The 70,004-nt window shown below is 46.3% G+C and overlaps 5 protein-coding genes, 3 long non-coding RNA genes and 1 pseudogene across 10 annotated transcripts; 2 read left to right on the top strand and 7 right to left on the bottom strand.

The window, feature by feature from the left end:
* Nucleotides 1-15,141: 15,141 nt before the first annotated feature.
* LOC136461583 (NAC domain-containing protein 75-like) lies at nucleotides 15,142-20,851 on the bottom strand. Of its 3 annotated transcripts, none has more exons than XM_066460866.1 (7): nucleotides 20,701-20,851; nucleotides 20,384-20,588; nucleotides 20,041-20,218; nucleotides 18,967-19,544; nucleotides 18,143-18,400; nucleotides 16,980-17,096; nucleotides 15,142-15,701 (listed from the first exon to the last, which is right to left on the bottom strand). In XM_066460866.1, the coding sequence occupies exons 1-7, from the start codon at nucleotides 20,772-20,774 to the stop codon at nucleotides 15,621-15,623; spliced, it is 1,491 nt and encodes a 496-aa protein (XP_066316963.1). In that variant the 5' UTR covers nucleotides 20,775-20,851; the 3' UTR covers nucleotides 15,142-15,620. The 3 variants fall into 3 exon arrangements, with proteins under 3 accessions (XP_066316963.1, XP_066316965.1, XP_066316966.1); XM_066460868.1 differs by having other exon boundaries at nucleotides 16,980-17,081; XM_066460869.1 differs by having other exon boundaries at nucleotides 20,384-20,583; nucleotides 20,701-20,831.
* A 733-nt stretch (nucleotides 20,852-21,584) lies between these two features.
* LOC136461585 (uncharacterized) lies at nucleotides 21,585-22,488 on the bottom strand. The gene is made up of 3 exons (XR_010760380.1): nucleotides 22,417-22,488; nucleotides 22,199-22,323; nucleotides 21,585-21,841 (listed from the first exon to the last, which is right to left on the bottom strand). It is a non-coding gene; the product is annotated as an uncharacterized lncRNA (long non-coding RNA).
* Nucleotides 22,489-24,559: 2,071 nt separating this feature from the next.
* LOC136460161 (uncharacterized) lies at nucleotides 24,560-25,318 on the bottom strand. Its single transcript, XM_066459975.1, has one exon. The coding sequence runs from the start codon at nucleotides 25,316-25,318 to the stop codon at nucleotides 24,560-24,562; it is 759 nt and encodes a 252-aa protein (XP_066316072.1).
* A 4,980-nt stretch (nucleotides 25,319-30,298) lies between these two features.
* Nucleotides 30,299-33,008, bottom strand: LOC136461584 (uncharacterized). Its single transcript, XR_010760379.1, has 4 exons — nucleotides 32,791-33,008; nucleotides 30,933-31,295; nucleotides 30,721-30,848; nucleotides 30,299-30,595 (listed from the first exon to the last, which is right to left on the bottom strand). It is a non-coding gene; the product is annotated as an uncharacterized lncRNA (long non-coding RNA).
* A 164-nt stretch (nucleotides 33,009-33,172) lies between these two features.
* Nucleotides 33,173-37,929, top strand: LOC136457536 (mitochondrial-processing peptidase subunit alpha-like). Its single transcript, XM_066457565.1, has 13 exons — nucleotides 33,173-33,338; nucleotides 34,336-34,581; nucleotides 34,674-34,970; nucleotides 35,063-35,230; nucleotides 35,323-35,490; nucleotides 35,589-35,669; nucleotides 35,765-35,831; nucleotides 36,301-36,395; nucleotides 36,669-36,741; nucleotides 36,826-36,896; nucleotides 36,996-37,045; nucleotides 37,324-37,436; nucleotides 37,524-37,929. Exons 1-13 carry the CDS (start codon nucleotides 33,303-33,305, stop codon nucleotides 37,574-37,576), a joined length of 1,518 nt encoding a protein of 505 aa, XP_066313662.1. The 5' UTR covers nucleotides 33,173-33,302; the 3' UTR covers nucleotides 37,577-37,929.
* Nucleotides 37,930-46,264: 8,335 nt separating this feature from the next.
* LOC136460160 (NAC domain-containing protein 75-like) lies at nucleotides 46,265-47,599 on the bottom strand (annotated as a pseudogene).
* Nucleotides 47,600-51,873: 4,274 nt separating this feature from the next.
* LOC136460159 (uncharacterized) lies at nucleotides 51,874-52,632 on the bottom strand. Its single transcript, XM_066459973.1, has one exon. The coding sequence runs from the start codon at nucleotides 52,630-52,632 to the stop codon at nucleotides 51,874-51,876; it is 759 nt and encodes a 252-aa protein (XP_066316070.1).
* Nucleotides 52,633-57,612: 4,980 nt separating this feature from the next.
* On the bottom strand, nucleotides 57,613-60,321 carry LOC136457535 (uncharacterized). The gene is made up of 4 exons (XR_010759743.1): nucleotides 60,104-60,321; nucleotides 58,247-58,609; nucleotides 58,035-58,162; nucleotides 57,613-57,909 (listed from the first exon to the last, which is right to left on the bottom strand). It is a non-coding gene; the product is annotated as an uncharacterized lncRNA (long non-coding RNA).
* A 164-nt stretch (nucleotides 60,322-60,485) lies between these two features.
* On the top strand, nucleotides 60,486-65,241 carry LOC136457534 (mitochondrial-processing peptidase subunit alpha-like). Its single transcript, XM_066457564.1, has 13 exons — nucleotides 60,486-60,651; nucleotides 61,648-61,893; nucleotides 61,986-62,282; nucleotides 62,375-62,542; nucleotides 62,635-62,802; nucleotides 62,901-62,981; nucleotides 63,077-63,143; nucleotides 63,613-63,707; nucleotides 63,981-64,053; nucleotides 64,138-64,208; nucleotides 64,308-64,357; nucleotides 64,636-64,748; nucleotides 64,836-65,241. The coding sequence occupies exons 1-13, from the start codon at nucleotides 60,616-60,618 to the stop codon at nucleotides 64,886-64,888; spliced, it is 1,518 nt and encodes a 505-aa protein (XP_066313661.1). The 5' UTR covers nucleotides 60,486-60,615; the 3' UTR covers nucleotides 64,889-65,241.
* Nucleotides 65,242-70,004: the final 4,763 nt, after the last annotated feature.

Here is a 70,004-nt window from a genome sequence, read left to right as displayed (position 1 = left end):
CAACATGCCTACCGAGAAGGGGGTTCTAACTCTCAGGGGCAACGTATACGCAGCTTACACCTGCGAGGATGACAGCTTCAAAATAGCAGAGGCTCATGACCTCTCTATTCGCATGGCCGAGACCACGCTCGACGCCAAGAAGACCCTAGCCGATCACCTAGAGATCCCAGAGCTTGAGGCCCCACGCAAGAACATCAAGTCCAAAGAGCACAAAGCGATCCAGCTGGTCAATGGAGATCCCAGCAAAACGACCCTTATCAGGGCCAACCTGGATCCTAAATAGGAAGACGTGCTCGTCAGGTTCTTGAGAAGCAACGTGAGTGTGTTCACATGGAAACCCGCTGACATGCCTGGTGTACCTCGGAACTTGATCGAGCACTCCTTAAATGTTGATGGCAAGGCCAAACCCATCAAGCAGAAGCTATGACGGTTCGCTTGTGACAAAAAGGAGGCTATTAGGGTAGAAGTTACACGGCTTTTAGCAGTCGGATTTATCAAAGAAGTATATCATCTGGAGTGGTTAGCCAACCCAGTTCTTGTACGCAAAAAGACTAATGAATGGAGAATATGCATTAATTACACTGATCTCAACAAACACTGCCCTAAAGACCCCTTCAGCTTACCTCGCATAGACGAGGTCGTAGATTCAACTGCCGGTTGCGAGTTGCTTTCCTTTCTCGATTGCTACTATGGTTATCACTAGATCGCTCTCAAAAAGGACCATGTCATTTGGGCTTAAGAACGTCGGGGCTACCTACCAACGCGCCATACAGACCTGCCTCAAAGACGAGATAAAAGACGACCTCGTCGAGGCTTATGTTGATGATGTAGTTGTTAAAACCAAGGAAGCATACACCCTTATTAACAACCTAGAACATACCTTTGCAGCTCTTAACACATTCCAATGGAAATTAAACCCAAAGAAGTGCATCTTTGGTGTTCCATCTGGTATATTGCTCGGCAACGTCGTTAGTCACGATGGCATATGCCCTAACCCAGAGAAGGTAAAAGCTGTCTTGGACATGAAGCCACCCAAAAAGGTGAAGGATGTTCAAAAGCTTACCGGATGCATGGCTGCCCTTAGTCGTTTCATATCAAGATTAGGCAAAAAAGAACTACCATTTTTCAAGCTGCTCAAAGCATCCAAGAAGTTTGAGTGGTCGAAGGAAGCAGACGCTGCCTTTACATAGCTGAAACAATTCCTTACATCACCTCCGGTCCTTACTGCTCCCAGAGAAGACGAAACCCTACTGCTTTATATTGCGGCAACTAATCGAGTGGTCTCCACTGCCATGGTGGTCAAGCGCAATGAGCCTAACCATGTCTACAAGGTACAACAACCAATTTATTTCATCAGTGAGGTGCTCAATGAATCCAAGACTAAGTACCCACAGATTCAAAAACTGATCTATGCCATACTAATCACATCCCGAAAGTTGAAACACTACTTCGACGGATATCGTGTGGTGGTCATGACTGAGTACCCTCTGGGAGACATCATTCGTGACAAGGATGCAAATGGGCGCATCGTCAAATGGGCAATGGAGCTATGCCCTTTCTCCTTGGAATTTGCAAGCCGTACTACAATCAAGTCTCAGGCACTTGTCGATTTTATCGTCGAGTGAATAGACTTAAGCACACCTACCTCTCAGGGGCCCGCCGAGTATTGGAAGATGTACTTCAATGGCTCTCTCAACATTGACGGTGCAGGAGCAGGAGTCCTTTTTGTATCACCATCCAAGGAGCAGCTCCGATATGTCCTCAGGATTTATTTCCCGGCGTCTAATAACACCGTCGAGTAAGAAGCATGCCTACACGGTCTACACATTATGGTCAAGCTCGGTGTTAAACGTCTCTATGTCTATGGAGACTCAGCTCTGGTCAACAACCAACTCAACAAGGACTGGGATACGACCAGTGAAAAGATGGACACATACTGCAAAGCGATTAGAAAGCTAGAAGGCAAGTTCTATGGCATCGAGTACACACATGTGGTCTGGGACAAAAACCAAGCAGCAGATGCGCTGTCAAAGTTAGGATCATCCTGAGCTAAAGTACCACATGGCATATTTGTTCAAGACCTACTCACGCCCTCCATCAAAGAAGAGGATCCCACGGTCGACAAGCCTCTAGACCAGCTATTGGTGGCTACGGTTCCGGCGTTAAACACCACCAAACCACCTCCGACCACTAAGGAGCCTGACTAGAGAGTACCTTTCATCAAATACCTAACAGATGGCAGCGGTTATAATGATCAGACAGAAAATGAACGCCTGATGTGTCGTAGTAAGCAGTATCTGCTCGTCGATGGCAAATTATGGCGTAAGAACGCGAAGGAGGAAATCTTGATGAAGTGCATAACCTAGGAGGATGGTGAACATCTCCTAGACAAAATCCACTTTGGCTCCTGCGGCAACCACGCGGCCTCGAGAACGCTGGTTGGCAAGGCTTTCCGAGCAGGGTTCTATTGGCCATCAGCCATAGCCGATGCAGAGAAGCTAGTCCACCATTGTGAAGGTTGTCAGTTTTTCGCCAAGAGAATCCACGTACCAGCACACGAGATTCAGACTATACCAGCCTCTTGGCCCTTCGCATGCTGGGGACTGAATATGATCGGGCCTTTCAAACCGGCTCCTAGAAAATTTACATGCGTCTTTGTGCTAATCGACAAATTCTCCAAGTGGATAGAGTACATGCCCCTAGTCAAGGCATCTTCAGAAAAGGCTGTCGCGTTCCTCGACCAGGTCATCCACCGTTTTGGCATACCCAACAGCATCATCACTGATCTGGGTACTCAGTTCACCGGGAACGTTTTTTGGGACTTCTACGATGAAAGGAGCATAGTAGTAAAATACGTCTTAGTGGCACACCCTAGGGCTAATGGACAGGTCGAGCGAGTAAATGGTATGATCTTGGACGCACTTAAGAAGAGGATGTACAGAGAGAATGACAAAGCTCCTATAAGATGGCTCAAAGAGTTACCAGCCGTGGTCTGGGGTCTCAGAACCCAGCCTAGTCGCAACACCGGCGTATCACCATACTTTATGGTTTATGGCGCCGAGGCAGTGCTCCCAGCAGATATAGCCTTCAGATCAGCACAGATAGAAAACTTCGGCGAAGACAAGGCCAATGAAGTATAGGAGCTAGAAGTGAATAGTGTAGAAGAGAAGTGGCTCGATTCTTGTGTACGTACAGCCAAATACCTTGCTGTGTTGCGCAGGTACTACAACAAGAACATCAAGGAGCAGTTCTTCATGGTTGGGGACCTGGTCCTGAAGTGGAAGACGAATCAGGCTGGTGTCCACAAACTCGCAACCCCATGGGAAGGGCCCTTCATGATCAAGGAGGTTACATGCCCTACATCTTACAGGTTAGCTCGCCTAGACGGAACAGACATACCCAATTCCTGGCACATTGACAAGCTTAGGCGTTTCTATGCTTAACTACTAAGATATGTACCCCTCTTGTACTTTTGATTTATTTCAATAAAGCTATTATGATTTCTCTGACCACTCTAATGTGTCACTTCGAAGTCTATTGTTATTCTAACTCAACTAGTTAAAACTGACCACCATTCCTTCTTGGGTTCTCGGAGCAGGCCCTGTCTCCGGTTCCTCCCAACGCGTGCATGGGATCTGCTCTCTACGCTACGGGTGATCGGTAGGTGCTCTCTGGTTTGACTTGTGTGTTTCTACGTGTGCACAAGCTATGCACCTTAAACTCTGACCACAAGACAAACCAGGGCCATACAAACCTTTCAGGATGACGTGTCAACTAAACTAGTACAACTAAATAGAACGCCAACACGTTCTAACTTAGTTACATCAATACGATACCCAAGCTTAAACATGTTTTCTACAAAACAAACAAGATTATGTTGATATACAGTTATGTTATTACAAGCTTGCCTAAAAAGGTCCAAGTTTACAATAACACAACTACATCTTTTTCTACAGCTATAGCCTATACTATTGGCTGGTCGGGACATGTGACACCTGCTGCTCGCTGGGCCTAACATCGTGCAAGGGTCTCGGGGACTCTGGCATTGATCGAGCTAAAGAAGATGGCCCCACCGATGCCTGGCTGGTCGAGACCGCAGGCTTCGCCAGTTGGCTTGAAAATGACGGTGCTCCTAGCTGACTTGTTGACGGCGTTCCTTGTATGGGTGGTGTCGCACCTCCACACAGGTTAATATCGCCAATTATTTTCGCCGACAAGTCCAGCTGGGTCATTCGTAGCTCCTCAGCCTTGTCTGGATCTACCTCCTTCGGGTATCCAGCCTCCAGGTGCTTGAGATCGATCAAGGGGTAGTGAGCACGTACCATGCTTAGCACATGTGTGCCTGTGTACTCTCCCACCTCCTTCACGAACTCCTGGAACCATCCCCATGCCCTTTGGCATCTCTTGATCAATCCTAGCTGCGGCGTCCTTGGCACATCTTTTGCTAGCGCCGAATCAATGAGGTTAAGGACCGACAAAATGCCCTTTGCCACCTCCTGGCATCGGCTTCTCTAGGTGTCACGGTCCTTGGTGATCTCTTAGCATTACGCCTTCTAGCCGTCATGGTCTTTCATCACGGCCTCTAGATGCTTCTTTGCATTGATTTTTATAACTGCAAATCGCACATGCTGTTAAGACGCTATACTATGCCAAACTGCGGTAGGCAACAAAAATGAGCAAAGGTGGTTGGACAACTTACCTTTTAGCTCCTCTGTCATCTTGGTTGTGTGGTCCCAAATGAAAGCATCTAGGCCCCTAGTTGGATTTTGGTGATTAATGTCAATACAAGATTACTATGACTAACGTGTGTTTTGCAGAGGCAATTAAGTTAGGTCATGGTAATGGAGATCGATTGGGCAATCGAGGTTGTCATGCCCCTACGATGGAAATCGTTTTGGTTTTCAAAGGATGGACGACAAGGTTAAGGATGACTAGTTAAGTGTCGATTGGAGTTGGGGAGACACTTAGAGTAGTTTAGGACTTTGTTTTTCCTTTGGCCGTACTATGAAGGGGGGTATGAACGGGTAGCTTGACCTAGTTGAGTCTAGTGAGTTAGGTGTGGTGCACACTTGTTAAAACAAGCTCTAGGTAGCTCCTATGAATGCCTAAGATCCTTTGGAGCAAACTTCATTCACATATGTTTGGAAGTTGGAAGTGAATGGAGGGTCAAATACTGACCGGACGCTGGCTCCGGTGCGACCGGACGCTGGCCGCAGGGTCCGGTCAGTTCATTTGACCGAGAAGATCAAGTCTGGTGTGACCGGACGCTGGGAGGTCATGTGACCGGACGCTGAGGGCCAGCGTCCGGTCAACTCCAGTAAGGGTCCAGACTTGGAAAAGTGTGACCGGACGCGTCCGGTCAGTGTGACCGGACCCTGAGTATCCAGCGTCCGGTCGTTTACAGTAAGCATCCAAGAGCGACCGGACGCGTCCGGTCGGTACTGACCGGACCCTGACAGCGTCCGGTCATCACTTGAATGCTGGTTCGCGGGTTGAACTGACCGGAGTGTCCGGTCATCACGACCGGAGCGTCCGGTCATCCCGCAGAAGCTCATAACGGTTAGTTTTTCAGGCTGGCTTATAAATAGAAGCTCCACTCGTGAGTGAAGCATCCTTTGCTCATTCCAACAGCTGAGAAACATGTTTGTGAGTGCCAAGAAGAGCAAGATCCTAGTGAGGTGTTTGTGATTTGAGAATCCAAGAGAGTAGCCTCACTAGCAAATCAAGAGTAGCAAAGTGTGCATCCATCTTCTCATTAGGCTTCGCGTGGTCAAGTGAGAGTTCGTGCTTGTTACTCTTGGTGATCGCCATCGCCTAGACGGCTTGGTGGTGATTGGGAGTTTGGTGTTCACCCGGCGGAGCTTGTGGGTGACACAACTCAAGTTGTGAGCGGTTTTGGGTGATTCGCCGCGACGGAGTGTCGAAGAATCAACCCGTAGAGAGCACTTGATCCTTGCGCGGATCAAGGGGGAGCTACACCCTTGCGCGGGTGCTCCAATGAGGACTAGTGGGGAGTGGCGACTCTCCGATACCTCAGCAAAACATCGCCGCGTTCCTTTCTCTCTCTACTTACTTTGAGCACTTACTTTGAGTATTTACTTTGAGCAATTCAATACTTGTTTTACTTCCATAGAATTGCTTGCTAGAGTAAGTTTGGAACATAGGTTGAGAGGTTGTTGTGCATTAGTTTGATATAAACACTTTTCTAGGCACAAGGGGTTAATTGGGCTATCCGTAGGATTTGATTATTGCAAGAGAATTTAGAATTAGCCCAATTCACCCCCCCTCTTGGGCATCTTGATCCTTTCACCAAAGCTACGACTGGTCTTGCGCTAGTTTTCTGTTGTCCTCGTTTAGGTGATCACACTCCTCGACCACATGACTGTTCTCCTCTTGGAGACGGATCACTTTAGCTTCTAAGCCTACACTACAGCTGTTACTACCAACAATGCAGCAGCACTTGTCAGTAGTCGGTATGATAAAATGGCTACTTTCTTGTTCTTTCCCACTCTTTACTACTGAGCTAGATGACCAGGTTCTGGTTCTAGGACTCTTGCACTGTCTTTTCATGATTGGCGGCTTCAAGTCGCTGGCGCAAGCGTTCCACCTCCGCTATCAGCTCCTTGTTGCTTGCAGCGATCCCCTCGATCTGGTCGAAGCATTTCTTGCGGTACCTTGCGGTCTTCATTAAGTCCTATGTGCAGATAGCTAAGTAAGACAGCTACGACTAGACAACAAGATCAGGGGGTGAAGCAAAGCTTACCTGCACCTCCGTCACAAGCCGTTTTGCCGCCCGTTCAACTTTCTTGGTTTCTTCGACCTCCGAGATTTCCTCATGGATAACCCATTGGTTATTCTGCCAACGCGACACATACACATGTTGTCGCTTGTCTTGCGGATGGCCTAGGACCTCCTCCACTTTGACCTCTTTGGGCTCTTCTTCAGGTTCTGGTGCTGGCCCGACGTTAGCAGCATTTGTGATCACCATAGCCTTCCCATGAGCTGCAGCGTTGGTAGATATGGTCTGTGCTCTCACCTCCGGCCGTTGCACCTCGGTCTGCTCTATTATCCTAGATGCTAAGGTGTTGCCCTCAGTAGGTTTAGCGCTCGGAGCACTCTTGCTCGGTTCGACTGGTCCCTCGACCACCTGCTTAGGGACTATTGTCTGACTGCTTGCTTGCTGAGGCCCCGACGGATCTTCTACTATGGGTTCCTCAATGGTCGGCTGCTGGGTAGTCTGCTCTACACTTATTGACAGCGCCACGCCACTTCTGGCTAGCTGGTCCGGACTTTCGGTGGACGCCGAGCTAGTACATCCGAGATAAGTTCAGAAGGCAATCATATTAAATGCAAATTGCTAATTTATATTAAGATTATAAATACTTACATGTTGGAAGAGCGGAATGATGTGGAGAAGGCGTGTCTCTTCGACCGTACTTGCTCCATGTGCTGTGCGGATGACTCCTGGTCTCCCTCTACATCCAGCACTATCACTGGGCCTTGGTCCTCGACTCCTCCGCCACTTGTCCTTCATGCTGCAGTGGTCGGTGGTGTGCTTGGTTGAGTTGTCGCTCCCATCGCCGGTTGTGTTCCTTGCTCCATCGACTCCAGTTGCTTCCTCATTTTTTGAGGAACAAGTTGAAAGGCGTCTGCATCTTCTCCCTCCTCTGCGCCATCGTCTGGCTAGGCAAAAATCACCTGCCAACGCTTGCTGGCTGGGTTCTCCTCTGGGTCCCCCTTGGGCTCATTGATATTTAGCGCCCCCTGGTGAGTAGGGTGGTTACTGATCTCTTCTTCGACTGTTTGGGGGCAGCCAGCCGTTTACCAGCGGTTTTGGCCGCTGCCTCCTCTCCCGCTCCGAGCACCGCCCAGTCGACGTCCTCGTCCTCGATCTCGACGCTGGTCTGGGTGGTGGGATCAGCTCCTTGTGGCCACTCTACTCTAGGGGATGGCGACACAAACACTGTCGCTCTATCCCGACCATTAACCTGGGTAACAAAAGGGAGTGAACATAGTAAGTTTCCACTTATCCTACCACAATATAAGACTACGGGTATAAGGCAAGACGAGTTACCTTTGGGGGAGGTCGGGCAAGCTTGAAAGCGTGCTCGATGTCACTCAATCTGGCATAATTTGGATCGGCTAAGTTAAATAGCTCGCCAATTCTAGCTTTGACTTTGATTTTGTCAAGCGCCCCCTGCCTCGTCCTCGTCGGGTCCGTGCTCCCTTGATACTCATAGCTAGGATGTACCCTCCTCTGGCAGGGCTAGATCCGTCGGCTGATGAAGCTCCTGACCACGCTCGGACCATCTAGTTTTTTCCACAGGATCATTCCAAATATTTCTGGAATCTGTTCCAGGTGCTTAGGCTTCTCTGACCAGCTTGTCCTCTTCTCCGGAATGTAGCCCACATCGCACAGCGTGATCGTGTTTGGCTCTTCGTGGATGTAGAACCATTTCTTGTACCAGTCGTCGAGCGACGTGTTCCATGGGTAGTGCAGGTACTAGGCTTTCATGCTGTCACAGAGGTTGAGGTACACACCCCTGGCTATCTTCGAACCACCGCTTCCTTTCTTCCGTAGACAGAAAAGATGACGGAAAAATTGAAATGGGGCTAGAAGCCGTCATATGCTTCGCAGAGATGTATAAAAGTGGCGACAAGGAGGATTGAGTTGGGATGCAGATTGCAAATCCCAATCTCATAGTAAAGACAGAGCCCCTGAAGAAACAGATGTACCGAAACCCCAAATCCCCGTTTAAAGAAATCCTCGAACACCACGATCTCACCTGGTTATGGATCAGGGTACCCCTTGCCCTCCGGCGCACGCCATCCTACGAGCTCCTTGTTGTGGAGTACCCCCATGGTGACGAGGTCTTCAATGGTCTGCTCATTGCTTTTTGATTTCCACCATTCCTTCGCCATGACCCCTGCTTTCTTCTGCGCACCATTTTTCGCCATGACTCTGGCCTTGCTGGTGAACGGAGAAATGGTGGCGAATTGATTGGTGGCGATTTTGGATGTATTAGGGTTGGCGAGAGGAAGAAGAAAGCTACGGTTGCGAATGGCAATGGGGTTCAGTAAATAGTAACTTACCTATCCTATATTGTATTTAACCCAAGAGTTATGTCGTTTCATCTGCCCGGGATTCTTGGGAGACGTGCGCACGCGCCACAGACGGTTGTTTTCATAGCCTTAGATCTACGCCAATATATACGCCTCTTTGTTGCCAGTGTGGGAGGGCCCACGCTGACGCACCTACTGACAGGTGCCACGCAACTGTTTGCTTGACAAGATAAAAAGGTAGTATGACGTGCTATACTCGTCTACTTCTTTGACCAGACATGTCAGATCAGACTTGTCAGAGCAAATAAATAAATAAATACATGAAATAATAGTACAAGTGGCATATGGTTTTTTGCCACACTTTTTGTGCTTGGGGATTATCCCAACCACCCTCGTGCTCGAGGACTGTCGTGACTATCCTTGTGCTCGGGGACTGTCCAGACCACCATCGTGCTTAGGGACTGTCCAGACCACCATCGTGCTCGGGGACTAAACTGACTACGGTTATTCTCGGGGATTCGTCGTTTACCCATGCTTCGCTCGGGGACTGCCCCGACCACTCTCTGACCATTGCTCGGAGACCGCTCTCCTCGGCTACATGTGATTAGTACTCGCATACAGTTAAGAGGTATTTATTTTTTCTCACTTAGACCTTGCTACAAGGCTGATACCTCGCCTTCCAGCAAGCTCGGGGACTACATCGGTACGATGCACCTGTCGGTGCATCTCGTATCGCTTGTACGACGATTGGATTCTCAACTTAATTAGGAATTCTTTTTAGACCCTGGCACCACGTGCCTGCGTCACCTACTACTAGGCTCGGGGGCTAAATGGGCACACTTCACCTTGCGGTGAATGTGCTTATTTTATCGACCCCTATGCTCTGACTGTTGGCCATAACTACTACTGTGCAAGGGTTACTTACATTTCTTTTCAGAAATACAAGTGGGCACACTTGATCAGGAAAAAAATCTTTTTCTTTTTTCTTTAGAGCACCGTGCATTCTTCGGACAACCAGAATCTTTGGCTATAATCGTGGTCTACTGCTCTCTGTTCTGACCAGAATACTGGCACATTCGCTCGGTCAATGTTTCAACCAGTTGGAGATGACATGAAGACGGATCGCATTAGCCGAAGGAGATCGAACGGCGTGCCGCAGTATAATACATGGTGCTCGGGGACTAGCTATGGGGGTATTAACCCCTATACCCTTACGGCTAGGCTTGGGCCGGCCTGGACCAGGGGGTCTGGCCCACTAGAAGACGACGCGCGGCCCGACCAATCTGCTCGGAGTCCCGCGCAAGGAATCAAGGCAGACTTGGAGATCAAGCAAGATCCTGATCGGTTAGAATATGAATCCTTATCCGGCCATCTATGGCAATTGTAACCGGTTAGGATTAGTTTCCAGATCTGTAACCCTGCTCCCCAGACTATATAAGGCGGGCAGGGGACCCCTCTCAAATTATCTCTCATTGACATACAGCAATACAATCAGACGCATGACGTAGGTATTACGCCTTCACAGCGGCCGAACCTGGATAAAACCTCGTGTCTGTCTTGCGTCACCATCTTGTTTGTAGCTTGCGCATCTGTCTGCCGATAATCTACTACCTTGTGCATACCCCTAGGTAGACTGTCGACCATATTTCGTCGACAATGCGTCTTTCATGTTCTCTCTTAATTTGTCTTAAAATTCCGAATGCACTGTATTACATGACAGATGGAGTATATATCAAAGTTGAGTCAATGCATGTGCACTTTAATTTGCTTTCTTTTGCTCTTTTCCTTTTATTTTCTAGTTGATGGAATATATTTATTCATTTTGTGCATGCGTGTGTGTGAGAGAGAATCCAAGGTCTTATCTTTTTGTTGCTTAACTTAAAATAAAACATGACCAAATTAATAAAGAGACGAGAGATATAGGGCATATTTGGTTGACACTGGAGAAGAGTTATTCAGTCCAGACAACAATTTCAGTTATATGTGGTTGGATGAACATGAGAGGATGATATGTGCGACATTCTCTAATAGGATGAGTTTAGGTAGCCTGCTTTAGACAGTATTGTTGGAGTCGAAAGCAAACTATAGGTAGTATAAAAATATGTGACTATTCAATAAAATAAATAGGTAGTTTGTTTTAGGTAGTACTACTGCTGAAGATGCTCCGACAGACAACTCTTAGACAGTAGCTTCCCCTCATGTGTGTTGGTACTGCACAAACAACTCTTTGGACAGCTAGATACTACCTTTGTCTCTAAAAAAGAGTCATTCTCACTTCAAAAAATCAATAACTTTTAACTTTGACCAAATCTATTTAACAAAATATTAATATTTATGGTACATAATTAGTATCTAGGTAGATCATTGGATATATTTTTATAATAAATTTATTTAAAAATATAAATATTACACGTATTTTTTACGAACCTAGTTAAAATTGAGAAAGTTTGATTAGCTCGATTCCTTTAGAGACGGAGTGAGTAGAGGAGTAAGGAAGGGAGCAGACACGGCATTCCCTTCTTCCCCCGTGTCTTTCTTTTCCGCTTTCTATCTCCTGTGGAAAGGAACAGGCAGAGGCAGGCAACAAAGAGAGAAAGAATTGAATTATTATATGCGCCATGAACTAGCACTACGATACTAGCTAGTACGTACTCTGCATCTTCTCGAACCCGTATCTGCTAATATTTATAGGCTGTTGCTTACTCATATCATCTATATGTAAACCTGACCAGAACCTATCTATCTACAGATACGACAAACATGTTGTACATGATCAACTTGTTGAGCAATTGCATGCAACCTGTAAGCTAAAGCTGTTGTATGTATACGCATGCTGTCTGCAACTTAATGTAATACATGAAATCAATATATGCATGCTAAGTAGCTAGGCCTAATTAAAAAGGACTTGAATATATGGAATCTGTTTGGAGTGTTTCTATCAGCTAGTATAGGTCGATGAACGAACAAACCTGCCGTATATATATAGAAATGCAGCATATACTCCCTGTCCCGGAATAAATTAAATTAATTTCTAGAGTTATCTTAAGTCAATATTTTTATATGTTTAATTGAATTTATAGAAAAGCACGTAAATATTTAGAATGTCAAGTATATTATAAAATATATTTTACAGTGTATCTCTGATGATACTAATTTTGTCTCATTAATTTTGGTGTTCTTTTCCATAAGATCGGTTAAACTTAAAAGAGTTTGACTATATATATATATATATATATATATATATATATAGAGAGAGAGAGAGAGAGAGAGAGAGAGAGAGAGAGAGAGATCCGTGGAGAACCTTCGCTTTACCTAACTAGTACTCAATGGTGATCGATCAAGAGAGTTTTATGAAGAAAGGTAAGGCATATGCCCTCTTATTAGTACAAGGATTCTCAGCAACAACTATAAAAGTAGCAATATACCCTAGAAAGAAGAACCCCATTAGCTCATGTAGACATATATGATCAGACAAAGTGCAGAATAAGCATCTCTGCCAAATCAAATTCCACGATACATGATGGCACACTTTTTTTTTTTTTTTTGCATTGCATCAGAGGAAGATAACATATTCCAAGCATACACATCCCTGGCGCCTATAGCTGCTAATTGTGTTATTTAGGTCCTATCCTCCTAGGATCGACCCCCACACCACGGTATGATCGATATAATCTGATGAAAGCCAAGAATCTCCATTGTCTAATGAAGTAATGATAGATAGATAGCTGGCATGGGAACGAAGAATATGTAATGCTGCCTGTCCGTATGTTCTTACCTACGGATCGGAATAACATACAAATGAATCTTAGGGTTGGATCTCAGCTCCATTTGCTAGTCTAATAATAAATATTCCTCTCCGTCTAAATTAAATCGTTTTGGCTTTTCAAGATAGCTTTTGGTACATGACTAGATACGCTTAGCTAATGGAGCTAGGATAAAAGATCAAAACAACCTAGAATTCAAAACCGAGAGAATTTTAGTCACAAACAAACTAACAACATACACGATAAAATTAAAACCGTGTACATGAAGACAGGCGTACAGATTTACGTATACCCTATATGTTTATGTGGCATGTATATGTTTATGTCCACGAATAAAATTAAAACTAAAACTAAAGAGTACTCCTAAGTTTGACCTCATTTCAAAAAATCTTAGCGTGTATACACACAGATAGATCTACCTATATATGCAAAGCAAGCCTATGCATCATGTGGGGGCCCAATGCAAATTCTATGCACTATTGCAAGTCCTTTTGTCATTCTCTCAATTCTCTCATTCCATCGGAAACTAGCTTCTCAATCTCATTATATAATTTGTTCTTGTGTTCCCCAAGGGTTGTTCTTGCCATATATATTATGGAGTCCAAGGGCTGTTCTTGTGTTCCATAGGAAAATTTAACTATACCGAACTAATCTTGATGGACTGCCACTATGTCCGTACATATTATTATTATTATTATTATTATTATTATTATTATTATTATTATTATTATTATTATTATTATTATTATTATTATTATTATTATTATTATTATTACTATTATTACTATTACTGCTACTGCTACTGCTACTGCTCCTACTATTATTATATTTATTATTATTATATAGGCTTACACATGTTATTAAAATTCATACACAATTACACTTTTTTGGTGAGAAATTATCAATAAACACTTGATAAAACTTACTTCTACTTATAAGGCAATGCCCTCGTCATTGGAGCGGAAAATTTATTGCTCTAATCACCACTACATATGATGATAGCTTTGACTAAAACCCAATAACTTTTGAAACTCTGACCACTGATAGCTCCCAAAATATATAGTTTGGAGATATACAAATGATATGGGTAGTAGATTTGTGTTGAACAATACTTTCATAATACTATGCACCTATTAGGAATTATAACTATCTTAACAAATGATTGTGATCAAGACTCGCTTCAAAGACTAAATTCAATAATGTCATATTTGTTACCAAAGTGATGGCTGTTTTAAATAGCGGGCTATAGCGGCATGAAAGGGGCTCATGCCAGCTGCCGCAACATCGCCTATCATTGTACTAAATAGCGGGCTATAGCGGCTGAGAAGAGCTCTCTGCTAAATGATATAGCCCATGGTTTAAAACACTGAAAGAGATTAATTAGGTCGATCACCCAAGTGCGTGCTACATGTTTCTCATCATTGGAAATTATTTGTGCCCATCACTTCTCTTCTACCAACTTGATGTGAATTCGAATCTTTCATTATATATTTGAAAAAGCACCACACTACCATATTTGGCAACATAAAAAAAAACTCACCCATCGTTCACAAAGTTTCTCTTTTGAGCAATCCATAATTCAGAATAAGGACTTTGAGAGGCAAATGTACAACATGTGGAAAATGTACAATATGTGGGAAATGTTTGCATTCACATAGACTAAGACAAGAATGCACAAACATGTTGAATGTTTGCACCAACAAAACATAATATATATCAAGTATAGATGGTAGGCCTTACCCTTACCTAGTGATATCCTTAAAAAAGAGACATGTCTTTTTTCCATGTCATATGCTCTTTAGTAGAAGACAAGGTTTTGAGAAACACTTCATTTACATAAGGAAAATTCAGTTTTTATATTTAGTCAACTCCAATTTATTTTTCCCGTGGAGTCCATCATAGCTACGGCCCCTTTTATTGTGCATATGTAAGCACAGTATATGAATCAAATTATGATAAATGATATAATTTTGAATATAATGAATTAAAATATATATTGTTTTATTACATGATTTATATGGAGAGAACTTAAACTAATATACACAAAGAGTAGTTAACTCCACAGAGTAGCATGCAAATATGTTTTAATACACTTATGCTATGACAATATTTGTTTAAATATCTCTATGTGATTCACAATAATCATATCAATCAACTAATTCCTTCGAACAATGTAGTTTGAATTCTACTTGCAAAAAAACTACATTAACAATAACAATAAGCAAACAATGTTTGTGCTCCAGAAAGGAAGGAATTATGAGCTTCTGACTAAGTTTTTTTTTTCTCTGTAATGCATATTAGCACAAACTAACCAAGGGAAAAATCAGCATCAATTTAGAAAGTAAAAGAAATTAAAAGGGTTAATGTACACGCAAACAATACCACTACTTTTTACAATTGGAAATTACGAATAAAAAAACTGTGATAAACCGTGAACTGATTATAGTTGTACTTGATTAAGGTGCTTTAATACATCTAGCGGCCCACACATGTATATGACCCCTTCAATGTCAGCACAAACAATACCTTTCCTCCCATCGATCTTTCCTCTTCTCTTTTCGTTGGCCATTTTGTATCTTCTGTCTTGGAGAGCTCACACAGTTAACTAGCTAAATCTATCCTCATTTTTTATTGAGATCTACAGAGATCTGTTTCTTCTCTGTTGTTTCCCCACTATAGCAGGTGTACATTCTCCAAGAAAGCAACGCTGAATAACAAAAACCATTCCAGTGAAACTGGTTGTGGTTAGTGTTCCTTTAGCATTCATCGCCACTATTTACCAGTCTGTTGCTACTATCCATGATGATCTTGGTTGTCAGGTGGCCAGTACGGGTAAGGCCATTCTGTCTCTTGGGGGTGAGCAATTGAAGTTTCCTACAATAGAATAGGAAAAAGAGGGTCAAAAAGAAACTTCTAGTGATTCAGTGGAGTGCAACAGTTGAACAAGTGCAAAAGGTAATATCGCTTGAAAGAGCGAGAGAGCAGTATATGCATACGCTAGCAGTGAATAATATAATGCAACATATGTACATGTATGATCAAGATCGACATAAGCAGTAGTATATCTTCTAACTGTCTAGTTCCTCATTTACGTATACGTTCAACATGACATAGCTGTTAAACCATGCAATATAGCTTGTAATCATCAGGATGTTCTATAGTATAATATAGCTAAACTGATATCTTGACAAGACTATCCCGGGAGACTGTTACATGAGAGCATGTGCATGCATGGTTTTCGTGTGAACCCACTCATAAAAAAACAGTGTGCAAGAGAAGACAAATGATATTGCCCCCTTTTCCTTGGCACTTTTTCTGAAGAGATAACAGTAAAAAAACTCATATAGTCTGAAAAGAGAGGAAGCTACCGACACGGAGAAAAAGCCCTCGTTTTCACGTATATGGTCATGAAAGCAAGGAAAGTATGGTCTTGTTTTTACTCTGGTCTTTGGTCTCTCCTTTGGCACCGAAAAGCAAAGCAAAGGGTGGTCCTTGTTTGCAGATATTCATGATGTTTCTTCTACTCACTGTGAGTACTACAGTGATCTATAGTTCTCTCACACACACACTACAGTCTACAGATCTCTCTCTCTCTCTCTCTCTCTCTCTCTCTCTCTCTCTCGTATGCATGCTGTAAAAGCACCTTAACCAATATAAATAGGGAACCAAATGGGAGGAAAAAGCTGTCATGGTGAGGGCTAGTTTCAGAATGCTAGAACGACAAAGAGACTACGGGACCCCACAGTGAAGTTTCCTCAGGACCCCCCTGGTACAGTCTTTCTTCTCCTAGGCTATCCCTCACCTCGCCTGCATGAGAACATGCATGCAGCTTTGCTGTCTATATATACAAAATAATCAATATAACATGAATGCACACTATTTGGTCTCGCTGCCCACAGGTTATACAAAGATCAAAATTGGATGGAAAGAGTATGTTATTAGGGAGAAAATTTAAAAGTAACATAATAATAAGCACAATATATATGAAAGATAATGTTCATATGCATGCCGAATCGTTAGATGTCTGCACGCATTCTAAATTATTCAGGCATATAAGAGCCCAATGCTAATCATATGTCGTTGTGATGATGTTGATCCTACTACTACCACGTTTGCACACGGTTTAAAAAGGACTGAAAGAAATTAGCTTACTCCTTTTGTGCTTGTGGACGACGTGCAGCCCATTATCAGTTCTTCCAAGCCGGCAGACCTGTGGTCAAGCTTTTGTTGTGGCTGTTGCTGTTGGTGCTGAGGCTGTTGTTGCATGTTCTTTGTTATAATAATGTTGAAATGGAACAATAACTAAAGCAGTGTTCTTGTAAACAAAATAATTAAAGCAGTGTTTCAGTAAAGAAACAAGCTAGCTAAAAGCTAAAGGAACTATTGGAAAGAGTATATGGCCATGGAACAACAGTTCTTTCTTTACAAGCTTATATTAGGCCCATAGGTATGTCCACAGTCGACTCAAATCAAATGAAATCTCCAAGGATATGATACTAAAATGGTTGGTCTTGCATCAATATCTTCAAACAAAAACATCATGGGACTGAATTACAAGTGTATGTGGGAGTGAAACATGGAAATTTGAACATTCTTCATGTATATAGATCTAGTTTAATGTGCCATTCAGGTATACATTTTCCAGGCATGCATGATGCAGAGGTGATTTCAGTACTAAAGAGCACGAGTGAAAATTACTAAATACACATACAAAAATAGTGAGTATATTTTTGTGATTTATTGCACATGTATCTGTAAAAAGTAGTACAAATATTAGAGCTGAAAAGACTTTTGTGACTTTATACACGATGTGTTGTAAGAAAACCTTGATGGTTGTGTACCAAAATTATCTAGAAATTTTGCATAAAACAATAATACTACTAGTTTTTTCTATCAGAAAATATATTGTGCTAGCTAGGATTGTGTAGACAAGAAAGCAAAGATAACCACACCAAGGCTCTTAACATTTTCCATTTTGGTAACAAAACATACTTTTCTAAAAAAGGAAAGAAAAGAAGAATGAGCAATACACGCCACCATTCAATTAAAGGAGGAAAAAGGTGCCTTGTAACATGGTTTTTACTAATTTGAAAACGCTCAAGGATGGGAAGAAGATGGGATGGAAATTAAAAAAGATACAACAACTAATAACTAAGACATGCTAATTAAGAAAACACGCATGCGTGTAATTGGGCCATTCCAAATTAGCTTGCGTGCAGAATCCAACTACAAGCCCAATATGCAAGACCACCTTAATTATTTTTTTCCTCGCAAATGCATGAAAGAAATAAAACAAGCCAATACGAATTAATCACCTGAAATTTGTCATGGTGATGGAGAAGGATTGCTGGCACATGGAACTGATCATGATCAAGAACAACTGATGCGTGCTGCATTGCAGGTGGCACTATAGTCGAGACGGGGTTCGATGGCCTACTGATCAGGAAAGCTGTAGCAGGCACGGCCGTCGTCGTCCCGAGCACCGGGCCGTGTGGCTGCTGCCCCTGGCCGGCATGATGCGGCTCTGATCGTCCAAGCTGATTAGATGGCACCTGATCACCACCTATACCAACCTGCTCGAGCACACAGTTACTTTCTATTTACATAATTAACTGCGCTTTATCTTTTTTTAGTGAATAAGAGAATAAGACGCACCAATTATTCAAAGGAAATTTATTGGTAGTTTTTGCTTTCACGGTGGGTGGATGCCTGGATGGTTCTTAGGGTTGCTTGCAATATGAGTAAAATGATGTGAGACTCGAACTTCTTAAAAGGGTCCATATATACTCTGTGATGTGTAGCTCATCTTTTGCTTTAGATTGGCACGTCCTACATTTGGTCAGCTACCAAGACACCCATGCATATATATGCAACAAGCTAGGAAGCTCATCTAATCAAACAGAAAGTAGATATATCCATATACCAAAAGAAAAATACAGGAAAATAAAGCAGAAGCATGCATGGGGCATGGGAATGGATCGATGCTGATCTGCATGATGTTCTCCCCAACCTAACCAGCACAGTTTCACATACACACTTTGACTCTATCCCGGCCCAGTCCCCTCAAAGAACAAACAACTGCACCAGTCATATATGTACTTACAGAGCTAATGAAGAAGAATGGTGGTTACGTTGTTACCTCCTGATCGAAGGTTTTCCTGAAAGGCGCAAAGCTGAAATGGTCCGCAGGCTGCTTCATATGCTGCTGCATCTCGACGGCCGTGGTGACTGTGTATCCGGCCGGGAACGATGCTGCTGACACCTCGTGGTCCCTAGACGAGCAGCTGCCACTGCCACTATCCCTCCTATGCTGCTCCTGCGTCGCCGTCGTCGTTGCTGCCATGGCAGTGGCAGCGGCGCCCCGGTCGGAGGACCAGCTGCACTGCCTGGGTTGTGTCTGGTAGAAGATCTTGCACACCACCAGCTCCCCCTCCTTCTCCTCTTCTAGGTCGCCGAGGTGGTACTGGTGCATGACCCAGTTCGTCTTCTCCGGCTTGCGGTGCTTGCCGAAGTTAGTGTACAGTACCAATATCTTCTTGCACCCCTTCTGCCGGCCGTTCACCATCACCGGCCGCGTCTTTCCAGTCTTGTGCCACCTCGTCTCGCCCTTATGGACATCGCACTCCGTCTGTATCTTCCTCCTCTTCCTCGTGCCCGTCGTGTAGGCCTTGGACGGCCGGTGGAAGAAGTGCTTGCTTAGGCCATCCCTCGTCACACCTGATGATGATCATCAGCACATGCAAGGCATATGGATGCAAGAACTGTAGTGTTAGAAACTGAGAGCTGGGTGGGTGGCCAATGTTTCTTGAAAGATGCAACAAACCTCTGGAAAAGATAAGAGAAAGAAAGGAAAGAAACCTATTTGGAAACTTCAGAAGCATCTTACCATCATGACAGAGAGGAGCTGAGAGAGGTAAGATCAGGGTAGGCACAACTTTCCATAAACAATAATTCTCTTTGCATATACTCCTACCCAAGAGCACATGTAGACAACACTAAGAATAGAGGGTAGAGCACATCGAGAACAAGGGAATATATGCCATATCCCAAATCCAAACCATGGCACATAATTCATGGTGAAACAATCCCAACATACAATATATCACTCCATGAAAAGCAAAGCTCGAAAGGCCAGGAATATGACTGTATAAGTATATGGTTCAGAAATATTTCTGCTAATGCCTAGTTTATTAGATAGAGCTCCATCGATCACCTGGAAGTTTCTCGGGGTGGGTGTAACATATGCCGTCCTCCCCATCTATCGTGGGTATGAACTCGTCGATGAGAGGGTGAGATCTCGAGCCTTCATCCTTCACTTTGGCCTCGAGGTGCTCGATCAGCTCCTGGTCAGTTGGATCGAACTTGACGCCTGCCGGCAGCCCCACCCAATCCTTGTTGCAGTTACAGCAATTAATCCCATCAAAATAAGTTGCACCACCAAGTCTCATGGTAGTATGATACTGATGCTAGCTGAGGGGGTGCAACTGTGCGCACAAGATACGAAGGCAAAACGAAATTATTGTCAACTTGACAGTTGACACATACTTACTACATACCGGTTTGCTGTCGATTTTCTCGCCGCAGTGGGGGCAGTGCTTCGCGGTGGAGATCCGGTGTTCCTCGAGCTTCTCGTTGATGAGCTTGGAGCTGCTGCTGTGCCCCCTATTCATGTCTGGTTCATACGCGGCACCAGGAGGCAGTGCGCATGCATGAGTAGTAGTAGTAGGGGAGGGATGATTCTTGTTTCTCCGTCTTGCTGCGCTGCAAAGTAAAATCAAAACAAGCATATATATGGTCATCAAGCAAAATTCAGCAAGAACACGAGATGGATCGAATCGAAACAAGCAGGTGAACGAAGGCAAGAGAAGCAAACCGAAGAGCAAGTCGGAGGAGCAGTAGTACTAGGGGTGCAAAGGAGAGAGCGAGCAGTGAGGGAGAGGGGTACATATAAAAAAATCGAGGCAGGCAGGCAGCTGCTTTCACCGGTTTAATACATGAGAGCAGAATTCCTGCCTACTTTAACTGAAGCCCACCCCTCTAGCCCTTGAGGAAAAGTTAAAGGGCCCCTCTCCTCCCAAGCTCTCTCTATCTCTCTCTCGCTCTCGCTTAAGCACGACACAAGACATGGACACCTTTCATCTATGCTTGATTAATTATAATTAAACTGCCCGTAAGATGGTGCCGCGGCATGCACCTTTGCCTTAGACGTTTACTGTTGATGCAAGTGTTTTTTTATTGGGCTTTCAGACTTTCAAAGTTCAGGGACTGTCTGGCTGGCAAGCTAGGACAAGCAAAAGCAAAAGGCATATGAAGAACGGCTGCCTCACCACACCACACCACAGCTGTTACTGCAGATTCCACACCCTGCAGTGCACTCACTCCCACGCGGAGAGAGAGAGAGAGAGAGAGAGAGATTGTATCTACTACTATCTAGCCAAGTAGGCTCAAGGTAGCAGCATTAGCTTGCATGCATATACTATCAAACACGCAAATCTGAGTATCTGACATCAGCAACGAGTAAACCACTTAGGTTATTCAGTGCACAATGTAAGAAAAGGGCCTAATAATCACGGTTCACATAAAGTAAACATGTGAGGATTGGTCAAGGGTTTTTTTTGGTCATTATTGTTATTTTTTCTCTAGCTTGCATTGCATGCATGGGATGATGGAAAGGGGAAATTTCTTTCCACTGCACAATAATGAAGTTTGCAAATTGCAGGAGCAAGATATAACAGAGATAAGAGGTCTCACATGGGCATATGGAGGAGGCCTTGTGCTCAAATGATGATCCTTTTTGCCATGAGAGTGCGTGATGCTGGAGCTGGACAGAGAGAGAGGTGAATCCCAGAGCTTGCTTCCTACCCAAGGCAAATGGAGCAGTACAACACTTGATGGCCCGGCCCCAACACCTCGAATACTTTTAGTACTACAAACTGGGTATAGAGGGTAGAGCACATAAAAAATATGCGCCTGCTGCATCGCATGCGTGGACAAAGGAGCAACCTTAGCTTCTCCTACAAACATTGAAAATTCATGAACTTTTATAGATATGTAAGCTTTTTATTAAACACTAAAAGGCATTGTAATGAGCTAGAAATAAACTCAAATTAAACCACTAGCCGAGGATAAAAGAGACAAATACATTCATCTAATTTTTTATGCATCCAGAATACGCATGGCCTATATAGTTTTTAAAGCAACGGAGAATGCTTCGTGGACGGTTAGACCTAAGCATTTTTACCTATCTTACCAAAAGTTGTGGCACAGCAGATGATAGAAGCCACGAGCAAACAAAGACTAAAGGCGCACCTAGTGTAAAGAGCTCCCACTCTATGCGGGGTCTGGAGAAGAGTGTCAGTGATTAGCCTTACCCTTGCCTGTGTAATGCGAGGAGACCACGACTCGAACTCAGAACCTTCCGGTCACAGGCGGTAAGACTCTACCGCTTGCACCACTGCCAAAGAGAATCTTGCCACATCTCCTTGTCCGGTTGTCCCTGTGACATGTGGAGTTTTGGTGGTAAAAAAAGAAAAATCTGGCATGCTTTTTTCTGGATAAGGAATTCCATTGATAATCAAGAGGAGTTTACATGAATGTGATCAATTAGATCACGGACAAGGGGGCACTTCTAACAGGGTGCTGATTCTGATGTTCAATAGTAGCACAAGAAAATGTGGGAGAAATACTGCACACGGAAAAAAGAGGAGTTTGCTTCAATACTAGTAACTCAATCCACGAATCACAATCCACTACATGTTTACTTGGTCCACAACATATCACATAGTAACATTTATCTCACTTTCATTTTAATGGTGGGAAAAGTGTGCGATTTGGAAACATATATTATTAAAAAATATTTTCACAATAGATTATATGGATGTCGATCTAAACATAGATTCGAAAGATATTTAGTTTATTTTGTATAACTACAGAAGTGGGCAATGTAGATACATATTAAAGGGGCTACTTTATATTATATTATATTTTAGATGTGGGTAATTTAAAAAACAAATTTAGGGGTTACTTCGTACGTAGTATTATCTTTTCTAATGGTAGATATGCGTAATACGGCTATTCTAAATTATTTTTCACAATCACTACTGGAAACAGGGCCTTTGTCGAGTGCAAACTACTTTGCCGAGTGTCAAAAATCGGGCACTCGGTAAAGAATTGCACTCGGCAAAGAATTCTCTGCCGAGTGTCGGGCACTCGACAAAAAAGGCACTCGGTAAAGGACTTCTTTGCCGAGTGCCAGGCTCTCGGCAAAAGCGCGGCACTCGGCATAGGCTGCCCCGCGTAACGGTGTTCGGCCACGTCCTTCTTTGCCGAGTGCCTACTGTTAGGCACTCGGCAAAGATTTTTTTTTTGAAAAATACTTTGCCGAGTGCCCCTGACACGGCGCTCGGTAAAGATTCAATATTTTTTTTTGAAATGTCTTTGCCGAGTGCCTAACAGCTATGGCACTCGGCAAAGGGAGGAATTAAAAAAATATATTTTTTTTGAAATACCTTTGCTGAGTGCCTCCGTGAAGGCACTCGACAAAGAGAAAATTTCTAAAAAAAATTCAAAAAACTTCTTTGCCGAGCGCCTTATTCTTGCACTCGGCAAAGACCCCCTTTGTCGAGTGCCATGCCCCAGCGCTCGGCAAAGTTTTTTTTTGTTTTTGGCCTCCAAATTTTTTGTGCAGCCCTTTTAAAGTACCAGAAACTCCTTGTTAGAATTTGAAGATTTTTTATAGCTTTTTGATATATTTAATTACTTTATTTCGTTTACTTGAATTTTTTTTCAAAAAATATAAATTTGAACTGCACGTGGTACGAATAATAGAATTTAATGATTCAAAAAATGATAGTCATGTTACTGAGTGTAGCGTGAGGCCGTATTCAGGAACGGACCTAAAGTTTTGGACATCTTGTTCACGAAACATGACCGCGAACTTGCGTGTGAAGTGTTTTTAAATTCTATAAAAAGCAAACCAAGTCCGAAAATCATGAAACTTGTTGAGATGTCGTGATATCATATGTGGAGGCTATGATAAAAATTTTAGAAGATTTCGTGCACGTTGTCACGCACGATGTCCTGGTTTGTAAGCATCGTACGTGACAACATGCACGAAATCTTCTGAAATTTTTATCATAGCCTCCACATACGATATCACGACATCTCAACAAGTTTCATGATTTTCGGACTTCGTTTGTTTTTTATAGAATTTAAAAACACTTCGCACGCAAGTTCACGGTCATGTTTCGTGAACAAGATGTCCGAAACTTCGGGTTCGTTCCTGGATACGGCCTCACACTACACTCAGTAACATAACTATTATTTTTTGAATCATTAAATTCCATTATTCGTACCACATGCAGTTCAAATTTATATTTTCAAAAAAATCAAGTAAACGAAATAAAGTAACTAAATATATCAAAAAGCCACAAAAAATCCCTAAATTTTAACGAGGAGTTCCTGGTACTTTAAAAAGGGCTGCACAAAAAATTTGGAGGCCAAAATAAAAAAAAAAACTTTACCGAGCGCCGGGGCATGACACTCGGCAAATGGGGGTTTTGCCGAGTGCCAAGAATAAGACGCTCGGTAAAGAGGGTTTTTGAATTTTTTTAGAAATTTCCTCTTTACCGAGTGCCTTCACAGGGACACTCGGCAAAGGTATTTCAAAAAAAACTATGCCGACGACCGGATCGGGACACTCGGCAAAGTTGCAAAGGGGTGGATGGGGGCACTTAGGCGAATTCGGCCGGGCAGTCACACAGACAGACAGACCCGCGCCGCCGCCCTTTCCCGCGCACGCGCCGCCCGCCGCAGCGCTTCTTCGCCGCCGATGCCGCGCGCCGCCCTCCCCTCCTCATGCGCCGCGCCCGCGGCCGTCCCCGCGCCTGCCAGCCACCGGGCCACCGTCGACGCCACGCACCGCCGCCCTTCCCCGCGCCACGCGCCGCCCACCGCAGTCCTTCCCCGCTGTCGTCGTAGTGCGCCGCCCTCCCCTCCCCGTGCGCCGCGCCCGCCAGCCACTGAGCCACCGCCGACGCCGCGCGCCGCCGCCCTTCCCCGCGACGCGCGATGCCCACCACAGCCCCCCCCCCCCCCGCCGACGCCGCATGCCGCCCTCCCCTCCCCGTGCGCCGCGCCCACCAGCCACCGCCGACGCCCTTCCTCGTGCCGCGCGCCGCAGCCTTTCCCCACCGTCGATGCCGTGCGCCGCCCTCCCCTCCCCGTGTGCCACGCCTGCTAGCCACCGAGCCCCGCCAGCCCTCGCCCCCGCGCCCGCGTGTGCCGAGCGTGGCCAGCTCGCCCACGCCGGCCTGCCAACACCGGCGAATGGAGGAGGGGCGGAGGAGGAGGAGGAGGGGGAGGAGGGGAGGAGGAGAAGGAGGAGGAGGGGGAGGAGGAGGGGAGAAGTAGGAAGAGGAGTAGGAGCCGGCCCTGCCCCCGGCCGCGCCCCGTGGACCGCCTGCCCCGACGGCTCCCGTGCCCGACCCCATTCCCGACTCCAGCGACCCCGACCCCGACGCCGCCCACCCCTACCCTCGGCGCCCGTTAGGTATGCCCTCTCTCTTGTTGTAGTGCTAGTGGTAGTAGTAGTATTAGAAGTAGTGGTGGTAGTAGAGCTAGTGGTAGTAGTAGTAGAAGTAGTGGTAGTAGTAGTAGTAGAGCTAGTGGTAGTAGTAGTAGCAATAGTGGTAGTAGTAGTAGTAGAACTAGTGGTAGTAGTAGTAGCAATAGTGGAAGTAGTAGTAGAAGTAGTGGTAATACTTGGATATATTCTTCTGCATGGATTGATATCCAAACTACATGGCTTCTCTTGAGACATATGTGCTTGTCGGCCATCGTGCCGTTATTTTTTGCAGGTTTTGGAAACCTCACCGTGCAGGGGAGGTTCTGCCAATTTTTTAAATGATAGTATTTTGTTCTATTTTTATAGAGAAGAGCCCGTCAGAGCCGAGTCAGAGTTCCCATCGCCGTGTCGGTCTGCCTGCATCGCGTTGCCTCGCCACTGCACCGACCCGACACAGCCCCGCTAGCCTGACTCCGCCGCCACCCTAGGTATAACCCCTCTTTTCATATCATGGTCGTAGATCGTGTAACCCAGTTAGGCGTCTCCCGTTCGAAAGAGATACGGTTGGAGGTATGCAGATCTTTGCATATCTATAACCGTATCTGTTTTGGATTGTCCATGTTTTTTGGACAGCCCGCGGATACGTAGATGGGTTAGTTTCCATGGTCTGCTCTGATCCGAGACAGAGTTTTGGCATCACCTCCCTGTTGTTCTCCGGATACGCACTCTTCTTTGGCGGGACATGTATCTGGAGAACAACGGGGAGGTGCTGCCAAAATTCTGTCTTGGATAGGAGTAGAGCATGAAAACTAACCTCATCTACGCATCCGCGGGTGGGATTAGGACCTATCCACACCTATTAGACAGTAGGAACACCATGCAGATGCAATTGATGGTTACATTACTCGCTGATACATATGTTAAAGGATGGATGACCATTAGTGGATGTACACGGGCTAAAGAAGTCAGAATGATTACACCACGGAATGGATGAACAAGACCGATGCTTTCTTGAACAGTGCATTTGATAAGGCTGCTAAAGGACATTGCCTAGTTTTGTGTCTCTGCAGCAAATGTGGAAATAGGAGAAGGGTAAACAAGGTGAAAATGGGTAAACATCTTGCGAAGAATGGATTTACGCCGGACTACGCCGTCGCCCTCGATGCGGAGTACCCCAACAAGGCGGCGCGGGTGAAGGTAGAGTTTTGGGTAAGTCTTCCTCGCACAACATTGCTCAATACGTCGCATTCATTGGACTTTTCTTGAAATAATGAACCGATACATTGCTTTTGTATGTAGACTTATTACAGATGCGAGGAGGGATTTGAGGCCAGGGCGGAGCAGGTGACTACCAAAGCCTGCAAAAAACTCGTCACCGACATGCATCATGAGGTGCGCATCTAGGCCATCGTAACCTACTACGGGTCGAAGCTTGGAGAGAGGAAAACCAAGAAAGACGCAAGAGAGATGCAGCTGACCCGGGAGCAGTACCTTGAGGTAAATGAAGAACATCAATATTGATTCGTTTTGTGATTAAGTTGGTTTAATTTTATCTTCTTATATGTCTAATACTTGATGACGTGTAAATGATTCCCTGGTGGTGCCAAGCGTATCTCGAGTGCTGGACGATGATGGTTGAGAGGTGGTTCACGGAGGAGTACCTCAAGATGCACAAGGATGCCCGGGACCGTCGTTTGCAGATGCAAGGTCCAGCACACCATCAAGGCAGTCGTAGCCTCGCCGGATACAAACAAGCATGGGTATGCGAATTCATTTATCTATTGTGACGCTCAGTTCTGCCTGATTTCTAATCATCGTGATGTCTTTCTCGCAGTTGGCGTCACATAGTGGTTAGGCTTACTCGGACTTCTAGGTATGGTGTATGGCCCACAAGGGCAAGGCGACGTCTGATGTCTCCTTCAACCTGGAGGACCCGCCCGAGGCATATACGAACCCGAGCATCCACTTCCGCATCAGTGAGTACACTAAGGTGGTGAGGTCGCTCCATGAGCCAAACCACGATCCGAGCACCCAGGACTTCGATTGAGAGGCCGTCAAGAGGGCGGGGCAAGGCAAGAAGCATGGGCAGTTCTGGTTTGGCGACGGCGTTATCGACACGGCCTCTACTCCCTCTCTCTCCTAGATCCGAGCATGGAGCACGAGCGAGAGCCCGGCCATTCGCACACGGTCGACCGCTGCACAGCATTGGGTCGATGCACTCGAGGTTATTCCTGTTTTACTCGTCATATATTGATCTTTACACACCTTAATTAGCTTTGCATTACTAAAACATTAGAGTAAAATATTGTAGGCCCGACTGGAACAAGAAATGAGACAACGTCAGGAGCTGGAGGCCGAGCAGCAGAGGATGGCAGCCCAGCTAGAGGCCGAGCGGGCCGAGCAGCAGGCCCAGGCGTAGAGGCTGACGGACATTACGGAGTTCCTACAAGGGCTTGGGCAACGTGTGGGCTTCTCTCTGTCAGCTGGGCTGTTGGTTCCACCTCCGCCTCCGCGTCCTGCAGTGTAGCTACTCCTATGAGTATGAAAGTTTTTTTACTTTCGCTTGTGATTTGCTTGTATGGCCTCTACCTTCCTAGATTAGCTATCCAAATAATCTTGTCTCACATGCAATCTTTTCTCCTTTGTGCAGTCTCTATCTGACGGTGGTTCAAATAATCCATCTCATGCACCTTCGAATGATAGAGCTGGGCCTTCACCACAGTCGTAGTTGCCGAGATGAGTGCACGTTGTATTTTTTTCATTTGTTGTTCACTTAGTGATGGACTTGTGATATACTTGTGATGCACTTGTGGACTTTGATGGACTTGTGATGGACTTGTGGATTTATTTGGATAGACTTGAGCACTTATTATTATATATGTGATATATATTGTGATGAATGTGATATGTGCGGATGGATGTGTGGATGGATGAGATATATATGTGATGGATGAGATATATATGTGATGAATGAGATATATATGTGATATATGTTTGTATGAATTTATTTGTCATGATGGAATATAAAAAAAATTAAAAATTGCCATTTTTGGTCACTTTGCTGAGTGTTCCACTCGGCAAAGGACCCTGTTGCCGAGTGCCATGGTCACAGCACTCAGCAAAGCTGGAAAAATAGGCGTTCGGAAAACCATTTTTCTAGCTTTGCCGAGTGCCATGACCATGGTACTCGGCAAAGATTTTTTTTTTAAATTAACTTTGCCGAGTGCCGGTCAGAGGGCACTCGACAAAGAATTTTTTTAAAAAAAATCTCAAACTTTGCCGAGCGCCGGCCAGGGGGCACTCGGCAAAGAATTTTTAGAAAAAAATAAAACATCTTTGCCAAGGGCTGGATAGAGGGCACTCGGCAAAGAATTTTTTTAAAAAAAATAAAAAATCTTTGCCGAGTGCCTACAGGTTGGCACTCGGCAAAGCGACCGTCAACGGGACTGGCGCCGTGACGGTCGTTTTTCTTTGCCGAGTGCCCCCGGGCTCTCTGCAAAGCCTTTGTCGAGTGCCCGATAAAAGACACTCGGCAAAGAGGACTTTGCCGATCAATTTTTTGCTGTGTGTTCTTTGCCGAGTGTCGCACTCGGCAAAGGCTTTGCCGAGTGCAATTTGGCCTTTGTCGAGTGCCTCAGGCACTCGGCAAAGAACCTGAATCCAGTAGTGAATGATATAGGTGGTGCAATTGCCGAGTGCAATTTGGCCTTTGTCGAGTGCCTCAGGCACTCGGCAAAGAACCTGAATCCAGTAGTGAATGATATAGGTGGTGCAAATTTAGGGGGTTCCTTTACGTGCTTAAGATGCAAACTTAAGTGGCTAATGTATGTATTTTTAAGCGGATAACTTTTAGAAAACTGAGTGGATCCAATGATAACTATTGACGATGAAATGTGATCCCATCGTACGGACACAAGATTGCACTTCTAACGGGGCACTGGTCCTGATGTTCAGAATTAGCACAAGAAAATACGGGAGGAACACTGCAGGCCCGCGTTATCTGCGTGCGTGGCTAAATTTGCTTCAATGGTACCAGTAACTTGAATGCACAAGGCACAGATCACAATCGACTGGTTGTCCGAAGTCCGAACAGCTGGGGCCCAGGCGCCACTTGCCCCGGACACCACCGTTCAGCTATCCCTGTGGCTCCCCTCCCATTGCTGTCATGTATGGAGACCCCAGAGCCCAGACTGCAGAACACAGCATGAACCTGACCAGACCAGCGGCAGGGCTGGTGGTGGCCCCACTCGCAGAGGACCATAGGGTGGGCCACCCTGCTCGGACGGACAGGTATCATATGCCTAAGGTCCTTGGCTTGTCCCCGCGTGGGACTGGGCGCGCGACCGCGACGGCGCCACGCCACGGCGTCGGCGTCGGCATCGTCGGCGTCCGAGAAAGCGCGAAAGGGCCAGCTGCTTGGGTTGTTCAACAACAACACCTGGACGGACACCAGCAGCAGGTCCCGGCCCTGGTCTGCTACTGGCTGCTGCTGTCCCTTCTCTTCCCTTCCGCCTCACTCCATCCAATCCCGTGAAAAGAGCGAGGAAGGGATTTTTCTTCTTGTTATATATAATAAAAGAAAAACAAGAGTAGAAAGCCAAGGTAGGTAGGGCAATCCAAGCGATCTCTTCGACCAGTCCACCTCCCCGTGTGTTGCATTGTGCCTCTCATGGGCAAATCGGGCCATTATGACCTGACAACCCCTCCCAACGGCGACACGACGTCTCGCGGGACGACGCGCGCGTGCGGCCATCAGACGGAGAAGCCGCGCATGCGGCCGGCGGCGATCGTTCCGTGCGTCGTCGTCGTCGTCGTCATCTGGCTTGTGTTAACTTAATGTCCCTCGGCCCCTTTCTCATTGTGGTCCGTCAAGAAGACACACAGTGGTATAGCAGTGACACCTCGTTCGGCTTCGGTCCGGGCTCATAAATGTTAGGACTAATCAACCCAATCACGTTTGACTAAGCATGGCAGCAGGCTTGGGAACGCCATCATCAGCGGGTCGGTCGAGAGTTGTTTTGGGAGCGAGAGGAGACGTCTGTGCGTACATACATACACTAGGAGTCGCGGTTCTGGCCAACCGACGGATCCGTCGCCACCTGCTTGGTGGGCGCGCAAACGCTGATCGCCGATGCTCAAGTCGCAGCAAATACGTATCCTGATGCCATGAGTGCACTGCAAATACGTTCTTTTTCTGGCTTCGCTGAAAGCAACACCCCAGAAAGGCTAATAAATAGTAATGCAGGAGTATTACTTAGTTAGCAGAATGTACTCATGCATTTGACTGATCTAGGCTCTTAGCGTGAGTGAAGAGTGAAGTAGTGGTACCACATAAGACCTGAGCAGCCATCTCTCTGAAACCCGACCGTCCACCTGAATCGATATAATACATGTAGCAGAGCAGACGCGTTGTTCAACGGTCCATTGATCACAGCTTTCTCTGCGCGGCACACAACCTGTGCACACATAGAGCAAGATCAGTCAAACAGGTCGGGTTATCGACCTCTCGACACATTCCGTGACAACAGATATGCACCTACCTATCCTAACTAGGGCGATAGGAAGATGGGAACAGCCATCAGCTGCAGGAACAGAGTGTTGGCGCGTCGCGGTTTTTACAGTTGATCACCGGCTAGCCTGCATGCCACGCGATGACGACAGCGGATAGAGTAGGAGTAGATTAGAGGCAGGCGAGACGGGACGCCGAGGTCGTATATGATAAGTACCATGCGTGCTGCTGTCTGCACTGCACCTGCTCTGGTCGTACTCGGCACTTGGGGCAGACAGCACAGGTCCCCCTCCCATGCGCCATGAGGACTTTTCAACATCATCAGGCACGAGCTTCAACAAGCACATGCTGCTTCCTTCCCTTGATGGTTATTTTAAGTGTATATGTATACCCACTGGACAAAAAGGGTAGCAACAATCATTAGATGATCAAGCTGAAACAGCTGCGGCTTTATGGGAAGAAGCAACATTACATACATGCATGAGGAAATGTAGTGAGAGGCGTAAGCGATTGAATTGAAGAAACAGAGATAGTTTACCCCATTTTGCCTGTCATAAACGATTACATCTCACTGGCTCTGCTGCTTCCAGGCCTATGCATCAGCTACTTGAGAATACTGTGAATCTGTGTTCTAAAAATTGGGGGATATGAATGGTTTGATCAAGCCATTGGATGTGTCATCAGCTTCTTTTTTCCTATACAACTGGGTTTGCTCAGCTGGGTTTCTTCAAGATACAGTATATGTTAAGGTTCAGACAAAACAGGGGTGTAGGAAAGGTTTGTTCAAGGAGCTAATTAACATAACAGCTAAATGAAGATCACTGACCCTTGGATTCCGATACTGTTAGCAAAAGAGTGAGCAATTCATGAAAGCTCAGAGTGAAATTGCTCCCCCCCCCCCCCCCACCCACACACACACACCAAAAAAGCTCAGAGTGAAACGAATTGCTCCACATGCTCATCATCAGCAAGTGGCAGAATTGGGGGCCATTTTTGTCACACTTACGATGTACTGTAAGTGATAAAAGGTGTGCCTGGACTTTGGAGTAACCACCATTGGCAAAGGTGATTTACATTGACTCTATGAAACTAACACCAATAGACTAGCTAACTAGCAACCTCTCGCTACCAGCTACCGCTTATGCAACGACAAACACTGAATTGTAGGTTCAGTAAAACCATACCGCCTTCAGCTACAGAAGGCTACCACGCATTAGGCCTCGTACAGTTTGCATGCTTGATCTGTGCCTTCTACCAGATACGATATCGTGATCCGATCAACAGCACTAACTGCTCACAAAGTACGATTCAAACAACCAACGACCCTGCACCTACGCTCACAACGACCAATCACCTGCATATACCAACCCTATTCATGCACCAAACTCTTTGCCCAAATCTCGATTTGCCCATGGCAACTTGGGCACTTGGCCCGTATATCATCATGCTTATGTCCAACGCATACAGAAACAGGCAAACAGCCCAACAAAAGCACAAGGGACCATCTGACAGCCTTGTACGAGCAAATCTTCAGGGGGCCCGGGAAAAAAATGCAAGCCAGCTGCAACGCTGCAACTGCTATTTATGAACTGACACCGGCATTTCATCGAGCAGGTGATCGAAGCTATGCGCATGCCTAGCGTATTTTCACCTTCACCTATTGGCAGTTTGGCACTCGCAGAAGGAATTTCTCCACTTTTCTGTGATGGAATTGAGAGCAATCTACTCCGGTGATAGAACACCCGCGCCAAACACATAAGGAAATGCAACGAAATTAACGAGATACTTCACAAGTTGCACAAACTTTCTGCCAGAAAGTCGATATGCTGAGAGCGGATGCGCAAAGCAAGCGACGAAATCCCTAATCGGCAATCTACCAAACAACTCACCTGCTCGGCGCCAGCACGGGGCTGCGAAGCGATTGCGCGTCTCACTGTGCTCCTGGCAGCGATCGGCGTCAGTCGCCGCGCCAAGCGAACCGCGACCGTCCTCCCGCATGCTGTGGCCCAGCCCTCGCCTCGCCACCGGCACCGAAGACGGTGGAGCCAGCAAGCGGCGCCGGTGATCGCCTCGCCCCATCTCGGCGTGCACGGGCCACGGGCACGGCGCGGCGGTTCACGCGTGATATGATCCGGCAGGTCCAACAGAGACTAACAAATTTGGGCCTATATGGGCCACATTTGTAGGCCGAAAATGAATGGGCCGGCCGCACATGCACGGCCTCTCTCGCTCGATATGCACACACCCCTCTCGAGTGTGTGAGAGCTCGATTCGTTGCCGTCCACTTGTCTCACGGCCTGTCGCCATCTCCTTCCTGAGTTCCTGGTTGCTCCATCCCCCGCCTCCTCCACGCCACCGGCGACGATTCCATCGAGCCACTCGGCCACAGGAACCTGCGACCATGTACCGAGTCGCCTCCGGCCTCGGCGCCCTCAAGGTGAGCCGCCCACGCCTGGAACCCTACCCTTGCCTTGACCTCCTTGGCTCCTTTCATTTCCGGTAGATCTGGGTGCGATCCGCCGATCCGCAGCGGCGTCGCTTGTGGTCGCGTCGCGAGGCGGAGGATCCTTCTTGTCGGAACCTTCCCGTCGTCCGGACTCACGCGGGCTTGATGCGTAGCGTGGTCTGTTGAATTGAGGACGTGGTTGTTTGAGATGCGATGTTCAGTACCCTCTAGCTTGTTTGTAGAATTGTTATGTGAATGTGGGCTGTGGGGGGCAAGTGGAATCCGTGCTTTTGCGAATGTTTGTGAAGGCATGAAAACTTTAGTAGAGTGAGTTCTGCTAAGTCCGCGCTGATCATTTGTTCTCAAGGGGTCGTGTTAGTTGCTTGATCCCTGAACCATCCTGACAGTGTATTAGACATAGTAAACTTTTAATGCATGCTAGAATTGGTTCCATTTTAATACTTGGTTTCTGTTGGACACTGACCCTTTCTTATTTGGTTACGATGGATCAACTGAAATATATGATTTCGAAATCCCTAGTTACCTCTCACAAGTCTTGACTGAAAAATGGGCTTGAACTCCTCAAACCACCAGTGTTTACTTCTCACGATTACATGCTTATGTTGTAGTTATTTTGTTCAGTGCATGTGTTTGAAACCCTTGTGATGTTTTGTGTTAGTTAATAAGCGGTGTGATGTTGAAGAATGTTTCATTTCATTCAATCATTCATTACCACTTATGATACTAGTTTTCATGTCTGTTTATAGACAGAAGATAGCGCCACGGTTTTTTTATGTAGACAACCCTTTTTTATGTGAGGATGTATAAAACTCCGTCATTCTGATTCCTTACACAAGATATTGCTCTGCAAGCATACCTTTACTGTAATAATAAACAAAGAGTCAGCACGATTTTCTCGGGGTGTTCGTATGAAGCTTTACGGCATTGACCACTGAACTGTAATATAGGTGCTTTCCTTTTATTTCAGAGGCATGGGGCAGATGCTCAAATGATGAATGTTGCAATCAGGTGTGCCAGCACAAGTGTTGCACAGGGGTCGTCTGGTGGCTTCTGGACCTGGTTGACTGGTGCGCGGTCAAATCAAATACCTCCTCCAGATTTCACACTTCCGGGCGTGACTATTCCTCCTCCGCTACCTGATCATGTGGAGGCTGGCAAGACAAGAGTCACAACACTTCCCAATGGTGTTAAAATAGCCTCTGAGACATCTGCAGTATGTCGTCTTTGTGTTTATATGGTTACTCATTCCATCCATGCCCTCATCAGCAGCTGATAATAATAGGGTGTTCTCTATTTCCTATTCAGGGATCATCTTGCTCTGTTGGAGTTTATGTTGATTGTGGTTCTGTATATGAAGCACCTGAAACAACAGGTGCCAGTCAACTGTTGAAGACAATGGCCTTCGCAACCACTGCCAACAGGAGTGAATTGCGGGTTGTGCGTGAAATTGAGGCAATAGGTGGCAGTGCCAAAGCATCTGCTAGCCGTGAGATGATGAGCTACACTTACGGGGCCCTGAAGACTTACATGCCTGAAATGGTTGAGTTGCTTATTGATTGTGTACGCAACCCTGCTTTTCTTGATTGGGAGGTCAAGGAACAGGTATTTCATCTTGGTGTCATCCCCTTCCACATGTCTGTTTTAGTTTAATGTATCATGTTCTTTGCTGACATAGTGACATGTTTCCTTTTCAGATTTTGAGGCTAAAGGCAGAGCTTGCGAAATCATCAAGTAATCCTGAAAATTTCCTTTTGGAGGCTCTTCATTCTACTGGCTATTCTGGTGCTTTAGCAAACCCACTAATTGCGTCAGAATATGCAATTAGCAAATTGAATGCAGATGTCCTGGAGCAATTTATAATTGTGAGATTCATCTCCAGAATTTCTTTAGTATTCTTTATGTCCTGGTATCCTTGTTGACGTGTTATTTGTACCTTTTGTTGCATGGGTATCAGGAGAACTACACTGCTCCCCGAATTGTTCTAGCTGCTTCAGGTGTTGATCATGATGAATTGGTATCTATTGCTGAACCCCTTCTGTCTGACATTCCCAGTGTATCTGGAACAACAAGGCCAAAATCTACCTACATTGGTGGAGAATACAGAAGAAGTGCAGATTCATCGGTAAGCATTAGGATTCAGTCCATTCATCAAGTCACTTATCTAACCGCTTTCATCACCTAGATTTCTATCCTTACTTTCGCCTTTGTCTTGCAAAATAGAACACAGATGTTGCATTGGCATTCGAGGTCCCAAGTGGTTGGCTCAAAGAAAAAGATTTTGTGACCGTATCAGTTCTTCAGGTTCATTAGGCAGTTTGTTGAGAGATTCACTATTTTACTAAACAAGGTATGCCAATTGAATGTTTTATTAACTAAGAGCTCTACATCTTTTACAGACACTTCTGGGCGGTGGTGGCAAATTTTCTTGGGGAAGGCAAGGAAAGGGGCTGCATTCGCGTCTAAGTAAGTAGAACAGATGTTTATATTTTACCCTTTAGCATGCCAGATACTATGTATTCTTTTGAGAAACTGCGGGTGCATTTGGAGACTTGGAGTTGTTCAACTATCTGACTGGTTAATAATTCAAATAGGATTTGCTCCCAGTTTGTACTAGATTGATACTGCTCACCCTGAATTGGTTATTCTTTATCAAGATCTTATAGGACAAAGCAACACAAACTGTAAAATATGTTGTTCAACTTTCACACTGTTGGAGAAGTATTATTGATCTAGTAGTGTCATCAACAAGTGCACTAAGGTTTAGTTGTTCTAGTTCGGATTGCACCATAACTATTCTTTTATGTTCATTTCATCTAGTGTAGATCTTTACCATAATGTGAAGCACTATGAAATACAAAAATAATCTCACAAATCGAAGCAGTCAGGATCATACCAATCCCTGAATTTGAGGTGTGCTTTGTGGCTTGTGCAGACCATCTAGTAAATGAATTTGATCAGATCAAGTCAATCTCTGCTTTCAAGGACGTTCACAGTAATACTGGCATCTTTGGAATCCATACATCTACTGTAAGTATTAAATTCACAAGCTTGCTAAGTCATGCATAATGTAGTCATTTTAGTAAATATCATGTAATCATATGTATGTTTTGGGAGGAAACGGTCACTTAAAACTTGTTACAGTACATATGTTACCTTTTCTGTGTGAAAACTCAAACCATGCTTACAGCATCACATAGCAAACTCATTGGAGGAGTTAAAACGATCATTACAGAAATGAACATAGTGTTCATAGTTTATATTTCAAATACAAATCATAACAAAGTGTTATCTCATAATCAGGATGCATCATTTGTTCCTAAAGCTATTGACCTAGCAGCAAGAGAGCTCACTTCCCTTGCAACTCCTGGACAAGGTATCCCAACTATCCTATCTTGGCTGTGGGCTCCTGTTAGTTAGATTCCTTGCCTGCCTGGAACTTCATTTATTCTCATTACAGTTGACCAAAGCCAACTAGACCGTGCTAAAGCCTCAGCTAAATCAGCGATACTGGCGAACCTGGAATCGCAGGTATATAGGAATGTTTCAAATATTTTTCTCTTTTTCTAAAACAAAATGTTATACATTTCTGTGACTGCTGATGGTTCACTTGAATAATTGAAACTATAGGCATCACTAACAGAAGACATTGGGCGCCAAGTTTTGGCATTTGGTGAAAGGTAATGTGTTTTGAATGTTATAGTGCTGTGATAATTTCACCTTTTAGCTGTGATTCTATTCCCTTCGAGGTCACAACAGGATGCTGTCATGATATTGCTTCAGAGAGACGGCATGTATCAAATGTTTCCTGCTGCTATTGTAGATATTATGTTCATGGATGTTATTATTATGTATATGTCAATGAAAGATATATTCAACTGCTGATGCTTTTCTATTTTGTTATCTCTGTGTCATGCTCACCGGTCCACCTAATCATGGCTTCATAAAAACCCTGCAGGAAACCTGCTGAGCACCTTCTCAAGGCTATTGATGGTGTTACTCTGAAAGATGTAACATCTGTTGCTGAAAAGATCATTTCATCGCCATTGACAATGGCATCTCATGGAAACGGTAAGTGACAGCTAGTCACCTTTACATTGTGCGATATCAACTAGAATTCCACTAGAATGTTTCTGACCTATCGTCTGCATTCTGCAGTTCTGAACATGCCAACTTATGAGTCGGTCAGTGGCAAGTTCCACTCAAAATGAGGAGTACATGACCCTTCATTTTATCACCTTTTTTTCTAGACAAGTTTAGCGGTCCCTTGTCATTCACGCCTAAGGCCATGATTCTTGGTCAGTTTCAGAAGAAATAAGGAATCTCATACAGTTTTGTTTGTTAAATCTGTGATCACTTCACAATTGCCTTCTTTTTCCCTTTCCTTTGCGGAGCATTCATGTGGTTGATGCTGGTGATAGACCAGTAACGAGCTTGTAAATTTAACTGAACCCTGGTCCCTCTTTCTGTGACAAGGCCCCCAAAGAGTGTACAAAATTTTCGTAAACCTTTGACAAAAATGTTGAAGCACCTGAATAATGATTCTACAGAACTGAAGTTTGCAGATTCGTGTTTGAGGCAAAATGGTTATGGTGTACCTTATGATGGTGTAAGTAGGTAACCGACCATTGGTGTTTTTCGGGTCAGTTAGTTTGGTTTATTTCTCCCCTAAATTAATTACATGGTATGCCATTCTAATTCGTTTTAGCAAGTTTTGGGTTCACTTAATGATCGAAAACTAGTTCCTGGAACTTGCATCCCTATCCATGTATGGCTTTAAATCTTACCGCGGTAACTTTTCTCAGGTTTGCTAGTGCAATAGTGTTGAGCTTCGAACAGTGACCTGCAGTGTCTTAGAATTGGCCGTCTTTTGAAGAACGCCCATTTTCCGTTTGTTAATCGAACCAGCAGAAACTAAGCGCACAAGGATTCATGGAAAGGGTGAATTTCAATAGCCTGCTGATGAAGTTTGACGAGACGGTAAAAAAGTTCTAGATTATGGTCACGGTAAATTAGGGAGATTCTAGACTATACTGCTGAAACATGTCTTACGGTTTCGCACTGTAAACAGGTCAAAAAAACCTTTGTTCGGATTTTTATGGTCACGGAGGAAGTCATTTTCACGGTTGCAGCTGCAGGTGGGTTCCGATTGCGAGTGGGTTGTTTTGTTTGTTGAGCGGTGAGGAGCGTTGTTGAATAACAGGCTGTTGAATGGCAAATATATAGAAGAGAATAATATATCGAGTTAAATGTATGAGAGGCCCTTAAACTTGTAACGGTGTGTCATTTAGGTCTATAAACTTGGAAAATGCATTTCTAGATACCTAAATTTGCTAAATGATACACCACATGTCCATACTTGTCACACGGGCATTTTATCTGGCGTGGCATTGCCATGTGGGAAAATATGCAGTGAACCCCCTAAAAATCTAAATGGAATATCTCGAACAGGTCATTGTTCTGTCCTCGCCAGGACATGCACGCCACCTATTCGGCGCAATGCCGCAGAGCGACACGCGCCGCCCACCTCGCCTCTGCTTTGCCAAGTGTTGTACATGCCGCGCTCGCCCCTGGCCACGTCGCCGCTTGCCAGTGACCTCGCCTTCAGCTCCAAGCCGAGCCAAGTTTGGGGATCTGGATCAGTTCGCCGACGGAGGCGTCTTAGGCGGGCGGGCGGACTCGGCTTCAGCGGGCCCCTACTCGATGTCACCGGCGCCGCGCGGGCTGTAGGAGGTGCCGACCACGGCCTACTTGCCTCTGCTCAACAGCCGGCGCAGCGACCGCAGCCTGGCGTAGACCGGGGACCTCATCTTGTCGGCGGTCCCGGGCATCTGGCTTGCCGACAGCGGGGAGTTCATGGGCGGCGTGCTCAGGGCCACGGGCTACGTCGAGGTGTCGATGACCAGGTTCTCCTTCCTGCGCCCGGAGGGCGAGGAGCTCGCGGCGGCGGCGCTAGCGCTGGCGACGGGCGGTGGGGGCGTGGTTAGGTCGGCGTTGGTTACCTTGTCGTGGGTGCCCCAGAAGAGGACGTCAGTGGGGAACACCGGGAACTCTAGCGACGCACCGGAGGGCTCCTCCCGCGGTAGGGCGTCGAGGTCACATGACAACTGACCACATGACGGCGACGACAGCATGCAGCAGGCGGGCGGCGAGCACTGGGGTGCTACCGGCGAATGATGAGGAGACCGGCCATACTGTGCTAAGGTCATGTATGGAGTGTTAAGGCGAAGCTAAAATACGTGTTGGATAGAACAGAGAGGAAAAAATTAGCGCCACAGCAGAGCTTCAGCTCTGGCGGACATGGCGGCTAATTCCACGAGATTCAAAAATTCGTCACTTACCGAAGGTGGTTTGCAACGAGCTCTTGTCCAGGGGCTAGCTAACAACCGGATGCACTCATGTCTGCGAGGCATTGGAATGGGAGGCACTGGTGTGGACAAATTTTGAAAGGGCGCAAAGGTGGTCGTGGCGTACACGTGCTCCGCTTAAATAGCCGGCCATGGCAAGCTCGGTTGAGGCACATATGGGACTCGGGCTGGCTCCTAGGCCACGGCGAGGGCGCCCACTTATGCAGGGTGATGATGGCGCATGGTCTTGGGATGAGGCGAGGCAAGGCGAGCAGCAGCTCGTGCGTGTGGCCATGGCCGAGGTGGGATAAAGGGATTTGCATCGCGGCTGGCTAGCGGACACACGAGCGAGCTCATGGCTCGTACGGACACGGGGTGGGCTGCCTGCCGCTGTGCCACTTGCGTCCAGATGCTCACCTACGCCTGCTGCTCTACCTTGACTGCCTCCGCCACGACTCCCAGAACATCCGCGCCGGGTGAAAGGTCCTAATATGGCTAGAGGGGGTGAATAGCCTATTTAAAATCTACAAATCAATTAGAGCAATTTGATTAGTATAACAAATAGATAAATGCAAACTTGCTCTAGCTCTACAAGGGTTGCAAGCCACCTATCCAATAATTCTAGTTGTTATGATCACTAGGCACACGATCCACTAGGTCACTACTCACTAAGAGCTCTCACAATTGCTACACTAAAGAGCTCTACTAGATGAACTTAATTCACAAAGCAAGCTCTCAAATCGAGCTACACTAAAGAGCTTGATATAGCTAGTTTACGGGAATGTAAATGAGTAAGTGAGGTGATAATACCACCGCGTAGAGGAGTGAACCAATCATGAGATGAATACTTTATCAATCATCGGGAGAATAACAAAGGGTAAGAGACAACCAATTTTCTTCCAAGGTTCACGTGCTTGCCAACACGCTACGTCCCCGTTGTGTTGACCAACACTTGGTGGTTCGGTGGCTAAGAGGTGTTGCACGAACCTCGTCCACACAATTGGACACCGCAAGAACCTACCCACAAGTGAGGTAACTCAATGACACGAGCAATCCACTAGAGTTATCTTTCGGCATTCCGCCGGGGAAGGCACAAGTCCCCTCACAATCGTCGGAGATGGCTACGAACAATCATCAACTCGTGCTAATCCTCCTCCACTACTCCAAGCCGTCTAGGTGGTGGCAACCACCAAGAGCAACAAGTGAATCCCACAGCAAAAACACGAACACCAAGTGCCTCTAGATGCAATCACTCAAGCAATGCACTTGGATTCTCTCCCAATCTCACAAAGATGATAAATCAATGATGGAGATGAGAGGGAGGGCTTTGGCTAAGCTCACAAGATTGCTATGTCAATGCAAATGGCCAAAAGAGTGAGCTTTGAGCCGGTCATGGGGCTTAAATAGAAGTCCCCACGAAATAGAGTCATTAGGCTACTCACTGCACTGAACACGGGGCGAACGGACGCTCCGGTCATATTGACCGGACGTAGGACCCCAGTGTCCGGTCATGCGATGCACGCCACGTGTCTCTTCTCTTTAAATACTGAGCGCCCGATCCTAACGGTTAAGTAATGACCAGACGCGCTGCTGTGAAGTGACCGGACGCTGGACCTCAGCGTCCGGTCGTTTCCAGTAAGCATATAGAAGCGAGAAATCACGACCGGACGCGTCCGGTCATGCTCGACCGGACACACCCAGTATCCAGTCACTCAACGTCATCATACGTCAGACTGACCGGACTCAGGCCCTGAGCGTCCAGTCAGTTTTCGTGCCAGCGTTCGGTCATGAGACCGAAATAGCGCGCCCTCTGCTGCCACTGACCGAACGCGCCGGTCCAACTAAGACCAGCGTCCGGTCACTTACAGTGACCTCCGTCTTTTCTATATAGGGAGCCGGTGGCACCGTCGGACTGTCCGCACTCTACGGGCGGACACTCCGCCGATGAAGTTTATAACCCTTGCTCAAATGTGCCAACCACCAAGTATATCACCTTGTGCACATGTGTGTTAGCATATTTTTATAAACATTTTCAAGGGCGTTAGCACTCCACTAGATCCTAAATGCATATGCAATGAATTAGAGCATCTAGTGGTAGTTTGATAACCACATTTTGATACGAGTTTCACCCCTCTTAATAGTACGGCTATCGAACCTAAATGTGATCATACTCACTAAGTGTCTTGATCACCGAAATAAAATAACTCCTACCATTTATACCTTTGCCTTGAGCCTTTTGTTTTTCTCTTTCTTCTTTTCAAGTCCAACCACTTGCGCCCCGATCGGCTGGGGCTGGCTGGCCAGTCCCCTCACATGGATACTATTCACATGAACTAGCCAGCATTAATTCTCTCACATAAATAAACCAGCAACGATACGAACCAGCCAATCGAACAGGCTGTTGATCATTACCATGACATCACCATCATCATGTCATGATCTTCATTTGCTCCACCACTTGGACTAGTGCTACCTATCTCATAATCACTTTTGATAAACTAGGTTTGCACTAAGGTTTTCATCAATTCACCAAAACCAAACTAGAGCTTTCAACCGGGCACATCGTCCAGCTTGTCGGGTCCTTTCACCTCCTCGCCTGCTTCGTGCTCCATTGTTTCCTTGCTGCCCTGCTTCGTCCAACAATGATGCATACACATCTAGCTCCATTTAGATTTTAGGGGTTCACTGCATATTTTCTACCACGTGGCATTACCACGTCAGATAAAATATCCGCGTGGGAAGTATGAACCTGTTGTGTATCATTTAGCAAGTTTAGGTATTCAGAAATGTATTTTCTAAGTTCATGGACCTAAGTGACACCCTATTACAAGTTCAAGGGCCTCTCATGCATTTAACTCTAATATATATATAGACAGAAAATATAATACAATATAGAGATAGGCATGGAGAAGAGATTTTCTAGACGAAAATATAAGAGCATCTACAAGAGTACCCTATTTCTCTTTCTAATCCTTGGTTTTTAGCAAGATGAGAAAAATCCCTCTCCAACATCTCCTAATCCATGCTCCTAAAATTTACCCACTTGGACAATCCTCACCCATCACGCGTAACTTTGCGCGTAGTCGCAGTCGCGCAACTCCTAATCCATGCTCCTAAAATTTACCCACTTGGGAAATCCACCCCAGTCGCACATAACTTTGTGCGTAGTCACGGTCGCGCGGATAATGCTTTCTATCTGTCAGTCCTCCCCCGTCTCGCGTAACTTTGCGCGTAGTCATGGTCGCGCGGATATGACTTTCTGTCAGTCGGTCAATCTAAAGATGGCAGGGTGTGGGTAAGAATAAGGAGTAGGAAAGGGTTCCTGATGCAAATGTACAAGAGAGAAGGAATATATAAAAGTGATTATGATAATTTAGGAATAGTATAGGATTCCTGATTTAAATTATATTCTATATTTTAGGAGTAAATTATTGGAAACTCTTGGAGATGGCCTTCTTTTTTTTCCTCTCAGTACCTTTTTAGGAGTTGAAAAACTACATGTTTTTGGATGAAAAAATAGGATACTCTTGTAGATGCTCTAACAATTAGGGAATTTGTTTAGCACCATGTTTATAACTCAGGCACCACCCCATAGCATAAGTTCAAAGTACCCAACATAACTTGAACTAGCATCTAAGTTACACAAGTTCAAAGCACCCAACTGAACATTTACAGACCAGACAACACTCAACTTAAAAGTTCAGCACAATCTTCTGAAGGTAGTTTTTTTTTCCTTTGCGCATAGGGGCATATGATTTATATTGAGATGTATGCACCGGTGAAAGGTCCTTGTTTGGTTTTGGTAATTGAGTGACAACCTAGGTGGACTAATTGTGTTTATGTGAGATACATAGGTGATTAGTCCACAAGTACATGTGTGTGAGCAACAAATGCCATGAAGGTGAAAATGGCTTGGAGATGTTGCAAAGCTCACACATGTGGTGATGAAGGAGCTTATTGCACATGAGACATGACATTGAGTCATGTGATCAAGGTGGAGAAGATCAAGACAAGACTTGGCTTGATGGACCGGTTGCAAGCGTGAAGGGCAAGTTGAAGGCTTTGGAGTGATGGACCCGCGTGGCAGTGAAGCTTGAGCAAGACTTAGCATCGATGGACGATGGCAACGGTGAAGAGCAAGTGAAGTCAAGATCGATGAACCAATATGATCACATGATGATATGAAGTGGATCATATCATTGTTGATCATGTTGGTGCGTATGTTGCATCAACATTGGAGGAGATGGAATGGAATGCGCAAGGCAAAGGTATAACCTAGGGCATTTCATTTCATCGGTCATAGGTGTGTAGAGAAGTTTATGACCAGGTTTAGGATAGATGGCCATACTATCAAGAGGGGCAAACTTGTTTGCATATCTGTCATCTAAGTGCCACTCAAGTGATCTAACTTTGCATCGTCGCTAGGATTGAGTGGCGTGACAAGTTGAGTGGCTAACCCTTTGGGAAATGATTGTGAAAAGCTAACACACATATACATGGTGGTGTACACTTGTTGGTGTTGGCACATTTACAAAGGAGATGAAGTTGGAGTTGATGTGGATCAATTCAGTGAAGAAATGGAGATGAGAAAGGTCCCACAGAGTGGACCAGACTCTGGTCACGCAGTGATCGGACATTGAGGCTCAGTGTCCAGTCAGTGGTGGCAGTCAGCGTGCAGCGTCGGTCAGTCGACCGAACACTAGCTCTGAAGGTGATCGGACGCTGGTGGTAGTGTCCGATCCTGTTGTCGGACGAAGCAGTGTCACTAGAGAGTGACCGGACATTGGGGGCTGTGTCCGATCACGTTCGACCAGACGCGTCTGGTCGGGGTCGGTACCTTACTATAAATGACCGGACGCTAAGGGCCCAGCGTCTGGTCAGTTGAAGCTGCTGCGTCCGGTTAGAAGATGACCATTGAGATCGGAAGAATACTGTTGAATGCAGGTGACACATGGCTATCATCGGGCGACCGGACGCTGAGGTCCAGCGTCCAGTCAACACGACCGGAGCGTCCAGTCGACCCAACAGTTGCCCAGTGAAGGGGTAACAGCTAGTTTAGCCCTTGGGGCTATAAATAGAAGTGGCCTTCGGCCATGGCTGGAGTTGAGCACCTTGGGGGACTTAGTGTCCATGCTTGAGAGTGCTTAGGAGCCCTCCATCTCACATATATTTGATAGTGATCATTCGATTGTGTGAGAGAGCGATTCTAGTGCGATTGCATCGTGAGGTTGCATCGAGTGGCACTAGGTGATCGAGTTGCAAGCCGGTGGTGCTTATTACTCTTAGAGGTTGCCACCTCCTAGACGGCTTGGTGGTGGTCTCCATGAAAGCCTGCAAGAAGCTTGTGGGCGCTCCGGAGAAGTGCTTTGTGAGGGGCATTGTGCTCGCCCCGTGGGAGCCGCAAAGAGCAACTTTAGTAAAGCATGTCATTGAGCTACCCTCATCTTTGGGGTAGGTTCTTGCGGCGCCCAATGTGCGGGCTTAGCGGGTGATGCTAATTAGCCGCCGAACCACCAAGTGAGCGGTCGACACAACGGGGACTAGCGTGTTGGCAAACACGTGAACCTCGGGAGAAAAATCATCGTATCAACCTTGTTCTTCCTGTTGGTTTGCATCCCTATTACACAAGCTTGCAATTACTTTTATACATATTAAGCTTGTGTAGTTGCTCTTATAGTTAGCTTGTGTAGCTTACTAGTTACCTTCTTGCTTGTGTAGCATAGAAGTAGCTCCATTGTGTGGCTAATTTGGTTTGCGTAACCTTGTTAGTCACATTGCTTAGTTTGTGTAGCTAAGTAATTGCGCTCTCTAATTTGGCATTGGTTGCCTTGTTATTGAGCATTGCTAGTGAGCTTAGTTGGCTTTGGGCTTTTGCTTACTAGAATGTGTAGGAGCTCCCTTGTCGCTTAAAGTACTAGTGGCATAGGTTTGTGTGACCTTGCTTCTAGAATTGGTTAGGAGAGCTCTAGCTAGCCCGGCACCTTTGTTGCTTAATTAGTATCTTTGAAAGATGCTAGTGAATATAGATAGAGGGGTGTAGTCTTGGCTAGACCGTTAGTTTAATTCCGCACTTGTTTCGGTTAGCCGACACGATTAAGTTTTAGAAAAGACTATTCACCCCCCTCTAGTCGTCATCTCGACCCTTTCAATTGGTATCGGAGCTAGGTCTCTCATTTGTGGTCTTCACTGACCCAAGAGGATGGCAAACTTTGGGCTAGAGGTTGTTTGTGACACACACATTTTTGATGGCACAAACTATGCACGGTGGAAACATCATATGCTTGATCATTTTCGTGAATTGGGTCCCAAGGCATGGTGGATCATTGTTGTTGGTTTTTCTCATGACGCTTTGGATAAGGACAACTTAACCCAAGCACAAGAGGATTGCTTACAACTTGATCATTGTGCTCTCTATTATCTAAGTGTGCTTTACATGATGATGTTTTTAGACGTGTGTGGGACTTGGAGAATGCTCATGATATGTTGGCTACACTCTAAGCTTCTACGGTGATTCCTCCACATGAGATGATGGTAAATTCAAGGAGGATGCGCCTAAGAAGGAGGCGCATGAGTGTGTTGAGCATGACCACAATTTGGTGATTGTGGAAGATTGCTCCACCTCATGGTCAAGTGCATCTCGACGGCCGTGGTGACTGTGTATCCGGCCGGGAACGATGCTGCTGACACCTCGTGGTCCCTAGACGAGCAGCTGCCACTGCCACTATCCCTCCTATGCTGCTCCTGCGTCGCCGTCGTCGTTGCTGCCATGGCAGTGGCAGCGGCGCCCCGGTCGGAGGACCAGCTGCACTGCCTGGGTTGTGTCTGGTAGAAGATCTTGCACACCACCAGCTCCCCCTCCTTCTCCTCTTCTAGGTCGCCGAGGTGGTACTGGTGCATGACCCAGTTCGTCTTCTCCGGCTTGCGGTGCTTGCCGAAGTTAGTGTACAGTACCAATATCTTCTTGCACCCCTTCTGCCGGCCGTTCACCATCACCGGCCGCGTCTTTCCAGTCTTGTGCCACCTCGTCTCGCCCTTATGGACATCGCACTCCGTCTGTATCTTCCTCCTCTTCCTCGTGCCCGTCGTGTAGGCCTTGGACGGCCGGTGGAAGAAGTGCTTGCTTAGGCCATCCCTCGTCACACCTGATGATGATCATCAGCACATGCAAGGCATATGGATGCAAGAACTGTAGTGTTAGAAACTGAGAGCTGGGTGGGTGGCCAATGTTTCTTGAAAGATGCAACAAACCTCTGGAAAAGATAAGAGAAAGAAAGGAAAGAAACCTATTTGGAAACTTCAGAAGCATCTTACCATCATGACAGAGAGGAGCTGAGAGAGGTAAGATCAGGGTAGGCACAACTTTCCATAAACAATAATTCTCTTTGCATATACTCCTACCCAAGAGCACATGTAGACAACACTAAGAATAGAGGGTAGAGCACATCGAGAACAAGGGAATATATGCCATATCCCAAATCCAAACCATGGCACATAATTCATGGTGAAACAATCCCAACATACAATATATCACTCCATGAAAAGCAAAGCTCGAAAGGCCAGGAATATGACTGTATAAGTATATGGTTCAGAAATATTTCTGCTAATGCCTAGTTTATTAGATAGAGCTCCATCGATCACCTGGAAGTTTCTCGGGTGGGTGTAACATATGCCGTCCTCCCCATCTATCGTGGGTATGAACTCGTCGATGAGAGGGTGAGATCTCGAGCCTTCATCCTTCACTTTGGCCTCGAGGTGCTCGATCAGCTCCTGGTCAGTTGGATCGAACTTGACGCCTGCCGGCAGCCCCACCCAATCCTTGTTGCAGTTACAGCAATTAATCCCATCAAAATAAGTTGCACCACCAAGTCTCATGGTAGTATGATACTGATGCTAGCTGAGGGGGTGCAACTGTGCGCACAAGATACGAAGGCAAAACGAAATTATTGTCAACTTGACAGTTGACACATACTTACTACATACCGGTTTTGCTGTCGATTTTCTCGCCGCAGTGGGGGCAGTGCTTCGCGGTGGAGATACCGGGTGTTCCTCGAGCTTCTCGTTGATGAGCTTGGAGCTGCTGCTGTGCCCCCTATTCATGTCTGGTTCATACGCGGCACCAGGAGGCAGTGCGCATGCATGAGTAGTAGTAGTAGGGGAGGGATGATTCTTTGTTTCTCCGTCTTGCTGCGCTGCAAAGTAAAATCAAAACAAGCATATATATGGTCATCAAGCAAATTCAGCAAGAACACGAGATGGATCGAATCGAAACAAGCAGGTGAACGAAGGCAAGAGAAGCAAACCGAAGAGCAAGTCGGAGGAGCAGTAGTACTAGGGGTGCAAAGGAGGAGAGCGAGCAGTGAGGGAGAGGTGGTACATATAAAAAAATCGAGGCAGGCAGGCAGCTGCTTTCACCGGTTTAATACATGAGAGCAGAATTCCTGCCTACTTTAACTGAAGCCCACCCCTCTAGCCCTTGAGGAAAAGTTAAAGGGCCCCCTCTCCTCCCAAGCTCTCTCTATCTCTCTCTCGCTCTCGCTTAAGCACGACACAAGACATGGACACCTTTCATCTATGCTTGATTAATTATAATTAAACTGCCCGTAAGATGGTGCCGCGGCATGCACCTTTGCCTTAGACGTTTACTGTTGATGCAAGTGTTTTTTTATTGGGCTTTCAGACTTTCAAGTTCAGGGACTGTCTGGCTGGCAAGCTAGGACAAGCAAAAGCAAAAGGCATATGAAGAACGGCTGCCTCACCACACCACACCACAGCTGTTACTGCAGATTCCACACCCTGCAGTGCACTCACTCCCACGCGGAGAGAGAGAGAGAGAGAGAGAGAGATTGTATCTACTACTATCTAGCCAAGTAGGCTCAAGGTAGCAGCATTAGCTTGCATGCATATACTATCAAACACGCAAATCTGAGTATCTGACATCAGCAACGAGTAAACCACTTAGGTTATTCAGTGCACAATGTAAGAAAAGGGCCTAATAATCACGGTTCACATAAAGTAAACATGTGAGGATTGGTCAAGGGTTTTTTTGGTCATTATTGTTATTTTTTCTCTAGCTTGCATTGCATGCATGGGATGATGGAAAGGGGAAATTTCTTTCCACTGCACAATAATGAAGTTTGCAAATTGCAGGAGCAAGATATAACAGAGATAAGAGGTCTCACATGGGCATATGGAGGAGGCCTTGTGCTCAAATGATGATCCTTTTTGCCATGAGAGTGCGTGATGCTGGAGCTGGACAGAGAGAGAGGTGAATCCCAGAGCTTGCTTCCTACCCAAGGCAAATGGAGCAGTACAACACTTGATGGCCCGGCCCCAACACCTCGAATACTTTTAGTACTACAAACTGGGTATAGAGGGTAGAGCACATAAAAAATATGCGCCTGCTGCATCGCATGCGTGGACAAAGGAGCAACCTTAGCTTCTCCTACAAACATTGAAAATTCATGAACTTTTATAGATATGTAAGCTTTTTATTAAACACTAAAAGGCATTGTAATGAGCTAGAAATAAACTCAAATTAAACCACTAGCCGAGGATAAAAGAGACAAATACATTCATCTAATTTTTTATGCATCCAGAATACGCATGGCCTATATAGTTTTTAAAGCAACGGAGAATGCTTCGTGGACGGTTAGACCTAAGCATTTTTACCTATCTTACCAAAAGTTGTGGCACAGCAGATGATAGAAGCCACGAGCAAACAAAGACTAAAGGCGCACCTAGTGTAAAGAGCTCCCACTCTATGCGGGGTCTGGAGAAGAGTGTCAGTGATTAGCCTTACCCTTGCCTGTGTAATGCGAGGAGACCACGACTCGAACTCAGAACCTTCCGGTCACAGGCGGTAAGACTCTACCGCTTGCACCACTGCCAAAGAGAATCTTGCCACATCTCCTTGTCCGGTTTGTCCCTGTGACATGTGGAGTTTTGGTGGTAAAAAAAGAAAAATCTGGCATGCTTTTTTCTGGATAAGGAATTCCATTGATAATCAAGAGGAGTTTACATGAATGTGATCAATTAGATCACGGACAAGGGGGCACTTCTAACAGGGTGCTGATTCTGATGTTCAATAGTAGCACAAGAAAATGTGGGAGAAATACTGCACACGGAAAAAAGAGGAGTTTGCTTCAATACTAGTAACTCAATCCACGAATCACAATCCACTACATGTTTACTTGGTCCACAACATATCACATAGTAACATTTATCTCACTTTCATTTTAATGGTGGGAAAAGTGTGCGATTTGGAAACATATATTATTAAAAAATATTTTCACAATAGATTATATGGATGTCGATCTAAACATAGATTCGAAAGATATTTAGTTTATTTTGTATAACTACAGAAGTGGGCAATGTAGATACATATTAAAGGGGCTACTTTATATTATATTATATTTTAGATGTGGGTAATTTAAAAAACAAATTTAGGGGTTACTTCGTACGTAGTATTATCTTTTCTAATGGTAGATATGCGTAATACGGCTATTCTAAATTATTTTTCACAATCACTACTGGAAACAGGGCCTTTGTCGAGTGCAAACTACTTTGCCGAGTGTCAAAAATCGGGCACTCGGTAAAGAATTGCACTCGGCAAAGAATTCTCTGCCGAGTGTCGGGCACTCGACAAAAAAGGCACTCGGTAAAGGACTTCTTTGCCGAGTGCCAGGCTCTCGGCAAAAGCGCGGCACTCGGCATAGGCTGCCCCGCGTAACGGTGTTCGGCCACGTCCTTCTTTGCCGAGTGCCTACTGTTAGGCACTCGGCAAAGATTTTTTTTTTGAAAAATACTTTGCCGAGTGCCCCTGACACGGCGCTCGGTAAAGATTCAATATTTTTTTTTGAAATGTCTTTGCCGAGTGCCTAACAGCTATGGCACTCGGCAAAGGGAGGAATTAAAAAAATATATTTTTTTTGAAATACCTTTGCTGAGTGCCTCCGTGAAGGCACTCGACAAAGAGAAAATTTCTAAAAAAAATTCAAAAAACTTCTTTGCCGAGCGCCTTATTCTTGCACTCGGCAAAGACCCCCTTTGTCGAGTGCCATGCCCCAGCGCTCGGCAAAGTTTTTTTTTGTTTTTGGCCTCCAAATTTTTTGTGCAGCCCTTTTAAAGTACCAGAAACTCCTTGTTAGAATTTGAAGATTTTTTATAGCTTTTTGATATATTTAATTACTTTATTTCGTTTACTTGAATTTTTTTTCAAAAAATATAAATTTGAACTGCACGTGGTACGAATAATAGAATTTAATGATTCAAAAAATGATAGTCATGTTACTGAGTGTAGCGTGAGGCCGTATTCAGGAACGGACCTAAAGTTTTGGACATCTTGTTCACGAAACATGACCGCGAACTTGCGTGTGAAGTGTTTTTAAATTCTATAAAAAGCAAACCAAGTCCGAAAATCATGAAACTTGTTGAGATGTCGTGATATCATATGTGGAGGCTATGATAAAAATTTTAGAAGATTTCGTGCACGTTGTCACGCACGATGTCCTGGTTTGTAAGCATCGTACGTGACAACATGCACGAAATCTTCTGAAATTTTTATCATAGCCTCCACATACGATATCACGACATCTCAACAAGTTTCATGATTTTCGGACTTCGTTTGTTTTTTATAGAATTTAAAAACACTTCGCACGCAAGTTCACGGTCATGTTTCGTGAACAAGATGTCCGAAACTTCGGGTTCGTTCCTGGATACGGCCTCACACTACACTCAGTAACATAACTATTATTTTTTGAATCATTAAATTCCATTATTCGTACCACATGCAGTTCAAATTTATATTTTCAAAAAAATCAAGTAAACGAAATAAAGTAACTAAATATATCAAAAAGCCACAAAAAATCCCTAAATTTTAACGAGGAGTTCCTGGTACTTTAAAAAGGGCTGCACAAAAAATTTGGAGGCCAAAATAAAAAAAAAAACTTTACCGAGCGCCGGGGCATGACACTCGGCAAATGGGGGTTTTGCCGAGTGCCAAGAATAAGACGCTCGGTAAAGAGGGTTTTTGAATTTTTTTAGAAATTTCCTCTTTACCGAGTGCCTTCACAGGGACACTCGGCAAAGGTATTTCAAAAAAAACTATGCCGACGACCGGATCGGGACACTCGGCAAAGTTGCAAAGGGGTGGATGGGGGCACTTAGGCGAATTCGGCCGGGCAGTCACACAGACAGACAGACCCGCGCCGCCGCCCTTTCCCGCGCACGCGCCGCCCGCCGCAGCGCTTCTTCGCCGCCGATGCCGCGCGCCGCCCTCCCCTCCTCATGCGCCGCGCCCGCGGCCGTCCCCGCGCCTGCCAGCCACCGGGCCACCGTCGACGCCACGCACCGCCGCCCTTCCCCGCGCCACGCGCCGCCCACCGCAGTCCTTCCCCGCTGTCGTCGTAGTGCGCCGCCCTCCCCTCCCCGTGCGCCGCGCCCGCCAGCCACTGAGCCACCGCCGACGCCGCGCGCCGCCGCCCTTCCCCGCGACGCGCGATGCCCACCACAGCCCCCCCCCCCCCCGCCGACGCCGCATGCCGCCCTCCCCTCCCCGTGCGCCGCGCCCACCAGCCACCGCCGACGCCCTTCCTCGTGCCGCGCGCCGCAGCCTTTCCCCACCGTCGATGCCGTGCGCCGCCCTCCCCTCCCCGTGTGCCACGCCTGCTAGCCACCGAGCCCCGCCAGCCCTCGCCCCCGCGCCCGCGTGTGCCGAGCGTGGCCAGCTCGCCCACGCCGGCCTGCCAACACCGGCGAATGGAGGAGGGGCGGAGGAGGAGGAGGAGGGGGAGGAGGGGAGGAGGAGAAGGAGGAGGAGGGGGAGGAGGAGGGGAGAAGTAGGAAGAGGAGTAGGAGCCGGCCCTGCCCCCGGCCGCGCCCCGTGGACCGCCTGCCCCGACGGCTCCCGTGCCCGACCCCATTCCCGACTCCAGCGACCCCGACCCCGACGCCGCCCACCCCTACCCTCGGCGCCCGTTAGGTATGCCCTCTCTCTTGTTGTAGTGCTAGTGGTAGTAGTAGTATTAGAAGTAGTGGTGGTAGTAGAGCTAGTGGTAGTAGTAGTAGAAGTAGTGGTAGTAGTAGTAGTAGAGCTAGTGGTAGTAGTAGTAGCAATAGTGGTAGTAGTAGTAGTAGAACTAGTGGTAGTAGTAGTAGCAATAGTGGAAGTAGTAGTAGAAGTAGTGGTAATACTTGGATATATTCTTCTGCATGGATTGATATCCAAACTACATGGCTTCTCTTGAGACATATGTGCTTGTCGGCCATCGTGCCGTTATTTTTTGCAGGTTTTGGAAACCTCACCGTGCAGGGGAGGTTCTGCCAATTTTTTAAATGATAGTATTTTGTTCTATTTTTATAGAGAAGAGCCCGTCAGAGCCGAGTCAGAGTTCCCATCGCCGTGTCGGTCTGCCTGCATCGCGTTGCCTCGCCACTGCACCGACCCGACACAGCCCCGCTAGCCTGACTCCGCCGCCACCCTAGGTATAACCCCTCTTTTCATATCATGGTCGTAGATCGTGTAACCCAGTTAGGCGTCTCCCGTTCGAAAGAGATACGGTTGGAGGTATGCAGATCTTTGCATATCTATAACCGTATCTGTTTTGGATTGTCCATGTTTTTTGGACAGCCCGCGGATACGTAGATGGGTTAGTTTCCATGGTCTGCTCTGATCCGAGACAGAGTTTTGGCATCACCTCCCTGTTGTTCTCCGGATACGCACTCTTCTTTGGCGGGACATGTATCTGGAGAACAACGGGGAGGTGCTGCCAAAATTCTGTCTTGGATAGGAGTAGAGCATGAAAACTAACCTCATCTACGCATCCGCGGGTGGGATTAGGACCTATCCACACCTATTAGACAGTAGGAACACCATGCAGATGCAATTGATGGTTACATTACTCGCTGATACATATGTTAAAGGATGGATGACCATTAGTGGATGTACACGGGCTAAAGAAGTCAGAATGATTACACCACGGAATGGATGAACAAGACCGATGCTTTCTTGAACAGTGCATTTGATAAGGCTGCTAAAGGACATTGCCTAGTTTTGTGTCTCTGCAGCAAATGTGGAAATAGGAGAAGGGTAAACAAGGTGAAAATGGGTAAACATCTTGCGAAGAATGGATTTACGCCGGACTACGCCGTCGCCCTCGATGCGGAGTACCCCAACAAGGCGGCGCGGGTGAAGGTAGAGTTTTGGGTAAGTCTTCCTCGCACAACATTGCTCAATACGTCGCATTCATTGGACTTTTCTTGAAATAATGAACCGATACATTGCTTTTGTATGTAGACTTATTACAGATGCGAGGAGGGATTTGAGGCCAGGGCGGAGCAGGTGACTACCAAAGCCTGCAAAAAACTCGTCACCGACATGCATCATGAGGTGCGCATCTAGGCCATCGTAACCTACTACGGGTCGAAGCTTGGAGAGAGGAAAACCAAGAAAGACGCAAGAGAGATGCAGCTGACCCGGGAGCAGTACCTTGAGGTAAATGAAGAACATCAATATTGATTCGTTTTGTGATTAAGTTGGTTTAATTTTATCTTCTTATATGTCTAATACTTGATGACGTGTAAATGATTCCCTGGTGGTGCCAAGCGTATCTCGAGTGCTGGACGATGATGGTTGAGAGGTGGTTCACGGAGGAGTACCTCAAGATGCACAAGGATGCCCGGGACCGTCGTTTGCAGATGCAAGGTCCAGCACACCATCAAGGCAGTCGTAGCCTCGCCGGATACAAACAAGCATGGGTATGCGAATTCATTTATCTATTGTGACGCTCAGTTCTGCCTGATTTCTAATCATCGTGATGTCTTTCTCGCAGTTGGCGTCACATAGTGGTTAGGCTTACTCGGACTTCTAGGTATGGTGTATGGCCCACAAGGGCAAGGCGACGTCTGATGTCTCCTTCAACCTGGAGGACCCGCCCGAGGCATATACGAACCCGAGCATCCACTTCCGCATCAGTGAGTACACTAAGGTGGTGAGGTCGCTCCATGAGCCAAACCACGATCCGAGCACCCAGGACTTCGATTGAGAGGCCGTCAAGAGGGCGGGGCAAGGCAAGAAGCATGGGCAGTTCTGGTTTGGCGACGGCGTTATCGACACGGCCTCTACTCCCTCTCTCTCCTAGATCCGAGCATGGAGCACGAGCGAGAGCCCGGCCATTCGCACACGGTCGACCGCTGCACAGCATTGGGTCGATGCACTCGAGGTTATTCCTGTTTTACTCGTCATATATTGATCTTTACACACCTTAATTAGCTTTGCATTACTAAAACATTAGAGTAAAATATTGTAGGCCCGACTGGAACAAGAAATGAGACAACGTCAGGAGCTGGAGGCCGAGCAGCAGAGGATGGCAGCCCAGCTAGAGGCCGAGCGGGCCGAGCAGCAGGCCCAGGCGTAGAGGCTGACGGACATTACGGAGTTCCTACAAGGGCTTGGGCAACGTGTGGGCTTCTCTCTGTCAGCTGGGCTGTTGGTTCCACCTCCGCCTCCGCGTCCTGCAGTGTAGCTACTCCTATGAGTATGAAAGTTTTTTTACTTTCGCTTGTGATTTGCTTGTATGGCCTCTACCTTCCTAGATTAGCTATCCAAATAATCTTGTCTCACATGCAATCTTTTCTCCTTTGTGCAGTCTCTATCTGACGGTGGTTCAAATAATCCATCTCATGCACCTTCGAATGATAGAGCTGGGCCTTCACCACAGTCGTAGTTGCCGAGATGAGTGCACGTTGTATTTTTTTCATTTGTTGTTCACTTAGTGATGGACTTGTGATATACTTGTGATGCACTTGTGGACTTTGATGGACTTGTGATGGACTTGTGGATTTATTTGGATAGACTTGAGCACTTATTATTATATATGTGATATATATTGTGATGAATGTGATATGTGCGGATGGATGTGTGGATGGATGAGATATATATGTGATGGATGAGATATATATGTGATGAATGAGATATATATGTGATATATGTTTGTATGAATTTATTTGTCATGATGGAATATAAAAAAAATTAAAAATTGCCATTTTTGGTCACTTTGCTGAGTGTTCCACTCGGCAAAGGACCCTGTTGCCGAGTGCCATGGTCACAGCACTCAGCAAAGCTGGAAAAATAGGCGTTCGGAAAACCATTTTTCTAGCTTTGCCGAGTGCCATGACCATGGTACTCGGCAAAGATTTTTTTTTTAAATTAACTTTGCCGAGTGCCGGTCAGAGGGCACTCGACAAAGAATTTTTTTAAAAAAAATCTCAAACTTTGCCGAGCGCCGGCCAGGGGGCACTCGGCAAAGAATTTTTAGAAAAAAATAAAACATCTTTGCCAAGGGCTGGATAGAGGGCACTCGGCAAAGAATTTTTTTAAAAAAAATAAAAAATCTTTGCCGAGTGCCTACAGGTTGGCACTCGGCAAAGCGACCGTCAACGGGACTGGCGCCGTGACGGTCGTTTTTCTTTGCCGAGTGCCCCCGGGCTCTCTGCAAAGCCTTTGTCGAGTGCCCGATAAAAGACACTCGGCAAAGAGGACTTTGCCGATCAATTTTTTGCTGTGTGTTCTTTGCCGAGTGTCGCACTCGGCAAAGGCTTTGCCGAGTGCAATTTGGCCTTTGTCGAGTGCCTCAGGCACTCGGCAAAGAACCTGAATCCAGTAGTGAATGATATAGGTGGTGCAATTGCCGAGTGCAATTTGGCCTTTGTCGAGTGCCTCAGGCACTCGGCAAAGAACCTGAATCCAGTAGTGAATGATATAGGTGGTGCAAATTTAGGGGGTTCCTTTACGTGCTTAAGATGCAAACTTAAGTGGCTAATGTATGTATTTTTAAGCGGATAACTTTTAGAAAACTGAGTGGATCCAATGATAACTATTGACGATGAAATGTGATCCCATCGTACGGACACAAGATTGCACTTCTAACGGGGCACTGGTCCTGATGTTCAGAATTAGCACAAGAAAATACGGGAGGAACACTGCAGGCCCGCGTTATCTGCGTGCGTGGCTAAATTTGCTTCAATGGTACCAGTAACTTGAATGCACAAGGCACAGATCACAATCGACTGGTTGTCCGAAGTCCGAACAGCTGGGGCCCAGGCGCCACTTGCCCCGGACACCACCGTTCAGCTATCCCTGTGGCTCCCCTCCCATTGCTGTCATGTATGGAGACCCCAGAGCCCAGACTGCAGAACACAGCATGAACCTGACCAGACCAGCGGCAGGGCTGGTGGTGGCCCCACTCGCAGAGGACCATAGGGTGGGCCACCCTGCTCGGACGGACAGGTATCATATGCCTAAGGTCCTTGGCTTGTCCCCGCGTGGGACTGGGCGCGCGACCGCGACGGCGCCACGCCACGGCGTCGGCGTCGGCATCGTCGGCGTCCGAGAAAGCGCGAAAGGGCCAGCTGCTTGGGTTGTTCAACAACAACACCTGGACGGACACCAGCAGCAGGTCCCGGCCCTGGTCTGCTACTGGCTGCTGCTGTCCCTTCTCTTCCCTTCCGCCTCACTCCATCCAATCCCGTGAAAAGAGCGAGGAAGGGATTTTTCTTCTTGTTATATATAATAAAAGAAAAACAAGAGTAGAAAGCCAAGGTAGGTAGGGCAATCCAAGCGATCTCTTCGACCAGTCCACCTCCCCGTGTGTTGCATTGTGCCTCTCATGGGCAAATCGGGCCATTATGACCTGACAACCCCTCCCAACGGCGACACGACGTCTCGCGGGACGACGCGCGCGTGCGGCCATCAGACGGAGAAGCCGCGCATGCGGCCGGCGGCGATCGTTCCGTGCGTCGTCGTCGTCGTCGTCATCTGGCTTGTGTTAACTTAATGTCCCTCGGCCCCTTTCTCATTGTGGTCCGTCAAGAAGACACACAGTGGTATAGCAGTGACACCTCGTTCGGCTTCGGTCCGGGCTCATAAATGTTAGGACTAATCAACCCAATCACGTTTGACTAAGCATGGCAGCAGGCTTGGGAACGCCATCATCAGCGGGTCGGTCGAGAGTTGTTTTGGGAGCGAGAGGAGACGTCTGTGCGTACATACATACACTAGGAGTCGCGGTTCTGGCCAACCGACGGATCCGTCGCCACCTGCTTGGTGGGCGCGCAAACGCTGATCGCCGATGCTCAAGTCGCAGCAAATACGTATCCTGATGCCATGAGTGCACTGCAAATACGTTCTTTTTCTGGCTTCGCTGAAAGCAACACCCCAGAAAGGCTAATAAATAGTAATGCAGGAGTATTACTTAGTTAGCAGAATGTACTCATGCATTTGACTGATCTAGGCTCTTAGCGTGAGTGAAGAGTGAAGTAGTGGTACCACATAAGACCTGAGCAGCCATCTCTCTGAAACCCGACCGTCCACCTGAATCGATATAATACATGTAGCAGAGCAGACGCGTTGTTCAACGGTCCATTGATCACAGCTTTCTCTGCGCGGCACACAACCTGTGCACACATAGAGCAAGATCAGTCAAACAGGTCGGGTTATCGACCTCTCGACACATTCCGTGACAACAGATATGCACCTACCTATCCTAACTAGGGCGATAGGAAGATGGGAACAGCCATCAGCTGCAGGAACAGAGTGTTGGCGCGTCGCGGTTTTTACAGTTGATCACCGGCTAGCCTGCATGCCACGCGATGACGACAGCGGATAGAGTAGGAGTAGATTAGAGGCAGGCGAGACGGGACGCCGAGGTCGTATATGATAAGTACCATGCGTGCTGCTGTCTGCACTGCACCTGCTCTGGTCGTACTCGGCACTTGGGGCAGACAGCACAGGTCCCCCTCCCATGCGCCATGAGGACTTTTCAACATCATCAGGCACGAGCTTCAACAAGCACATGCTGCTTCCTTCCCTTGATGGTTATTTTAAGTGTATATGTATACCCACTGGACAAAAAGGGTAGCAACAATCATTAGATGATCAAGCTGAAACAGCTGCGGCTTTATGGGAAGAAGCAACATTACATACATGCATGAGGAAATGTAGTGAGAGGCGTAAGCGATTGAATTGAAGAAACAGAGATAGTTTACCCCATTTTGCCTGTCATAAACGATTACATCTCACTGGCTCTGCTGCTTCCAGGCCTATGCATCAGCTACTTGAGAATACTGTGAATCTGTGTTCTAAAAATTGGGGGATATGAATGGTTTGATCAAGCCATTGGATGTGTCATCAGCTTCTTTTTTCCTATACAACTGGGTTTGCTCAGCTGGGTTTCTTCAAGATACAGTATATGTTAAGGTTCAGACAAAACAGGGGTGTAGGAAAGGTTTGTTCAAGGAGCTAATTAACATAACAGCTAAATGAAGATCACTGACCCTTGGATTCCGATACTGTTAGCAAAAGAGTGAGCAATTCATGAAAGCTCAGAGTGAAATTGCTCCCCCCCCCCCCCCACCCACACACACACACCAAAAAAGCTCAGAGTGAAACGAATTGCTCCACATGCTCATCATCAGCAAGTGGCAGAATTGGGGGCCATTTTTGTCACACTTACGATGTACTGTAAGTGATAAAAGGTGTGCCTGGACTTTGGAGTAACCACCATTGGCAAAGGTGATTTACATTGACTCTATGAAACTAACACCAATAGACTAGCTAACTAGCAACCTCTCGCTACCAGCTACCGCTTATGCAACGACAAACACTGAATTGTAGGTTCAGTAAAACCATACCGCCTTCAGCTACAGAAGGCTACCACGCATTAGGCCTCGTACAGTTTGCATGCTTGATCTGTGCCTTCTACCAGATACGATATCGTGATCCGATCAACAGCACTAACTGCTCACAAAGTACGATTCAAACAACCAACGACCCTGCACCTACGCTCACAACGACCAATCACCTGCATATACCAACCCTATTCATGCACCAAACTCTTTGCCCAAATCTCGATTTGCCCATGGCAACTTGGGCACTTGGCCCGTATATCATCATGCTTATGTCCAACGCATACAGAAACAGGCAAACAGCCCAACAAAAGCACAAGGGACCATCTGACAGCCTTGTACGAGCAAATCTTCAGGGGGCCCGGGAAAAAAATGCAAGCCAGCTGCAACGCTGCAACTGCTATTTATGAACTGACACCGGCATTTCATCGAGCAGGTGATCGAAGCTATGCGCATGCCTAGCGTATTTTCACCTTCACCTATTGGCAGTTTGGCACTCGCAGAAGGAATTTCTCCACTTTTCTGTGATGGAATTGAGAGCAATCTACTCCGGTGATAGAACACCCGCGCCAAACACATAAGGAAATGCAACGAAATTAACGAGATACTTCACAAGTTGCACAAACTTTCTGCCAGAAAGTCGATATGCTGAGAGCGGATGCGCAAAGCAAGCGACGAAATCCCTAATCGGCAATCTACCAAACAACTCACCTGCTCGGCGCCAGCACGGGGCTGCGAAGCGATTGCGCGTCTCACTGTGCTCCTGGCAGCGATCGGCGTCAGTCGCCGCGCCAAGCGAACCGCGACCGTCCTCCCGCATGCTGTGGCCCAGCCCTCGCCTCGCCACCGGCACCGAAGACGGTGGAGCCAGCAAGCGGCGCCGGTGATCGCCTCGCCCCATCTCGGCGTGCACGGGCCACGGGCACGGCGCGGCGGTTCACGCGTGATATGATCCGGCAGGTCCAACAGAGACTAACAAATTTGGGCCTATATGGGCCACATTTGTAGGCCGAAAATGAATGGGCCGGCCGCACATGCACGGCCTCTCTCGCTCGATATGCACACACCCCTCTCGAGTGTGTGAGAGCTCGATTCGTTGCCGTCCACTTGTCTCACGGCCTGTCGCCATCTCCTTCCTGAGTTCCTGGTTGCTCCATCCCCCGCCTCCTCCACGCCACCGGCGACGATTCCATCGAGCCACTCGGCCACAGGAACCTGCGACCATGTACCGAGTCGCCTCCGGCCTCGGCGCCCTCAAGGTGAGCCGCCCACGCCTGGAACCCTACCCTTGCCTTGACCTCCTTGGCTCCTTTCATTTCCGGTAGATCTGGGTGCGATCCGCCGATCCGCAGCGGCGTCGCTTGTGGTCGCGTCGCGAGGCGGAGGATCCTTCTTGTCGGAACCTTCCCGTCGTCCGGACTCACGCGGGCTTGATGCGTAGCGTGGTCTGTTGAATTGAGGACGTGGTTGTTTGAGATGCGATGTTCAGTACCCTCTAGCTTGTTTGTAGAATTGTTATGTGAATGTGGGCTGTGGGGGGCAAGTGGAATCCGTGCTTTTGCGAATGTTTGTGAAGGCATGAAAACTTTAGTAGAGTGAGTTCTGCTAAGTCCGCGCTGATCATTTGTTCTCAAGGGGTCGTGTTAGTTGCTTGATCCCTGAACCATCCTGACAGTGTATTAGACATAGTAAACTTTTAATGCATGCTAGAATTGGTTCCATTTTAATACTTGGTTTCTGTTGGACACTGACCCTTTCTTATTTGGTTACGATGGATCAACTGAAATATATGATTTCGAAATCCCTAGTTACCTCTCACAAGTCTTGACTGAAAAATGGGCTTGAACTCCTCAAACCACCAGTGTTTACTTCTCACGATTACATGCTTATGTTGTAGTTATTTTGTTCAGTGCATGTGTTTGAAACCCTTGTGATGTTTTGTGTTAGTTAATAAGCGGTGTGATGTTGAAGAATGTTTCATTTCATTCAATCATTCATTACCACTTATGATACTAGTTTTCATGTCTGTTTATAGACAGAAGATAGCGCCACGGTTTTTTATGTAGACAACCCTTTTTTATGTGAGGATGTATAAAACTCCGTCATTCTGATTCCTTACACAAGATATTGCTCTGCAAGCATACCTTTACTGTAATAATAAACAAAGAGTCAGCACGATTTTCTCGGGGTGTTCGTATGAAGCTTTACGGCATTGACCACTGAACTGTAATATAGGTGCTTTCCTTTTATTTCAGAGGCATGGGGCAGATGCTCAAATGATGAATGTTGCAATCAGGTGTGCCAGCACAAGTGTTGCACAGGGGTCGTCTGGTGGCTTCTGGACCTGGTTGACTGGTGCGCGGTCAAATCAAATACCTCCTCCAGATTTCACACTTCCGGGCGTGACTATTCCTCCTCCGCTACCTGATCATGTGGAGGCTGGCAAGACAAGAGTCACAACACTTCCCAATGGTGTTAAAATAGCCTCTGAGACATCTGCAGTATGTCGTCTTTGTGTTTATATGGTTACTCATTCCATCCATGCCCTCATCAGCAGCTGATAATAATAGGGTGTTCTCTATTTCCTATTCAGGGATCATCTTGCTCTGTTGGAGTTTATGTTGATTGTGGTTCTGTATATGAAGCACCTGAAACAACAGGTGCCAGTCAACTGTTGAAGACAATGGCCTTCGCAACCACTGCCAACAGGAGTGAATTGCGGGTTGTGCGTGAAATTGAGGCAATAGGTGGCAGTGCCAAAGCATCTGCTAGCCGTGAGATGATGAGCTACACTTACGGGGCCCTGAAGACTTACATGCCTGAAATGGTTGAGTTGCTTATTGATTGTGTACGCAACCCTGCTTTTCTTGATTGGGAGGTCAAGGAACAGGTATTTCATCTTGGTGTCATCCCCTTCCACATGTCTGTTTTAGTTTAATGTATCATGTTCTTTGCTGACATAGTGACATGTTTCCTTTTCAGATTTTGAGGCTAAAGGCAGAGCTTGCGAAATCATCAAGTAATCCTGAAAATTTCCTTTTGGAGGCTCTTCATTCTACTGGCTATTCTGGTGCTTTAGCAAACCCACTAATTGCGTCAGAATATGCAATTAGCAAATTGAATGCAGATGTCCTGGAGCAATTTATAATTGTGAGATTCATCTCCAGAATTTCTTTAGTATTCTTTATGTCCTGGTATCCTTGTTGACGTGTTATTTGTACCTTTTGTTGCATGGGTATCAGGAGAACTACACTGCTCCCCGAATTGTTCTAGCTGCTTCAGGTGTTGATCATGATGAATTGGTATCTATTGCTGAACCCCTTCTGTCTGACATTCCCAGTGTATCTGGAACAACAAGGCCAAAATCTACCTACATTGGTGGAGAATACAGAAGAAGTGCAGATTCATCGGTAAGCATTAGGATTCAGTCCATTCATCAAGTCACTTATCTAACCGCTTTCATCACCTAGATTTCTATCCTTACTTTCGCCTTTGTCTTGCAAAATAGAACACAGATGTTGCATTGGCATTCGAGGTCCCAAGTGGTTGGCTCAAAGAAAAAGATTTTGTGACCGTATCAGTTCTTCAGGTTCATTAGGCAGTTTGTTGAGAGATTCACTATTTTACTAAACAAGGTATGCCAATTGAATGTTTTATTAACTAAGAGCTCTACATCTTTTACAGACACTTCTGGGCGGTGGTGGCAAATTTTCTTGGGGAAGGCAAGGAAAGGGGCTGCATTCGCGTCTAAGTAAGTAGAACAGATGTTTATATTTTACCCTTTAGCATGCCAGATACTATGTATTCTTTTGAGAAACTGCGGGTGCATTTGGAGACTTGGAGTTGTTCAACTATCTGACTGGTTAATAATTCAAATAGGATTTGCTCCCAGTTTGTACTAGATTGATACTGCTCACCCTGAATTGGTTATTCTTTATCAAGATCTTATAGGACAAAGCAACACAAACTGTAAAATATGTTGTTCAACTTTCACACTGTTGGAGAAGTATTATTGATCTAGTAGTGTCATCAACAAGTGCACTAAGGTTTAGTTGTTCTAGTTCGGATTGCACCATAACTATTCTTTTATGTTCATTTCATCTAGTGTAGATCTTTACCATAATGTGAAGCACTATGAAATACAAAAATAATCTCACAAATCGAAGCAGTCAGGATCATACCAATCCCTGAATTTGAGGTGTGCTTTGTGGCTTGTGCAGACCATCTAGTAAATGAATTTGATCAGATCAAGTCAATCTCTGCTTTCAAGGACGTTCACAGTAATACTGGCATCTTTGGAATCCATACATCTACTGTAAGTATTAAATTCACAAGCTTGCTAAGTCATGCATAATGTAGTCATTTTAGTAAATATCATGTAATCATATGTATGTTTTGGGAGGAAACGGTCACTTAAAACTTGTTACAGTACATATGTTACCTTTTCTGTGTGAAAACTCAAACCATGCTTACAGCATCACATAGCAAACTCATTGGAGGAGTTAAAACGATCATTACAGAAATGAACATAGTGTTCATAGTTTATATTTCAAATACAAATCATAACAAAGTGTTATCTCATAATCAGGATGCATCATTTGTTCCTAAAGCTATTGACCTAGCAGCAAGAGAGCTCACTTCCCTTGCAACTCCTGGACAAGGTATCCCAACTATCCTATCTTGGCTGTGGGCTCCTGTTAGTTAGATTCCTTGCCTGCCTGGAACTTCATTTATTCTCATTACAGTTGACCAAAGCCAACTAGACCGTGCTAAAGCCTCAGCTAAATCAGCGATACTGGCGAACCTGGAATCGCAGGTATATAGGAATGTTTCAAATATTTTTCTCTTTTTCTAAAACAAAATGTTATACATTTCTGTGACTGCTGATGGTTCACTTGAATAATTGAAACTATAGGCATCACTAACAGAAGACATTGGGCGCCAAGTTTTGGCATTTGGTGAAAGGTAATGTGTTTTGAATGTTATAGTGCTGTGATAATTTCACCTTTTAGCTGTGATTCTATTCCCTTCGAGGTCACAACAGGATGCTGTCATGATATTGCTTCAGAGAGACGGCATGTATCAAATGTTTCCTGCTGCTATTGTAGATATTATGTTCATGGATGTTATTATTATGTATATGTCAATGAAAGATATATTCAACTGCTGATGCTTTTCTATTTTGTTATCTCTGTGTCATGCTCACCGGTCCACCTAATCATGGCTTCATAAAAACCCTGCAGGAAACCTGCTGAGCACCTTCTCAAGGCTATTGATGGTGTTACTCTGAAAGATGTAACATCTGTTGCTGAAAAGATCATTTCATCGCCATTGACAATGGCATCTCATGGAAACGGTAAGTGACAGCTAGTCACCTTTACATTGTGCGATATCAACTAGAATTCCACTAGAATGTTTCTGACCTATCGTCTGCATTCTGCAGTTCTGAACATGCCAACTTATGAGTCGGTCAGTGGCAAGTTCCACTCAAAATGAGGAGTACATGACCCTTCATTTTATCACCTTTTTTTCTAGACAAGTTTAGCGGTCCCTTGTCATTCACGCCTAAGGCCATGATTCTTGGTCAGTTTCAGAAGAAATAAGGAATCTCATACAGTTTTGTTTGTTAAATCTGTGATCACTTCACAATTGCCTTCTTTTTCCCTTTCCTTTGCGGAGCATTCATGTGGTTGATGCTGGTGATAGACCAGTAACGAGCTTGTAAATTTAACTGAACCCTGGTCCCTCTTTCTGTGACAAGGCCCCCAAAGAGTGTACAAAATTTTCGTAAACCTTTGACAAAAATGTTGAAGCACCTGAATAATGATTCTACAGAACTGAAGTTTGCAGATTCGTGTTTGAGGCAAAATGGTTATGGTGTACCTTATGATGGTGTAAGTAGGTAACCGACCATTGGTGTTTTTCGGGTCAGTTAGTTTGGTTTATTTCTCCCCTAAATTAATTACATGGTATGCCATTCTAATTCGTTTTAGCAAGTTTTGGGTTCACTTAATGATCGAAAACTAGTTCCTGGAACTTGCATCCCTATCCATGTATGGCTTTAAATCTTACCGCGGTAACTTTTCTCAGGTTTGCTAGTGCAATAGTGTTGAGCTTCGAACAGTGACCTGCAGTGTCTTAGAATTGGCCGTCTTTTGAAGAACGCCCATTTTCCGTTTGTTAATCGAACCAGCAGAAACTAAGCGCACAAGGATTCATGGAAAGGGTGAATTTCAATAGCCTGCTGATGAAGTTTGACGAGACGGTAAAAAAGTTCTAGATTATGGTCACGGTAAATTAGGGAGATTCTAGACTATACTGCTGAAACATGTCTTACGGTTTCGCACTGTAAACAGGTCAAAAAAACCTTTGTTCGGATTTTTATGGTCACGGAGGAAGTCATTTTCACGGTTGCAGCTGCAGGTGGGTTCCGATTGCGAGTGGGTTGTTTTGTTTGTTGAGCGGTGAGGAGCGTTGTTGAATAACAGGCTGTTGAATGGCAAATATATAGAAGAGAATAATATATCGAGTTAAATGTATGAGAGGCCCTTAAACTTGTAACGGTGTGTCATTTAGGTCTATAAACTTGGAAAATGCATTTCTAGATACCTAAATTTGCTAAATGATACACCACATGTCCATACTTGTCACACGGGCATTTTATCTGGCGTGGCATTGCCATGTGGGAAAATATGCAGTGAACCCCCTAAAAATCTAAATGGAATATCTCGAACAGGTCATTGTTCTGTCCTCGCCAGGACATGCACGCCACCTATTCGGCGCAATGCCGCAGAGCGACACGCGCCGCCCACCTCGCCTCTGCTTTGCCAAGTGTTGTACATGCCGCGCTCGCCCCTGGCCACGTCGCCGCTTGCCAGTGACCTCGCCTTCAGCTCCAAGCCGAGCCAAGTTTGGGGATCTGGATCAGTTCGCCGACGGAGGCGTCTTAGGCGGGCGGGCGGACTCGGCTTCAGCGGGCCCCTACTCGATGTCACCGGCGCCGCGCGGGCTGTAGGAGGTGCCGACCACGGCCTACTTGCCTCTGCTCAACAGCCGGCGCAGCGACCGCAGCCTGGCGTAGACCGGGGACCTCATCTTGTCGGCGGTCCCGGGCATCTGGCTTGCCGACAGCGGGGAGTTCATGGGCGGCGTGCTCAGGGCCACGGGCTACGTCGAGGTGTCGATGACCAGGTTCTCCTTCCTGCGCCCGGAGGGCGAGGAGCTCGCGGCGGCGGCGCTAGCGCTGGCGACGGGCGGTGGGGGCGTGGTTAGGTCGGCGTTGGTTACCTTGTCGTGGGTGCCCCAGAAGAGGACGTCAGTGGGGAACACCGGGAACTCTAGCGACGCACCGGAGGGCTCCTCCCGCGGTAGGGCGTCGAGGTCACATGACAACTGACCACATGACGGCGACGACAGCATGCAGCAGGCGGGCGGCGAGCACTGGGGTGCTACCGGCGAATGATGAGGAGACCGGCCATACTGTGCTAAGGTCATGTATGGAGTGTTAAGGCGAAGCTAAAATACGTGTTGGATAGAACAGAGAGGAAAAAATTAGCGCCACAGCAGAGCTTCAGCTCTGGCGGACATGGCGGCTAATTCCACGAGATTCAAAAATTCGTCACTTACCGAAGGTGGTTTGCAACGAGCTCTTGTCCAGGGGCTAGCTAACAACCGGATGCACTCATGTCTGCGAGGCATTGGAATGGGAGGCACTGGTGTGGACAAATTTTGAAAGGGCGCAAAGGTGGTCGTGGCGTACACGTGCTCCGCTTAAATAGCCGGCCATGGCAAGCTCGGTTGAGGCACATATGGGACTCGGGCTGGCTCCTAGGCCACGGCGAGGGCGCCCACTTATGCAGGGTGATGATGGCGCATGGTCTTGGGATGAGGCGAGGCAAGGCGAGCAGCAGCTCGTGCGTGTGGCCATGGCCGAGGTGGGATAAAGGGATTTGCATCGCGGCTGGCTAGCGGACACACGAGCGAGCTCATGGCTCGTACGGACACGGGGTGGGCTGCCTGCCGCTGTGCCACTTGCGTCCAGATGCTCACCTACGCCTGCTGCTCTACCTTGACTGCCTCCGCCACGACTCCCAGAACATCCGCGCCGGGTGAAAGGTCCTAATATGGCTAGAGGGGGTGAATAGCCTATTTAAAATCTACAAATCAATTAGAGCAATTTGATTAGTATAACAAATAGATAAATGCAAACTTGCTCTAGCTCTACAAGGGTTGCAAGCCACCTATCCAATAATTCTAGTTGTTATGATCACTAGGCACACGATCCACTAGGTCACTACTCACTAAGAGCTCTCACAATTGCTACACTAAAGAGCTCTACTAGATGAACTTAATTCACAAAGCAAGCTCTCAAATCGAGCTACACTAAAGAGCTTGATATAGCTAGTTTACGGGAATGTAAATGAGTAAGTGAGGTGATAATACCACCGCGTAGAGGAGTGAACCAATCATGAGATGAATACTTTATCAATCATCGGGAGAATAACAAAGGGTAAGAGACAACCAATTTTCTTCCAAGGTTCACGTGCTTGCCAACACGCTACGTCCCCGTTGTGTTGACCAACACTTGGTGGTTCGGTGGCTAAGAGGTGTTGCACGAACCTCGTCCACACAATTGGACACCGCAAGAACCTACCCACAAGTGAGGTAACTCAATGACACGAGCAATCCACTAGAGTTATCTTTCGGCATTCCGCCGGGGAAGGCACAAGTCCCCTCACAATCGTCGGAGATGGCTACGAACAATCATCAACTCGTGCTAATCCTCCTCCACTACTCCAAGCCGTCTAGGTGGTGGCAACCACCAAGAGCAACAAGTGAATCCCACAGCAAAAACACGAACACCAAGTGCCTCTAGATGCAATCACTCAAGCAATGCACTTGGATTCTCTCCCAATCTCACAAAGATGATAAATCAATGATGGAGATGAGAGGGAGGGCTTTGGCTAAGCTCACAAGATTGCTATGTCAATGCAAATGGCCAAAAGAGTGAGCTTTGAGCCGGTCATGGGGCTTAAATAGAAGTCCCCACGAAATAGAGTCATTAGGCTACTCACTGCACTGAACACGGGGCGAACGGACGCTCCGGTCATATTGACCGGACGTAGGACCCCAGTGTCCGGTCATGCGATGCACGCCACGTGTCTCTTCTCTTTAAATACTGAGCGCCCGATCCTAACGGTTAAGTAATGACCAGACGCGCTGCTGTGAAGTGACCGGACGCTGGACCTCAGCGTCCGGTCGTTTCCAGTAAGCATATAGAAGCGAGAAATCACGACCGGACGCGTCCGGTCATGCTCGACCGGACACACCCAGTATCCAGTCACTCAACGTCATCATACGTCAGACTGACCGGACTCAGGCCCTGAGCGTCCAGTCAGTTTTCGTGCCAGCGTTCGGTCATGAGACCGAAATAGCGCGCCCTCTGCTGCCACTGACCGAACGCGCCGGTCCAACTAAGACCAGCGTCCGGTCACTTACAGTGACCTCCGTCTTTTCTATATAGGGAGCCGGTGGCACCGTCGGACTGTCCGCACTCTACGGGCGGACACTCCGCCGATGAAGTTTATAACCCTTGCTCAAATGTGCCAACCACCAAGTATATCACCTTGTGCACATGTGTGTTAGCATATTTTTATAAACATTTTCAAGGGCGTTAGCACTCCACTAGATCCTAAATGCATATGCAATGAATTAGAGCATCTAGTGGTAGTTTGATAACCACATTTTGATACGAGTTTCACCCCTCTTAATAGTACGGCTATCGAACCTAAATGTGATCATACTCACTAAGTGTCTTGATCACCGAAATAAAATAACTCCTACCATTTATACCTTTGCCTTGAGCCTTTTGTTTTTCTCTTTCTTCTTTTCAAGTCCAACCACTTGCGCCCCGATCGGCTGGGGCTGGCTGGCCAGTCCCCTCACATGGATACTATTCACATGAACTAGCCAGCATTAATTCTCTCACATAAATAAACCAGCAACGATACGAACCAGCCAATCGAACAGGCTGTTGATCATTACCATGACATCACCATCATCATGTCATGATCTTCATTTGCTCCACCACTTGGACTAGTGCTACCTATCTCATAATCACTTTTGATAAACTAGGTTTGCACTAAGGTTTTCATCAATTCACCAAAACCAAACTAGAGCTTTCACCGGGCACATCGTCCAGCTTGTCGGGTCCTTTCACCTCCTCGCCTGCTTCGTGCTCCATTGTTTCCTTGCTGCCCTGCTTCGTCCAACAATGATGCATACACATCTAGCTCCATTTAGATTTTAGGGGTTCACTGCATATTTTCTACCACGTGGCATTACCACGTCAGATAAAATATCCGCGTGGGAAGTATGAACCTGTTGTGTATCATTTAGCAAGTTTAGGTATTCAGAAATGTATTTTCTAAGTTCATGGACCTAAGTGACACCCTATTACAAGTTCAAGGGCCTCTCATGCATTTAACTCTAATATATATATAGACAGAAAATATAATACAATATAGAGATAGGCATGGAGAAGAGATTTTCTAGACGAAAATATAAGAGCATCTACAAGAGTACCCTATTTCTCTTTCTAATCCTTGGTTTT

Source organism: Miscanthus floridulus, chromosome 6, assembly GCF_019320115.1.
Source record: "Miscanthus floridulus cultivar M001 chromosome 6, ASM1932011v1, whole genome shotgun sequence".
In the NCBI taxonomy this organism is placed as follows: domain Eukaryota; kingdom Viridiplantae; phylum Streptophyta; class Magnoliopsida; order Poales; family Poaceae; genus Miscanthus; species Miscanthus floridulus.
The sequence above is the reverse complement of the archived record's forward strand: the minus strand, read 5'-3'. Positions and strand labels throughout refer to the sequence as shown.

Bases quoted from the DNA above. Each gene is read 5' to 3' on its own strand.
- LOC136461583 (XM_066460866.1), bottom strand. From the start codon at position 20,774: ATGTACCCCTCTCCCTCACTGCTCGCTCTCTCCTTTGCACCCCTAGTA. The intron at 18,401-18,966 runs GTAACAACGTAA...GTGCTCGAGCAG, and splicing joins GGAAAACCTTCGATCAGGAG to GTTGGTATAGGTGGTGATCA. The intron at 17,097-18,142 runs GTGATTAATTCG...ATTATAACAAAG, and splicing joins ATCACCATGACAAATTTCAG to AACATGCAACAACAGCCTCA.
- LOC136460161 (XM_066459975.1), bottom strand. From the start codon at position 25,318: ATGGGGTCGGGCACGGGAGCCGTCGGGGCAGGCGGTCCACGGGGCGCG.
- LOC136457536 (XM_066457565.1), top strand. From the start codon at position 33,303: ATGTACCGAGTCGCCTCCGGCCTCGGCGCCCTCAAG. The intron at 33,339-34,335 runs GTGAGCCGCCCA...CTTTTATTTCAG, and splicing joins CCGGCCTCGGCGCCCTCAAG to AGGCATGGGGCAGATGCTCA. The intron at 36,742-36,825 runs GTATCCCAACTA...TTCTCATTACAG, and splicing joins CCTTGCAACTCCTGGACAAG to TTGACCAAAGCCAACTAGAC.
- LOC136460159 (XM_066459973.1), bottom strand. From the start codon at position 52,632: ATGGGGTCGGGCACGGGAGCCGTCGGGGCAGGCGGTCCACGGGGCGCG.
- LOC136457534 (XM_066457564.1), top strand. From the start codon at position 60,616: ATGTACCGAGTCGCCTCCGGCCTCGGCGCCCTCAAG. The intron at 62,283-62,374 runs GTATTTCATCTT...TTTCCTTTTCAG, and splicing joins ATTGGGAGGTCAAGGAACAG to ATTTTGAGGCTAAAGGCAGA. The intron at 64,749-64,835 runs GTAAGTGACAGC...TGCATTCTGCAG, and splicing joins AATGGCATCTCATGGAAACG to TTCTGAACATGCCAACTTAT.